We start from the raw sequence: 72089 nt of genomic DNA, 5'->3' as shown, positions 1-72089 counted from the left end.
ACTCCCAAATCAACGACTAAGACGAATCTCAATTTTCTTCTAGACACTTATTTTTATTTGATCCATCTGCCCTTGCCCTTTTTATTTTGGGTAAGAGGTATCTAAGCAAGTAATAATGCAAATTTGTACTCTATATATGTGAGTGCATTAATGTGTATATATGTTAAAGCCAGAGATGTAACTTTAGTTCAAGGTTAGGACATATTGCACCCTAAAAGAAAACTAATACTACGTATTAAATTTATAGACCGTCCACCAATAGAAACTACTAATAGCAGAAGGAAAACCTAAACAATTTGAACAAATAAAAGAAATGGTCGTTATCTATCATCCATCGCATTAGCATATAGAATATATATGGATGTATGTATTGAGATAGCACTCGTTGGGGTGGATGGCTAGGGATTATATTGAATTAAAAGGAAAGAGTTAACAATATAGGATATTTGTGGGAATATCCACATCTCTTAGACTCTTATCACTTTTATGACCATTCAATTTTTCTAGCAATCTAGTTTTGTTGTGTCACCATCATATCCCTAACCCATGAAGCCACAACTATAGTAAGTAGTGCAACTTGCAGAAACTCCTCATTTTTCGGGATTATAATTCTATCCACACTCAACGGATTATCTATATGGCTATATTCTCACCTCAACATGTAGTAAAATGCTCATAAAATTTGAGTAATAGGTGCAGGGCAGAGAAATTTTGTATATTCGCGCGCGCGTGCGTGAGTATGGGAGCGGGTGCGGGAAAGTATCCCCCGCTGTGCACCCACACTTATAGATAAATAAATATACATTTTGAATCTTTGAATAATTGGAAAAAAAAATAGATGTACTTAATAAGTTATAAATATAACTAGTGTTTTACATGTGTGATGCATGAAAAAAATTATGTTATTATGAATTTAAATAAAATAAAAATAAAATAAAAATAAAAATATATTCAAATATAGTACAATATAATAATATAGTTGGACTTTCATATTTTTTTATCAAGTATCTATTCATAGCATACCAAATTAAAATTAAAATTAAAATTTTGTATGGTTAATATAGTCTCTAATCATGTACATATTTAGATAAATTTATAGGAAAAATTATATAATTAAATTAATTTATTTCTAATTTTATTTCATATGTATTATAATTCTAACAATATAAATAATAACTAAGAGAATTATATTATTTAAAAAAAAAAACAAGATGTAAATTTTAAATTTTGTATGAGTAAATTTAAACCCTAATCGGATAGATTTCCTAATATAATTGTATAATATGTTGTATATGCACATAATATTTATTTATTTGTATATAGACAAATTCTATAATATAATTTACGTAATTATATATAATTTATATTGCTAGATTTATAATTAAAATAACTACATTTGAAAATTAACAAAATTAGCATTTCAATTTTGTATGATTAATATAGTGTATAAGTATATATATGTAATAAATATTTAAGAAAATTTCTAAATATAATATTTATGAACACACATTTAGTTAATTTTATAATTTCATTTCTTTAATTATATTTCATATTTATATGTTAAATTTTATACAATATAATGAAATTTACAATGATTATTTTTGTTCATTTTGAACCTTTGAGATGTCAAGCAGAGATTTGAAGAACTAATGTTGAAATTTGTAATTATTAGTTACAGAAATATTAGTATCCAAACTCATTAACAATTCATAGGAAATATTCAAGGCATAAACAATAAGAGCTCTATTCATAGGAATATTAGTTAAACCTCTCAATGTCATTCTTCTTTTAAGTCAAATGTTAATTTCTCTCAATTCTCATTTCTAGACATGCAATTATAATTCGAGAACAAGATCCGGAAGAAATTATCTTATTTGTTTCATGCATTTGGTAAAACAAACAATTATATTGAAAGATTTAGTTAATAATAACTTTAGACCTCTCATTTTTTGGATTTTAAAATTCAACTGTAAATCAAAGTGTTAGATATAGGTAAAAGTAAATGCACCTATAATTGAAAGGAAAAATAAGATTATATCGCTATAACTTTGATAGAGAAGTGTCAATTTCCCAATTTAATTTATTTAGTTTTAGTGAATTTCATTTGGGACAAATTTCTAGAACTGATTTGGGATAAATTTCTAGAACTGTGATTAACTGTTACCATTAGTGTTGCCCTAGTAAAAGAAAAGAAAAATTTTTACTTTTAGCCCCGACTATTATACATGAATTAGATTTGATCCTTGATTATTAGAATTTCTAACTAGGTGCATAATTATATACTTTGTATTGCATTTGTTCGTGCCGTCCAATTTTTTAACCAATTATCACTTCTGGGAGGAACACTGCATTTGCTTCTTCTGGTATGCTTCTTCTGGTATGAAGACTTCACGATAGTTAGCGAAGAAATTAGACAATAAGACCAAATGTAATACAAATTACATAGTCTATACACCTAATTAAAAAATATTAATAGTCAAGACCAAATGTGATTCATGTATAATAATCAAAGATTCAAATGACCAAAAGTGAAATTTATAATAAAACCAAGCAAAAATAATGGAAAAAATATAGTCTTTTTGAAAATCAAACGAACAGTCTGCATGAAGAACTCAATACCTCAGCAATACAAGTAGGCGGGGAAGAAACCCACGAACCTAGGACAGACATAGAACCAGTTGCTCGTGCAAGCACATGAGTCACATGATTCGCTGACCTCTTGACATGGTGAACAGAAACGTTTCCAATGTCTCTATCAGAACGACATTGCTTAACAACTGACCCAACATATGACAAGTCTAAACAACGAGAAATAAAAGCATGACAGAAATTGCTTAACAACTGACCCAACATATGACAAGTCTAAACAACGAGAAGTAAAAGCATAACAGAAATTTAAACAATCTGTTTCAACAAAGATTCAAATGACCAAAAGTGAAATTTATAATAAAACCAAGCAAAAATATAGTCTTGTTTAACCTAAAATAAAATTTAAGAGATAATAATTTGTTATCTTCCTCTCTTCCTAACAAAGTACCGAAGTAGTTCATGATTTTCCTTTTCTTCCTACCAAAGTAGAATTTAAGATGATGATCATGATGCACCTAAGAACAACAGCTGACCAAGTAGGAAAACAACAGGCTGGTTGAACTACGTACCTCATTAGAACAAGCAGCATAAACTGACCGGGAAACAATGAAACAAACTCAAATTAACCGACCCAAGCCTTTAGGTGGAATAATAGTAAATCAGCGTCAATGAACTTGTCCATAAATGATTATAATCAAACTACATAGAGATATAAATAACAACAAAATTTTTTCATGTTGTATGATCTTGTATCGATATAACTAAGTTTATAACAAGCATGAACAAGGAGAAAATTTCCAATTCAAAGAAATAAGTAGGTAGTTCATTTTCATCTCACTGACCAAGTATGCTTGCCAAAAGCCAAAGCATATACACTACATGCATGCATGCATGCATGCAAGCAAGAAAGGGGTATGCTAGAGTATTTGCAACAAAATAGCCAAAGCTCCAACCCCTGTACCAAAAGCATGAGCATGGTTAGACCCTGGGAGAGTAAACTGATTATATAATGGCTGATGAGACCCTCTCAAGTCTCAAGTATTATTAGCATCTCCATGTCATATCGTCATATTTTTCTGTGAGAGACATCAACTTCAATTTCTCACCTATGAACCAGGAAAAGTAAGTTTGTCATATCCGACTGAATGTTATTTCAACGTCAATAAGTGAGAACATAAATCAGGGAACGGAGGATGAATACTAACCTCAGCACTTATTTCTTTGTTTTATCATAAACTTCAATATACCTCTTTAAGATGCCACATTGTTCCACCAAATATCTTGCAACATCATCAATAACACCACCTTGTACAAGAACTTCCAGACCCTTTTTACCTAGATTAGCAAGGGAAACAAGATAATCAAAACATAGCAAATGATGCCACCACTACCCAACCAAAAAGCATAGCATCAATTTTCACCAATCTTACAAACAAGGCATACACATTTACATATCATGGAATGTCATTGCCACCCCCACCACCTTTTTTTCCCTGGCACATGTGTGCTCATGCCCACGCGCACACACGACTAAAATGCATGCACGTCACCAAAACTTGAAGGAAATTAAATCATAAAGCCCTAAACTTTAAAATGTGTGATAAAATTTCCCAAACTATGACTTAGAGTAGATTATTCTAGCAACATGTTTTTAACAAAGGGAAGAGCATACACTTAAAACTTGATGGAATAATTGACTCAAACTAAGCCCAGTAGCTTGTCACAACCTGGTCCAAACAAATTAGTAGATCCAAAGGCATTGCAACATATTCAATCCTGATTAAAGCACTTCTAGTTAGTCCTCAAGTAGTGGCCCATGAGAATTAACCCAAAATGTGGCATTGGCCCAGCTCCCAAAACCCAAGTTATATGTTCACTATTAGAAAGAAAGATCCTAACTCGACTATTGTAATGGTACTATAGCAAATTCCTTCACAAATAATGTGGTCTCTTCTCATTATATTCAACTATTTTCCTTACAACTGAATTGCATACCATCAAAACCCATGGACAACATTGACAGCAATAGTACTCCTCTGCCAATTGTACGAGGGAAAAGACATAAAGAGTGAGTAAAGAAGAAGAAAATTTGTAGAATACCTGGAAGTTCTGTCACAGAGGTGCTACAAGCAAATTTCTTCTGCAGCTCTGAAGCCAATACCTCAGGATCTATCAAAAATGACTCCAACCCAGAAAGCTTAGTCACTTTTTTATTGCCTTGCCTTCTTTCTGTCATGATCTGAATAGGCTTCAAAGCACCTTTCCGAACAGCTGAATCATTTCCTCTTGTAACTCTATGATGGGCTTGCATTCGGTTGATAAAAGTAGACGCTAAATCCTTCTTATGAATTTCAGTGGGATAAGTTGATCCCTTTTTTATTGCTCCTTTATATAGAGCATCACATAAGGTTGCATCAAGAATGACAACAGACCTATTTGTTGGTTTAACAAGTTTTTCTTTCTCAACATACTGGAAAACTATTTCAGAAGCTTCCGATGCAGTGAACAGTTTATCCAAATTCACTCCTACAGCAGCAAAAATTGGATTAACATAGACAGTAGGTTTATAAATTTCAGCTACTTCCAATGGTTTGGATGACTGCTCTTCATTAGAAGCATCATTAACGGATTTCCCAGTCTTCTCAGGCTTCTTCTTCTCTGGCTTAAAGGACATATAATCTGGATGGTTTCGGTTAACTGAAAACAGATTGACCTCTTTCTTATGCTTATCTTCTTTTACTGTGATCTGTGAGTGCCAAGAGAAGTTCTCATTAGTTACATATAAGGAACACAACTTTGGATGCAATAATCAAAGAAAATGAGTGTCAACTCATTGATATATTCTGCTTTCAAGCCAGGACAAGGGAAGAATATAGAGAAAATTTAGATTTTTTTTACTGAAAAACAAAACAAATAAATAAATATTAGATGGTACAGGACAGCAAGACAGTTACACTACAACTACTGACTATGGAAACAGGAAAATGCAGGAACCAAAATGAAAAAGAGATACGCAATTTACAAAATTTAGCACATAAACAAGATAAAAGAGACTGGCAATAAATAGTGGGGGGATGAAAAGCATAATAGTTATTTTGGTCCCCTAGTTGTTTGACTTGTGCATATTTGGTTCTCAATTACCACTTTAAAGTTGCCGATTTAGTCCCTCGCCTAAAAGGATCTATTAACTCCGAAAAGAAATTAATAAATCCATATCACTTTAACCGCTCAATGAGGATGCAAAGAAAATTCTATCAATTTATAGTTTTTTAAGTCGTTTGAAGTTAATACATTCTGTTTGGTGAAAGACCAAATTGACAGCTTTGGGTGATAACTGAAGAGCAAATGTGCCCACATCAATCAACTAGGGACTACAAAGCTATTATGTCATAAGTAAGGGACTAAAAATGCTCAAAGCATGAACAACCAGTAGTATAATAAAAATAAACTTAAAAACATCAACAACAAGGAATTCTTTCATCACAAATGTCACTCTTTTTCTATTTGTTCCTTTTCTTTCCAGCAATACAACAAAGTTAGAGGGATCACATAGTTAAAGGTCTGGATAGTCATACCCATCCTGCAGAAGCTTTAGCTTGTAACCACTTGGAAAGTTTCTTGTAAGAAGACTTCTTTATGTCTAATGTTATGCCTGAAGGCCTGCAGGGAAGCACATGACTTGACCTGCATGGAACAAGCAGTCGGACACACCATCAGATGAGTCAAAAGAAAGCTTGAAGTTACAAATACTCTAACAGACAAGGCAGTATACATAATAAGTAAATGAGAAGTGCAGTAAACATTTAGGCTCAACTTTTAGTTGCAAAAGCTACACCACTCATATTTAAATGGAAATAAGAGTAAAGAAGGAAGGTTTTCAATTTTGTCCCAAGGAAGATTTTGGGATGATGAAAGGACACTTCAGTAACAAGTATCAAGAATGGGGTTTATTGGATCGAATTACCCACAGTAAGGTCACATATTCTACTCTTTTTTTTTTTAAGTTCCAGTTCTTAATAAGAGCTAAATAATTCTGATAGGAATACTAATCTTCAGAAGTCCTCAACCATTAGCCAAAGAAACCATTGAATTGTTTCATATGTGTCTGATTTACTTCTCCGTAGCCATGTTCCTTTTAACAGTTACACATTATGTGCATGGTCCTTACCTACTGAAAAGCCAATCAAGAGATCATGAAGCATCAGCATTAACAACGCAAAATATTAGGGCTCCTCTGTCTATTAGTTAAGAATGAACTGGCATACAAGTAAGATTAAACTATAGCTTCTAATTTTGGGTGTTCCTTTTCTCTTCTTAGGGAGGGAGGAGATGAACTCCTCACCTCAAGATCAGGAGGCCTCCCTTGGCAATGTCAACTTAACCCAAGGGTCACTGACAATGTGGTAGCTTCCTTGAGACAACTTATGAATTATGCCAGATACCATACAAAGTCAAAGTTCAACCGAAACTATCAATTCCCAACCAATTACTATGCTTCATATGGGGAATTTTGATAACCGCACTAAATCATACCATAATGTACTTCCAGGCATAGGAAGGTCCTTCTCCTTGACAGTGGTATATAGAGCTTGCAATAGGCATTTGTCTAGTAGTGCATCTATGTCTGCAGCTGATAGGGGATGTTGATCATCTGATTTCAATTCATCTGCGGAGACATTCTCTATGACCTTCAAGCCAACCATATCATCAGCTAGTTGTTCAGTCTCTTCATTTGTAACATCAGATTGTATTTTGGGAGCATGACCACTACTAGAGGAAGTGGCTTCGACTTCCACAGCATCTGCAGCTCCTTCATTATCAATGGAATTTACTTTTTCCACTGAATCATCACCTTCACGTGATCCAGAGGCCTCATAAGTAGATATGAAAGCAGGATCCTCAAAAACAACATCTTCTAAAAAGCCAGCATTTGGCACATATGGATTTTCAGTTGCTTCCCTGAAAAAGAGATTACATCAATGCTAAATTTCCTAGAATACTTTTATTTGATACATTTCCTAGAAAACATACCAAAGTGTATCTCGATAGTAATGATTTATTCTTAAAGCTTTTCCACGCAAGCCAGCTTTTAAAGCTTCAGTGCTGCTCATGGTAGTAGTCCCGACCTATAAAGAGAAACAAAAATGCATTAAAGCAACAAATTAATCATCACATTAAGAAATCCTTATATCTAGATGGACAAACTTTTAGAAGCTTACAGCTATAGCAGCAGGATTTCCAGGAACTAACACTGCCCATGCCTCCCCAGCTGAGAATAATGGCAACCCTTCAGCAGGAACATAGATGCCAGGGAACATCAAGTCTGCACCCCCAATCACAAAACGAGAAACTTCACCTCCCTTAAGCACAAAAGCAGGCAAAAGTCCTGGGACCTTCCACAGAGCATAAACTTCCATGACCAGAGAAAAGACAAAAGGCATTAATGAATGTCAAGACAAGTTAAAATGAAGTCCGGCAAACTAAAAAACGGGATAAAAAAAAATACTTCCTAACATATTTCCAGCATAGAAAAGTAACACAGAAATGCCAGCAAAAAATCACACTGAAAGTCTCTAGCAATTCAGACTCACCTAGCAAAGCACCAAATGCATCAATGGTACCCCCAAATCAATGAAGTTGTAGAACAAAGAAAATTTAAATTAGAATAAAAATTGCATATGTTTGTTTTACATTAAGGGTTATGGGGAATAAGACTAAAGTATGCTTTTCATTTAAGGAAACTTGCAAAGTTTCAATGTTTCAGTTCCTGTCTAAATCCAATTATTCCTAAAATACTAGTTACTACACATGAAAATCATTGAGTGGAAAGGCACCCATCAAGCCTCCAGTGACCACTCTGTAAGGTATTTTTTTTTCCTTTTCTTTTTTCTTCTTTTCTGCTACTGTTTATATTTGTTCCATTTTTTTAGTGATCTCCTTTTTTTCCTTCGTCTACTGGCTAGACTGCTCCTAGTTTCTTACTAGTTTAACAAAATACAACTTACTAGTTTAAAACTTTATTAGTTTATTATAATTAAACCCATAAAAAATTGTTCTTAAGGGTTAAGATGAGACTTATCTCTAATTCTTATTCTTTTTTTCTATGTTTCAGCATCTACTCCTTCACAACTGTGTCCGCTGAACAAGAAGTTACTTCAAGGGCCAATAACAGAACCAATCCTGGATGAAAATATTGTCATCCATTGGTAAAAGGAGATACAAACACCATTAGGTGTCATTTTATTCAAAAAATCATAAAGGGGGGAATAACTAGATGCTTATCGAACTGTCAGGCTTATTGAACTGTCAGGCTTATCTTTTTTTTTTTGGTTGGAGTTAAAATTCTTGGCCCTAAGCTTAAAACCTCGGGTTGTCGGGCTTATCGGGTCAACTAAAACTTTTAACGTTTCCAAATTAAAATTCTAACTTCTAATTATAATAAACTAGCGCATTTACAGTAATAAATATAAACGTATACATCATTAAATCAATCTAAGCCTCCATTTCCAAATTCTAAGTAAAAATAATTATTAATATACTCACACTATAAATCTATAATATAATATTATAATAAGTTTTTTATTTTTCATTATTTATTTTCATAAAAAAAAATTATTGTTATAAATTTAAAGAAAATTTCACTTTTGGTCCTATAACTATTGGGGTCTTGTTAATTGCAGTCCACGAGTTTCAAAACTATCAATTTAGTATCTTAACTATTCAATTTTTCTCAATTTCAATCACTCTAGCCAAATTGCCGGCTAAAACTCACTGGAAAGTTTTAATTGACCACATTATGTTTAATCACAAGGGCAATTTCGTCTTTCCATGTTTATGCGAAACAGGGAAAGTTGATTTTAGCCTCTTCCTAGTCTCACAAAAGGTGCGCTTTCACCAGAAAATGCGCTGCCCTTATCAAAGAACAACAGGCCAGGTTCTACATCATGCAGTGGTGCGTCTCCATGAAATTGTTTTTCCTTCTTTTATTCTTTCTTTTTCTTTCTAAGCGATCACCCATCGGAGATTCAAGAACTCTGGCATTCGAGAAGGAAGAAAAGCCATGAGCATATATATAATATAGTATATTTTTCTCTCTTTTTTTAAGCTTCCATTTTTCTTCAATATTTACTTTTAATTCTATTCTTGGAGACGCCATTAATGTTATACTCCGTAGTAAAAAGATCAAAAGCTCTGTTTAATGAAGAACATCGTCGTTTTACTTTGACTACCAGGATTCATTCAAGCATGAATTGATGGTGATGGGTCTTGTTTTCCAGATTTTGTTCCACTGTCCACACTAGTGATTTTCAAGAAATAAAAATAAAAATTTGAGTACTAAATAAGCACCATGAATTTTCATTTTTATTTTTATTGGTCCACAAAAATCTAAGACATGGATTTTGGAGTTGAAATGTTGAGTGAAGTTTGATTTGAGATGAATTTAGAGGTGAAAATTAGAAACTTCCCCATGGCAATGAAAGCATTATGACTTAGATAAGAAATCAGAGGTTAGGAGAGATGAAAGAGAAAAGTTCCCAAGATTCCATTTAGCCGGAGCCTGACCGAATTAGGAAGAGGCGAAAATCAACTTTCCGTGGAAAGACAAAATCTCCCTTGTGATTAAACATAGTGTGGTCAATTAAAATTTTTCGAAGAGTTTTAGCCGGCAATTTAGCCGAAGTGACTGAAATTGAGAAAATTTTTGAATAATTAAGGTACTAAATCGATAGTTTTGAAACTCGTGGACTGCAATTAACAAGACTCCAATAGTCATAGGATTAAAAGTGAAATTTTCTCTATAAATTTATTAATATATTTATTAAAATTTTATTTACAAATTTAATAAAAAAAATACTAAAGATGAGCTTACATATAAACTCCATGTATATTTTGTTCCACATCACTTGTGAAACAAAGAATAGCCTTTAAGTGGCTCGTACTATCAGGCTAGCCCACTAAATTTCAACGCCCATTTGGCCATTTGGGCTATCGAGCTTATCGGTTTCAAATTAGGCTAAAATTTTGTTGTCGTATCTCTAAAATTTTTTGGTTTTATCGGGCCAACCCATCAATTCCAGGCTAAGATTGACATCCTAGTAAATTCCACTGATCACTCTTTGTGAAGACTAGTGATAAGTTTTTTGAGTTGCTTGATTCTCTTGTCAAGGAGATCGAAGAAGATAATGTTGTCCAAGTAATAACAAACATAGAAGCAATAATGCTTTAACGGGCAAGAAGTTGGAAGAGAAAGACCACATCTTTATTGGTAAGCTTCCCTTGATAAAGAAGATAGTTCAAAGGAAAATAAATCATGTTGGGTTTATCTATAACCATCCAAGTACTTCAAATTTGTTGAGACATTTTACAAATAAGAGGGATTTGGTGAGGCATGTAGTTACTAGATTTGCTACATCCTTTCTACCATCAAAAAGGTTTCATAAGGAAATGGAAATTTTAGAAAGATGTTTAACTTTGAGAAGTGGGTAGAAAACAAGTTTTCTAAGGAGGATAAGGGGAGGGAAGCAACAAACACAGTCCTCATGCCTTCATTTCGGAAGCATGTTTTTTTTACTCTCAAAGTCATGGCTCCCCTTGTTTGAGTGCTTTGTCATGAGGGTGATGAAAGAAAACAAGTTATGGGCTATATTTATGAAGCAATGGAAAAGGCAAAAGAAACAATAGGCCATTGCATGCAGTTGACCACTTTTTAAACCCATATTGGTTCTATATGACAACTAGCAATTGAGTATGATAGAGGTTACTAATGGATTGTATGCTTGCATCGCAAGATCAGTGTCAAGCAAAAAAAAATCTAAAAAAGTTACCAATCGTAGTGGTCTCTTTAATACTAAATTTGTAAAATTACAAAGGAAGATCCCACTCTCAATTAGAAACTTGGAACTAAGAATACAATATTTACTAATTTAAGTTTCTAAAAGTTCTAATGTTTAAATTCTAGGGTTATACTCTTGGTTTTGTAGCTCAACGATGAACTTGAGACTTGCAGCCCAACTCCAAATTTGCAGCCACTAGATATCAAGATCTTGAACTTGACATGTGGTTCATCCGCATATGAATGCAATTAGAGTGTATTTGAACAAGTAAAATCGTAAATCATCTTATCTTTCTTATTTTATTTGGATGGTCAAGCCTATTATAAGTTTATAACATATTAACATACTAACATAGGAACAAACTACTTAACACTTCTTTATAATTATATTTATGTCAATTGCATGATTTGGTTTCTGTCAAATATGACCAAAAACTTCTAGATATGAAGTCATAGAGATGAAATTGATCCAATTTCACTCAATGGCATTGAAGAATGTAATGAGTGGTTAGTGGGAGAGATGAATGATAACAAAGTTGTCTGGAATGAATTTGTTTTTAATGATGATAACACACTTGATTGGGCCACTATACAAGGCTTTGAGGGTTGGAGAGCCTAAAACATTTACTTGGTGTTTAACAGGGAAAAGAAAATAACCACCAAGTGGTGTTAGAGCTAGAGCTGCCAAAACTTAAACTTCTAAGAAAGTTATAGCTGCCAACCTCAAGCGAGATATAGAAAGTGGTTGAAGATGATGAAGAATTGGAATTTGAGGAGAATTATGAAGAAGAACCATTGTTTAATCTTGAGGTTGAGGAATCTGAAGTAGAAGAGGAAGAGGGATATGCCTCACTTGATGACAAAGAAGAAGATGATTATGTTAGGGTTGATGGAGAGGATTAGATAGTTAATGACTATTTATCTATTTAGTTTATGGTTCTTTGCTTATATTGAAACTTATGTCATTAAGTTTTGTACTTTTTTTTAATCAATTTCTACAAATATTAACCTTTGTGTGTGTGTGTGTGTGTTTTGAAACTTTTTTTTTTTTGTCTGCCATGCTTTCGCAATAGGCATAGACACCATAAGCCTTATTTTTATGGCGGATTTTTGGCCATCCACCATGCACCATCGATAACACTAGTGCCAACAAAAAAATGGCATGAACAAAAGTAGGGCTATGGAGGAAATGAAACCCAGGGGATGATGGTTATCAATTCTTTCATTCCCTTTGTATTTGTTTCAGATTGTTTAACAAAACAAAAATCAAACACCATTTGATATTTGGTTCAGATTGATTGCTTCAAAAGTAGTGCACCAAACACCCCCTCTCTAATATCAACAACATTTAATTATATTGTCAATTGATCCTAGCTATGAAGAAAGACAATATGATAAATATATAGATATTCCTTGTAAATCTGTTGGAGACCTTTAGTTTATCTAAGTGTCTTTGGCTTATTTGTATAAGCCTATAAATATTAGGCTCCCTTGTAATCTCTCTTTTCTTCTAATATGGCCATTCCCTCCACCTTATCAGCAAGTTGAGGCATTGGCCACCTGCTAGACCACTCAATGCCTCATTGCCTCAATTTATTACTCCATATTAGTTAAGACTCACCTTGCTCACAAAAAGAAAGGAAAAGGAAACTAAAAGAGAGTGCAAAACTCACTTCCAGATACTACTCAACTATATAAATGATAGAAAAAGATATGCAAGTTGAGAACAAATAGCCCAAACTATGAATCTCCAACTAGTTCATTATAGAAACACAAACTGACAAGTATGATAGAGCCAATCCTTTCAATAATGATTTCAAGTAGAAAAAGATGGAAAGCAAAGGAAAAGCAAAAGATATGCAAGATCTTTGTAACAAAGCTTGTAAGCCTTTCAAGTTTCCACTTGATGGGTGTGTGAGTGTGTCCTCTAAAAACAATTAGATTTGCCGTAACCACTACAAATAGATGAATGTCAAGTACACATAGTCACATTACAACTAATATGCAACTTTATGGCAACAATAAGAGGTAGTATTTTTTTAAAGAATAAAGAGTTGCTAGATGAATGATGAATTATACCTGTGGGGAATATTTCATTGCCTCGCCCATCAATATCAAAAAACAAAGGGCAATCACCCTCCAAACCATATACGAGAATACGATTTGGATATTTTGTAACTGTGAACTCTGCCTACAATAACCCATCATCAATGGAATTATAACAAAGTAGAACCAGCCAACTACCATATACAGTATCAATTACCAGATATTATTAGCAACATATGAGAGGCTCACAGGTGGGGTTCTTAAGCAAATCAAAGTATTGTTGAGCTTGAGGAGAAATTTGCAATTCAGCAAAAATTCATAGAAAATACCAGATGATCTTGGAAAGTAACAAACTTCTTGTAATAGAAGCACCAGGGAAACAACCATTTTCCCCTAGAACACAAGGTCGGAAAAGGAGCATTCTGTCCTCAACCAGGTTCTGCTTTGATTCAGGTGTCCTTCAATCATTTCCATTTTGATTGCAAATGCTTTTTAACTCATCACCATTGGAGATGATATGAAGCCAAATAAAACTATATAAGTGAAAAATTATAAATGAATGATTCTACTCCAATAAGCTCTAGCATCCAACATCACAGCCAACTTGCGCATACAGCCAACCACCCATAATGGTGTGCCACAAAAATCAATACCATAAGCCAAGTATAGAGGCTCTGGGCAAGATGTATGGAAGTTGTATTTTGAATATATTATATATGGTGACAATTAAAACAGATTAAGGTCAATACATAACACTCCTTTTTTTTTTTCCTTTCTTTACCATTTCAACTAAACATTTAAAAATAATACTCCGTAGTAGATAAAGACAACATGAATGCTTGGTGTACAACTACAAGAGTTCACTTTGTGAAAAAATAAAATAAAAATCACTGTTGGCTTGAGCGTTTGGCACTAGGGAAAATTGGATTCCATTACTTGCAAATATTCATTTTCAACAAAAATCCCAAAATTTACAATCTCTCAATAACAAGAATTACATATTTCGATGAAAAATTATCAATGAGGTGCAAAGGAACAAAAATATCAAAATCGATAAAGAAAATCAAGCGATTGCATACACAGTGAATGCGAACTTTAATACCTTAGGAGGAAGTAAAGTATCAAAATCAGCATCGGATGCATTGGGGAAGCGCTCTCTGATGGTCCGCCGGAGCTTCTTCCGGTCTGCGCCGGAAAGTCGTTGCTGCGACTTCACCTCGACCGTCTTCTTGAACATCTCTTCCTTATGTAGAGTGGCGGATATGATATTTCAGTTAAGAGTGAGAGATTTTTGGAGGGTTTAGAAAGATGAAGGAAAATGAAGAAGTTTCTGGAGTGGAATCAGGACTGTCAGGGAAATTACGGAAAATAAAAATTTTTACTTTCACACCAAATTTTAATTTAGAATACGTAGAGAAAATTTATCAAAATAAGTCACATCAGTGAATAAATTTTAGAAAGTCAATTTAGGCCTTCCCCATTACAAGGGTTTTGCACAAATATTAAAAAATAGAGGGTGAGGTGGATGAGAGATAATGTGGAGAGAGAAAAATAAAAAAACCTTCCGCAAATTTAGAGTTTTTACATAACTAATGGGGTCCATAGAAAAATGGAGAGTTGCGCCTCACTCGCCTCACTTGTGTGAGGCGCAACTTTCGCGCCTAGGTGGGCGCGTGCAGTGTACGCGTCCGCCTGGGCACTTAAATACAATTTTTTTATTTTTTTTCAATTTATTTTGTTTTTTTATTTTCCTTTTCTTTTTTTCCTCCACCCTCATTTTTCTCTTTCCTAAAAATCCACAACTATTGAGAAAGGCCTTAGTAGAGCTTCGGAAAATAATACATAACCCTGTGATGTTTTTTAGAAAACTAAAATATACTTGAATTTCCTTGTTTTCCATTTTGTATTTCCTTTTTCTACCCTTCTTTTTATTTTTCCTTTTCATTATAAAAAGAAAAATTTTCACTTTTGATCTCTTAACTTTTATACATGTATAAAATTTGGTCTTTGACTATTAATATTTTCAAATTAGGTGCATGACTCTATAATTTGTATCACATTTGATATTTTTACTATTAATATTTTTATATTAGATGCATGACTATGTAATTTGTATCACATTTAGTCTTGCCATACAAATTTTCGCTCAAATTTTCGATCAACTATTGCCAGGATTTCAACGAGAAAAAAATAATATGTTATAATTAAAAGGGTATTTTTTTTGGCCAACTATTGTTGAAATAAATTTTTTTTCTCGTTGAAATTTCAGCAATAGTTGACCGAAAACTTGGCCGCAAAATTGGACGACATGACCAAATATGATACAAATTACATGACCCAAGTCCTAACTATTTCTCCATGACTTGCACCAGATCGAACGCCAAATTTTTGTTTTGACCACCCAATTCCTCGCTTTTTAACTCCTCATTTTACACTAAAACGCCAAGTTACACTCCAACCGCTTAGCTCCTTGACTCCTTACTCCTCGATTTACACCAAGACACCAATTCCACGTGTTTTTAACTCGATCAATTGGACCAACCAACTAACTCTTTGCATGTTTAATTTTTACACTTTGTATGCTAAGTCATGTTCCAACCGCTCAACTCGCCATATAACCCCATAACTTGTATCAAGGTGCCAAATCTCCTTCCGGCCACTTGACTCCTTGCTTACTACCTTCGTATACTGAATCAAAACGCCAAGTCTCATTCTGACCACTTCACACCTCGCGCCATGGTGCCTTGTTATAATGAATATCCTGGAACATAGTTTTTTACACAATGTCATTTCTCTTCTCCTACTAGATATTATTTTGGTCCTCTTAACAGCTTGCCTCCCTAGGGCATGCTTCTTTAACTCTAAGGGTCATGGTTTTTTCTAACGAGCAGATTTTTGAACCCGTTGATGCTAACCAGACGCTCCACAGTAACCAACTTCATGATTCACCTTATTCATAATTCCATGCGTTTTTTCTTGCTATGCATGAAGTACAACCTTACCCCTTGAATGTTTTCCATCATCGCCGACCACGTACAACCCCTAACCGACCACTTTTCTTCAAGCATCTCCTAATATCACTTTTTAGACATGTACATGTCTGAATAGTTCCCCTTGAATATAGAGTTTGGTGTTGTAAGACCAGGATGATTCTTGAAATAGGTTGGGTTGTTATGAGTTGTTTTGTGGTTTGCTAGGTTGTATAGAGAGGAAGTGAGATCAATGTTCATTGTTTGGTTGGCGATTATTCTTTGTCTTTGCTTGAGGACAAGCAAAAGGTCTAGTGTGGGGGAGTTGATATCTCTACTTCTAAACCTCTTTTCACCCCCTATTTTGACTATTTTTGTGAACAAAATGCTTAAACTTGAGTGGGATCTAAGACTCATTGTGTGTTTTGTGTTCTTAGGTGAAATGGTTCACAACGAGCAGCAAATGGAGCTTTTTGGAACATTGTGGAGCACTTTTGGAAGCAAGGATCCCACTCAAGGATCCATAAAGAACATTCCTTATGCTGTAGCGGTTGAGTGTCTTAGATATATTAAAGTTTGTACTAGGCCATTGATGACTATATTTCTAAATACCTTTTTACCCCATTTTTTTTATCTATTTTTGTAGTTAAGTGTTGTTACTTGAGTGAAATTTATTACTTGGTTTTGTGTTTTTGTGTTAAAGGTCACTTCTTCAACAACAAGTAGAAAAGGAAGCACATTGGACGGCTTTGGATCATTTTTGGTAGCTTAGGATCCCACTCAAGGAGGAAGAGGAGCAGCGGAGCGCAAAATGGAACAAGAAACAAGCTGAAAAAAAGTGAAATGGTACCCACACGGCCGTGTGGGCACCCGTTTCAGTCCAACCTGGAAACGAAAAGCGTATCACCGAAACGGGACCCGACACGGCCGTGTGGGTACCCGTTTCGGTCTGTACTGTTTTGTTTTAGGCGTGTTTTGCTACATTTTTGTAATATTCAAAACCCTAGCTAGGGTAGAACTTCTCTCTCTTATTTCCATAGCAAATGTTAGCCTAGAATAGCTTAGGTCTACATTGAGAACACATTGCAAGCCTCATTTTGTGGATTTGAAGTGGATTCCACCAACTTTCTTCATCACTTTAATAGTAAATTTCTCATTTCATTTTCTCCATCTCTTCTTTACATTTATTGTGCATTTATGATTTCCTTGCTCATTATTGTTATGCTTACCTTAGAAATGAGTGAGTAGTCTCTTTTATGGGTTAGATTAGGTGTTTATTACTCTTATTGATGCTATTTATGTGGTTATTGCATAAAGGGGATGAACACTCATTTAGGGTTCTTGAGTTTGAGTTGGGTTATTTGTTCTATCTTTCAATGATTAATGCGCAATGATTGTTGTTTGTCTTTGAAAAATCTTCCATTACAATGGGAATTGGATGGAAGATTTGAGCATTCCCAACCTCAAACCCAATTTCCCTTATATGGAAATAGGGGTAGATTGGGGCTTACAAAGCTTTTGTTCTTAAAGAACTTAGGTTGATACACCATGGAAATGGGGCAACCTTTGTTCTAATCCTTGTGAAAACTTGGATTCCTTTGTGCTTGCCTCAAGAACCTAGGGTTATTGTTCATCCCCCAATTTTAGTGTCAAATGCATCAATAGAGTAATACACCTAGTCTAGCCCATCTTTCCAAATAGAATTCAAACCTAGTTTTAATATTGTTTTCCCGTTAATCCAAAACACCAAAAATATTTTAGTTCTAATTCCAATCCAAATATGATTTACTTGGATCCTTATGGATTCCAAAACCTTGGTGCCTAGAGTTTAGGTAACCACTCTCTACGTGCCATAAACCTCAATCCTTGTGGTTCGACATTACACCCATTTTCACCATCACCCCTATTCTCACATCAGGCATACATTGCTTTTGAAGTCAAGATGCTAGGACAGTACTTGCAGAATCTGGATTTAGACTACGAGAGTGTTATGAAGAGGGTTCTAAGGTATTGTTAGGAATAAAATGTAATAGATTTTGATATGCCAAAATGTACCAAAAATTAAATCCCCAAAGTTTTATTTTTCTAGTGTTAGGCGTGGCTGAGATCAAAAGAAGAATCAAAAATCATTTTGAGGGAATAATTTCATAAAACCATCCAATAAATTATTCTTTGAAGTTGTCAAAAGCCATGAAGACACAAGATTGGAGAACATTATGCTCATGAAGAGGAAAGAACGTCAATGTCGAAAAGAAGAGGATGATAGCATTGTATTAAAAGTCTACTTGTAGATCAAGGAAGGAATTACATCAAGAATAATAATTAATTAACCAAAAATTCGTACATACGGAGTGGTTAATAAGCTTAATCTCATTATCGCAAGACCAAGGATCAAATCCGAATTTCATAGTCAAAGGGATGAGAAGGGATGAATTGAGATACATTAATTAAGGGATGAAATTCACAAGGGATCCAATTTAAGAAGGAAATTCTTAAATTTATGACATTTACAAGGGATTAAATTTAAGAAAGAAATTATTAAATTAATTTGGAGATGCAATTCAAGGGATTCAATTACAAAAGCAATTTCACAAAGATCTCAACTCCAGATTAAATATTCCTAAGGGATTAAATGTGAGCTCAAGATATATTTGGAAAGGGCAAAAATTGGAGCAATATTTGAAGATTAATTCACAAGGATGTATCTCATAACATTAAAAATATTAAAGTCTATTCATAGACTGAAAAGGCTATGAATCCAGCTGATGTATCTCATAACATTAAAAATATTAAAGTCTATTCATAGACTGATCTACATTGAAGCATCTATTGAAGAGTCTCAAAGTTGGAAGAAAATAAAATCTTATTTTACAAACAAGTGGTTTCTCTACAGAAGTGTAGAAAGGGGATTGTTACAAAGGAGTGTGAAATCCCGGTGCAACTAGTGTGGGCTTGGTGATCAAAGCACTAGTTGGGACGTGATTAGTGTGGACTTGGTGATCAAAGCACTAGATCACGGGGCGTAGCTAGTGTGGGCTTGGTGATCAAAGCACTAGATCGTGGAAATTCATTTGTATCTTATAACCAAGGAGTGGTGGATATAGTGGATTCCTCGTGGAGATAGGAGAAAGTGGGGTAGGAGGATTACATACACCTCCGAACCACTATAAGTTTCGTGTGTCCTTTATTGCTTTATTTATTTATGCATGCATGATCCACAAGTGAAACACACACTACACATTATTTATTGTTTTAATTTTGGCTTAGCAATTTGATGTAGTGTGTAGGGTGATATGAAAATGGGTGTGATTTGTCGTTCTACTGAGGATTGAGGTTTATGGCGCGTAAAGAGCGGTTACCTAAACTCTAGGCACCAAGGTATTAGAATACATAAGGATCCAAGTAAATCATATTTTGTTTGATATTAACAACTAAAATATTTTTGGTATTTTGGATATAAGGGAAAACAAGATTAAATCTAGGAGATAAATCAATTGGAAAAGGTGGTTTAAATTAGGGGTATTACTCTAATTATGCTTTAACACTTAGGTTTGGGGGAAGAACATTATACCTAGGTTCACGAGGCAGGCACAAAGGAATTCAAGTTTCCACAAGGATTAGAACAAGAGTTGCCTCATTTTCATGGTGTATCAACCCAAATTCTTGAAGAACAAAAGCTTTGTAAGCCCAAATCTACCCCTATTTCCATAGAAGCTAAATTGAGTTTGAGATTGGGAAGGCTCAAGTCTTCCATCCAATTCCCATTGTGATGAAAGACTTTTCAAAGACAAACAATAATCAATGTGCAATAACTATTGAAAGATAGAAACAAAACCAATTGAAACTCAAGATCCCTAGGTGGGTGTTCATCCCCTTTATGCAATAATCACATATTTAGCATCAATAGAAGTAATAACCACCTAATCTAACCCAAATAAAGGACTACTCACTCATTTGGAAGGTAAACATAGCAATATCAAGCAAAGAATTCATAAATGTGCAATAAATGTAAAGAAGAGATGAACAAAAGGAAATGAGAACTTTACTATTAAATGTTGAAGAAAGTTGGTGGAATCCACTCCAAATTTACAAAATAAAGCTTGCAATATGTTCTCTAGTGTAGATCTAAGCTATTCTAGGCTAATATTTGTTATGGAAATAAGAGAGAGTAGTTCTAAGCTAGCTAGGGTTCGGGATATTCTAAAATTGCAGCAGAAAACGCATAAAACAGACTGCCCAGACCGAAATGGCCCCCTACACGGCCCATGTAGGGGGCTGTTTTGGTAACGCGGGTCAAAATCCAGGAGGGACCCAAATGGGACTCAACATGGGCCGTGTGAGTACCCATTTTGTTTCTTCCAATTTTCTCCGTGCTTCGTTTTGCGCCCCGCTGCTCCTCTCCTTCCTTGAGTGGGATCCTAAACTACCAAAATTGATCCAAAGCAATCCAATATGCTTCCTTTACTACTCGTTGTGGGGAACTTCACCTATAAACACAAAAACGCACAAACGAGTAATAAATCTCACTCAAGTATCAACACTTAACCACAAAAATAGATGAAAAGGGGGTAAAAGGGTGTTTAGAAATAGAGTCATCATAATTCGAATTGGAGAAAAGTCTATTCACCCCCCATCCTCTAGACATTTCCTTATCTCTTTTGGGACCAACATGTATCTAAAACGAACCAAACGCAACATGTTTGGGTTTAGGCAAACAGACATCTTAGATGTTGTCGGATGATATTTTGGTGCAGACTTCGTTGGTTGTGTTCATTCTCAAAAATCAACTTCAGGGTACGTCTTTATCATGGCCGATGGGGCTATCTCATAGAGAAGTATTAAACAGTCCTTAATAGCTACTTCTACCAAGGAAACTAAGGTCATTTCTTATTTTGAGGCTACTTCACAAGGTGTGTGGCTCAAGAATTTCATCTTTGGCCTTAGAGTTATAGACTTTATATCTAAGCCACTGAAAAGCCTACGTATTGTGATAACTCAATTGTAGTTTTCCTAGCTAAGAACAACAAAAGTGGTAGTCGAAGTAAGCACATCGACATTAAGTTCTTAACCATTAGGGGACTTGTTAAAGACAAAGTTGTGGTCATTGAGCATATTAGTATTGAGTTGATGTTACCAGATCCCTTAACTAAAGGCATGCCTCCATTTAAACTCAAAAATATGGTTGAAAAATCATGACTTTTGCCCACTTTGTAATCTGTATATACATTCGATTTTAATGAAATTCTTTTAAATTCATAATTTTCTCATTTAAGTGTGTATATTTTATTTTGCTTTATATCATTGAGAAAATGTACTTCAGTTGGACTAGAGATGAATGTATGGTTTGTTTCATTAAGCTTTGTTTCCTAATTAACTGCTCAAGAGCAGTTTGCATTTGATTATAATGGATAGTACTGTCAAAGCGGGCCAACCAATTAGGCATGCAGGCTAGGGTTCATGCAACCCTAGCCTGCCCCATGCGGGTTGGCAAACTCCGCGATTTATTTTTTTATAATTTTAATAACGTGTACTATGTACACATATATATGTATGTATGTATGTATGTATGTATGTATGTATTCATGTGTACACAGTACACATTGTATATAATTTCTTTTTTTAGAAATAGGGCATGGCCCATAAGCGGGCTATCAGCCCGCTCCTTCGCAGATCACTTTTTTTGTAGCCCTAACCCACGGGCTTCGACCCACTTTGACAGTACTACTAATGGATATTACTCGTTTTAAGATGACATATCGCTATGGTTGATGTATTTCTATTTTTGGGTATGGTGGTTGCACCAAGTGAAAGAATGCAACATTTTCCTAGTAATTATTATTATAACATTAGTGTTACAAGTTGTAATATTAAAGAGTTTGCTATTTGGTGCAACACACACATATAATGATAATGAGTCTAGTTAGGGTTTAGGAAACCTAATGACATACAACTACTGCCACATTAATGACATGTGATTGTTTAAGGCCTTTTAATTTCTCATACACCATCCAGAGAGAGTGTTGAGGAAAAGTGAGAGAAAAACTTGGGAGATATTCACATTGGTTCTACCGCAACAGTCCACGACTTCTAAACTTTCACCAAACCGTAGCTATGGCATGTGGTTAGTGTGTGTGTGTGTATAGATATATATAGATTTTGGCTCATATGTGGCCTGGAGCTCCCATGCGGTCATGTGGCTGCATTTTTGCCGTCAGATTCGAGTAATCTAACTGTGGCAGTATTATCTTAGTATTTAGGAAATTGTAATTTGTGTATGTTAAGTGGAGGGTGTTATGGTAATTTTAGTATTTATATTACGTTGTGGTGCGTTTTAGTACATGGTGTGGTGTGTTTTAATAAATGTTATGGTGCATTTTATTACGTATGTTGGTACATTTAACTGTGTTGTGGAATTATGTGTTTTAATTCGTCTTCTGGTGCACTTTCATACGTAAAATGATGTGTAACTGTGTTTTGGAATGATGTGTTTTAATCCGTCATATGGTGCATTTTAATACGTAGAATGATGTATATTTTAGCACATGTTTTATAATAAGTGTAATAGTGCATGTTTATAATTTGGGATGAGGATTTTCAATAAGTGGAATTGTGCATTTAACACGTGTTGTGGTGCATTTTAATACGTAGAATGATGCATATTTTAGCACATATTTTCTAATATGTGTAATAATGCATGTTTATAATCTGACATGAGGCACGTTGTGGTGCATTTTAATATGTAGAATGATGTGTTTTATTACATATATTGATGCATTTTAAGTGAATAGGTGCATTTGGTTATAATGTGGAATAATGTGTTTAATAGTCTGTCATCTGGTGCATTTTTGTACGTAAAATGGTGTGTATTTTAAGACATATATATTGAGCGTTTATTTACTGATCTGAGTTGTTGTAATCTAATGACTGCAAAATAGCTGCACGACCGCATCTAAGAAGGAGGCTGCATCTAAACTCTTCTATATATATATATATATATATATATATATATATATATATATATTAATTAATTACAGAATATGATCCTGTTTGTCACCTAGTTATATGTTTCTACCTGACATGCATATTTAGCTTACATGTTAATTACCACGAAGGTTAGGTTGCCGACCTGCGAGTGTGGGCAAGAGTTAATTAATAAAATGAAATTGAAAAGACGGATGATATGATTGAGTTGGCGGGCGTCAGGCATACGTGCAGTAGTTAGTAGATTATTGGTGTTATTTGATAGTCACGTCGTGGCCCCCAAGGAACCAATTCCTCCATGTTTGATGTTGCAAGTTGCAACGCCATATATCGAGCATAGCAAGAAGACATGCATATATGCATCCTATCTGCCAATGACGTGAATGATGATAATATATAGGCAGTACCTGCCCTCTACTGTACTCATCAACCAGTTTCCCCACCCTGAATACACACACAACACACATTATTATTTGAATTGAAGCTGCAGATCCAACTAACATAAATATCGAGCATATATGAATAGTTTCTCGATCATATCATTATCAGATGAGCCAAACTAGTGCGGTGGGACTCCGGCCATTAGTACAGTGCAGCAGTTCACCCTCCCCTCCTCGGAACCTGCAGGCCGGTAGGAGAGATGAAAAGGCCGGCCGGAGCTCATCGAGAAATGGGGGTAGATTCTTTAATCTTTATTGACAGTAGAGAAATTGGCATTTCATATAGCACACCTTCCAAGATCCAAGACAATGTCAATATAGTTCTATAAAGTACCACATGCACATGTTTAATTTACATGTATAGAGGTACTGCTATAATCCATGGAATATAACAATTACTAAAAATCATGCTGGCAAGGATTTGACCCCTTAATATTAAGTTTAGTATTAGTATACAAAATTTATGTATTTAGAAGTTACCTTAAAAGTATTATTAAACACAAAAAGAAAAAATTAAATTAAATTAAGTAAAGGAAGTTGGATCAAGAGATTGTGAGATCCCACGGTTTAACCTGTGACCTCTCAAGTAGAAGGGCTACAGTTATGCTACTCGACCACAAGACCTTTGGCTATGGCTAGTCAAATATATTAATGTAGGACTTTTGAAGTTATTTTAATTTGGCAAAAAGGTCAAATAGACCCATGTACTATCACTGATTGTTCATCCAGCACCATGAACTAAAATATGGTCCATTTAGGTTATTATACTCCTAATTATTTTTCATCTAGCATTTTTAGCCTATTTGTAACAAGTAACCCATCTAATTTGATGACATGGAAAAATAAAATAATAAAAAATGATGACATGTTATTTATATGGATGTTTTGGATGATTTTTACCCTATTTTATTAATGAAAAAAGTGATTTCTTGCAATGAAATAGGGTAGAAATCAAAGTTGCTATAAAGTTTTAATTACAGTGTATTGCACTACTATGTATGTATAACGGGGCATTTAGTGTCGTTCGGCAATAAAATTTTATGAAAATTGATATATGAAAATTAAATTATTTTTATAATAACTCACGATATTGTATTGGGTAAATTTTATTTTTTAAAAAAATTAAAATTTAATTTTCATATATCGATTTTCATGGAATCTCATTGCTGAACGACACCGAATACTCCGCTATACATATACAGTACATTGTAGTTGAAACTTTATATAGCTACTTTGAATTATGCCATATTTCATTGCAAGAAATCATCCAAAAATACAATATCTTAAGTTATTCAATTACCCGAAAATCCAAAATATTAATTTATTTTTAAAATAAAATAAAATTTACCCAATAAAACATATATTGATTTCCATGAAATCTCATTGCCGAACAACAATGAATATCACGCTATACATACATAGTAGAGCAGTACACTGTAGTTAAAATTTTATATAGCAATTTTAATTTCCACCCTATTTCATTGCAAGAAATCATTTTCTTCATTAATGAAATAGGGTATAAATCATCCAAAACATCCATATAAATAACATGTCACCATTTTTTAAATTTTGTTTTTCCATGTCATCAAATTAGATGGGTTACTTGTTAGAAATGGGCTAAAAATGCTAGATGAAAAATAATTAGGAGTATAATAACCTAAATGGATCATATTTTAGTTCATGGTGCTGGATGAATAATCAGTGATAGTACATGGGCCTATTTGACCCTTTTGCCGTGGTTGTTAGAACAATACTTTGCCTACTTGGAAGAAAGAGAGGGTGGGAGAGAGGGTGGAGAGATGCTTTTCTTTTAATTCAAGATATTGAAACAGTAAATGCTTTTGGGGAAATCGAAGAAGAAGCTGTGCTGTGCGCGTATCGCGCACAGCACAGGTGCTTGTGTGTAGTGCACCAGGCGCGCCTGACAGACTGTTTTTTTTTTAATAATTTTTTTAAAAAATCAAATTTGTTTATTTTTTTCATCCCCTTCCATTTTCTCTTTCCTAATCATACTTACAAAACTCCTCAAAACCCGCAAAAAAACTCCATTGATAAGGATGCTCTTATATAAGGTTATCAATTAGACTTCTCGTTGAGAATGAAAAAAATTATCCATTTTCCTAAGGATTATATGGAGACAGGAAATCTCCACCCCATATAAATTTCTTTTAAAATTTTTGAAAAATTAAAATAAATATATCTTATCTAATTATCTTTTAATTTAAAAGTATTGCTAAATATTTAATAATTAATTCATATTACCAAAAAAAGGAATTTCATGCATTCAATATTTTTTTTAAAGTATGAAATGTATATTAATCTTTTTCCATCTCGGGTGAAAATTAAAAAATCCATTTATCCCCACCTCTATTTTCAAATTTCATCTCCATTTTTATTGCTATCAAAAAGGAAAATCAATTTCTCCATTGAGAGTGGGTGATATTAACCCCCTATTTATAATTAATATTTTTTATTTATGATTAACGTCTGTAATTACTATTTTTTTTTTGAAGGTAAACGTAGCTATTCCATTAATTCATAACATAAAGCGTTTACATCAACGATCAATGAAATGGTAAACCATTCCTTACAGTCAGACATAGAAACAACTTTTCTAACTATGCTATAGAAAACTTGAATCGCAGACTGTTTCATAACTATGAAGCTATGTTCCTTCAAAGAGCTTAAAACTTCATCAAAGATCTGGGTCTTCGTCATCATTCTTTTTTGCTCGCCCAGGATAAGATCAGCACTTGCCGAAACCAAACTAAACGATTTATGCTAATGATAATGAAAAGCTCGTGAAAGTAACGAGGGGAAAAAAGCCCGTGAAAGTAACGAGAGGAAAACACAATAATAGAGAAAATAAAAAGTGGTAAAGCCAAAGTAGGGTTGGGAGTTCAAGACTACCAAGACAAACCCCAATACCTACCTACCATTATTTTATTCAAAGGGAAAGAAAACGGAAGAAGAAGATCTGTGGCGGTGGTCGGAGGCGGACGGAGCTGCGACGGTGGTCGAGGCAAAAGAAGAGCGAGAGCAAACGTAGAAGGTGACCAAAACCGCCGGCTCAAAGCTCCATTAGAGCTCCGGCCGGAGGCCGTCGATGGAAGCCGAAGTTGAGCAGCAGAAGAGAAAGGCTTATTGTTTTTCTATAATTACTATTTGAATATACACAATATAATGGATAGAGCCCATGTTGTATTCCTAATTAATAATCAAAATCAATATTGGCATAATAAGGAGTAAAGGATTTACCAAAGAAACTCGGAATCCAATTGGGTTAACAAGTTAATTTGTGATTTAGAAGGGCATTTATGGAAATATACTATAAGCACGAAGCGCGTCGGTTTTGAAATTCAAAATGTAGCCGTTAACGAGCAAAGAACCCACCCGCCTACGACTATATAGTGCCTCTGCGAGTGGTGTGAGAGAGAGAGAGAACTCACATCACAGAGCAGATCGGATACTCACAACAGGAGAGAGAGAATGGAGAACAAGAATTCTACGGCGACGATGACCATGGACGCCGGCAGGAAAATCGTCGGAGCAGGGATGTCGGCGATGGAAACGTTCGAGAAACTGGAGAAAGTTGGAGAGGGAACTTACGGCAAAGTTTACCGAGTGAGGGAGAGAGCGACTGGGAAGATTGTGGCCTTGAAGAAAACCAGGCTCCACGAGGACGAAGAAGGCGTCCCTCCTACCACTCTCAGGCTCCACGAGGACGAAGAAGGCGTCCCTCCTACCACTCTCCGCGAGATTTCCCTCGAAGAAGGCGTCCCTCCTACCACTCTCCGCGAGATTTCCCTCTTGCGGATGCTCTCTAGGGATCCTCATATCGTCAGGTACTCATTCCCCTTTCCTCTTACTCCGCTTCCAGAGAATTCTATCTAATTTTCAATTTTTTTCCTCTTGTTGAGCACCTAGCGATGTTTCTTGCTTCAATTTGTGGTACTAGTGTACCTATAACCTAGGGTGTATTCTCTGAATGGAATTCAATTTTGTGGTAGTTCTGTCTAGATCCTTGAATTTCCTTTAAATTTTAGAATGTTTTACAGTTTTTGTACTTCAATTTCAAGGCCAAGATTTTGTGAAATGAGTGTTATAGTGGATTGATTTAGATTGCTGCAAGCTGCAAAATCTTTTATTTCTCTATGGTTTCATGATAGTGCAGTCTATTTTTTGAATTGATGAAAGTGAGCTTGATTGCACTAAGGCCTGATTCCTTTGATTTTGGTGTAACTACACTACAGCATGCTATAGTCTTCTATTATCTTGAAGATGATTTTCTCCCGGGTTGTAGTGATATTTTTCTGATGCACAGATTGCTGGGTACACCAAATGAACAAGTCTGGCCAGGAGTGAGCAAGCTGGTGAATTGGCATGAGTATCCACAATGAAAATGGCCTTAACTTGCTAGCTGTGAGTTTGTTTCTTTTGTTTTTGTTAGAACTTGACTGTGGTCTGTGGCTATGTAAACATAATATTTACAGTCTGTATAAATTTTTGATGCAGGAAATGTTGCATTATGAACCATCAAGAAGGATTTCAGCAAAGAAAGCCATGGAACATTCTTATTTTGACGATTTAGACAAATCGTATCTTTAAACAGCAATCCGGCTGGGTTGTTTTATGATTGTAGTGAGCAAGTTTATCTTGACTTTAGGATAACAGAGTTCAAGAACCCTCAAATTGCTTGCCTTAAGCATATTACATTTTTCTTTAATTTCTTGAATGAATATTGTACTGCTATTGGGTTTGGTAGGTGCACTGAAAATGTAAGGCTGCCATTTAAGGGCATATTAAGTAGTGATTATTCCTTCTACAGAGGGTTGGGCTTCCCCTAGTAAATAGTCTACATTTTGGACCAAGCTCATATTATATATGCTGATTTTGAGATGTGGTGCAATTGCTTTTCTTTTTTTGCTGGTTAACTTTTTGAATTTTAATGTTTAAGGATGTCAAATAGAATGTAAATGGAGATGTTAATATTGGACACTCCGAGGACTCGACTCTGAAGAATCTTTTGACTCCTTTTGAGGTTAACAAGATGAATTTTCCTCATCTTTATTTATGTTGAAGGTCAATACAACTATTTTTGTTTGTCTGTCCTTTTTCTCCTATCCTCTTTTCTCCTATCCTCTCATTCTGTGTTTAATGTTCTTCTGGTGTATGCATGGATTGTGAATGGTTTCATAATAGTATTTTTCTGTAAGTTACGTTTTTCTGTTTTTATAGCCCATTTTATTGGATGAAATTAATATTCAAGTGGCCTTCGGCACCTCTTTCTTTCAGGCTTTTTTCCACAGAAGACATGTGAGAAAAGTCTGGAGCAGCTTTTGCATCTGAATGCATCTTTACCTGTAACAAGTGCCAGGATGGTAAGCATGTGAAAAACAATGCCAAGGGGAAGTCTGTTATTGAGGACAGTGTGTCCAAGAACGAAGAAAAGGGGTAAAGTTACAGTTGTTGTACCTCTTCGACGTTCTGCTAGGAGAGCTAAAATTGTGCAGGTGCAAGAGAAAAATGCTAACAAGAAAGTTGGGCGNAGGCTCCACGAGGACGAAGAAGGCGTCCCTCCTACCACTCTCCGCGAGATTTCCCTCTTGCGGATGCTCTCTAGGGATCCTCATATCGTCAGGTACTCATTCCCCTTTCCTCTTACTCCGCTTCCAGAGAATTCTATCTAATTTTCAATTTTTTTCCTCTTGTTGAGCACCTAGCGATGTTTCTTGCTTCAATTTGTGGTACTAGTGTACCTATAACCTAGGGTGTATTCTCTGAATGGAATTCAATTTTGTGGTAGTTCTGTCTAGATCCTTGAATTTCCTTTAAATTTTAGAATGTTTTACAGTTTTTGTACTTCAATTTCAAGGCCAAGATTTTGTGAAATGAGTGTTATAGTGGATTGATTTAGATTGCTGCAAGCTGCAAAATCTTTTATTTCTCTATGGTTTCATGATAGTGCAGTCTATTTTTTGAATTGATGAAAGTGAGCTTGATTGCACTAAGGCCTGATTCCTTTGATTTTGGTGTAACTACACTACAGCATGCTATAGTCTTCTATTATCTTGAAGATGATTTTCTCCCGGGTTGTAGTGATATTTTTCTGATGCACAGATTGCTGGGTACACCAAATGAACAAGTCTGGCCAGGAGTGAGCAAGCTGGTGAATTGGCATGAGTATCCACAATGAAAATGGCCTTAACTTGCTAGCTGTGAGTTTGTTTCTTTTGTTTTTGTTAGAACTTGACTGTGGTCTGTGGCTATGTAAACATAATATTTACAGTCTGTATAAATTTTTGATGCAGGAAATGTTGCATTATGAACCATCAAGAAGGATTTCAGCAAAGAAAGCCATGGAACATTCTTATTTTGACGATTTAGACAAATCGTATCTTTAAACAGCAATCCGGCTGGGTTGTTTTATGATTGTAGTGAGCAAGTTTATCTTGACTTTAGGATAACAGAGTTCAAGAACCCTCAAATTGCTTGCCTTAAGCATATTACATTTTTCTTTAATTTCTTGAATGAATATTGTACTGCTATTGGGTTTGGTAGGTGCACTGAAAATGTAAGGCTGCCATTTAAGGGCATATTAAGTAGTGATTATTCCTTCTACAGAGGGTTGGGCTTCCCCTAGTAAATAGTCTACATTTTGGACCAAGCTCATATTATATATGCTGATTTTGAGATGTGGTGCAATTGCTTTTCTTTTTTTGCTGGTTAACTTTTTGAATTTTAATGTTTAAGGATGTCAAATAGAATGTAAATGGAGATGTTAATATTGGACACTCCGAGGACTCGACTCTGAAGAATCTTTTGACTCCTTTTGAGGTTAACAAGATGAATTTTCCTCATCTTTATTTATGTTGAAGGTCAATACAACTATTTTTGTTTGTCTGTCCTTTTTCTCCTATCCTCTTTTCTCCTATCCTCTCATTCTGTGTTTAATGTTCTTCTGGTGTATGCATGGATTGTGAATGGTTTCATAATAGTATTTTTCTGTAAGTTACGTTTTTCTGTTTTTATAGCCCATTTTATTGGATGAAATTAATATTCAAGTGGCCTTCGGCACCTCTTTCTTTCAGGCTTTTTTCCACAGAAGACATGTGAGAAAAGTCTGGAGCAGCTTTTGCATCTGAATGCATCTTTACCTGTAACAAGTGCCAGGATGGTAAGCATGTGAAAAACAATGCCAAGGGGAAGTCTGTTATTGAGGACAGTGTGTCCAAGAACGAAGAAAAGGGGTAAAGTTACAGTTGTTGTACCTCTTCGACGTTCTGCTAGGAGAGCTAAAATTGTGCAGGTGCAAGAGAAAAATGCTAACAAGAAAGTTGGGCGGCCAAGGCGAAAAAAATGAAATCAAGAAAAAAGGTCTATCCTGGTCTCCTGCTGTCACAGAAGCCTAATGATGAACGAGTAGCACTCTTTAGGAGAAATCTTCTTGTTCTTTCTGGCGAGTTAGATGCCACAATTGATTCACCAAAATGTAGTCTTTGTAGTGAGCTAGAATCTACACCTACAGTGAATTACATTGCTTGTGAACTGTGTGGAGGTATGGTAGTTCCTTTCTTTATTTCAAGTTTGTAAGGAAGTGTAACTTTTGAAAACTGTGTGGCCTGTGTATTATGCAAGAACCAACCATGGAATATGTTTGCTAGTATTTAATGGACTTATATGTGTGTCGTAGCAAGAGTGCTCCTGTTTGTGCTAGTACACCTATGATCAGAAGTGGGGAGGCTAAACTGGCTGAGTTGAAGAGTGATGATGGGATTGAATGTGCAGGGTTTCATTTGGTCCAAGCGCATATTCATCAGGAAGGGAAGCAGTAGGCAATGTTCATACTTTGGCAGCAAGTGGATAAAGAAAAAGCATCAGGAAGGGAAGCAGAAAAGAAATAATTTTTCATTTTGTTTTATTCTTCATCTTTGGCATATTCCATTGCATTATTTTTGAAAACACACACTCATTATTTCGGTAACAAGGAGAAAAAACCTGCCATTTTCTTTCTCCTTCATGTTTGGTACAACTTTGCCGTGGATTTTCAAGATTTTGGGTCCATCCTTCATCAAATATTTTGAAGATCAGCTTCTATTTATTCCAGGTATCTTTTGGGTATTATTTGTATTCATTTTCATCTTGTTCGTGGTGGTTGAATATTTTGAATACGAGATATTATTCCTTTTAGCATGTGAATGTGAAACATTTGTATAGAGTTGATATATTTATAAAACATTAACCCTCCATTAACCTTTGGCATAAAGTTGATGTATTTGATGATTTATTGTACGACTATTAGGAATATTTGTATTTTAGATTTTGATGATATTAAAAGTTAGGGATTTAACTTCAAATAGTTCAACTAGTAACTCGAGTAGTCACAATTCGGAGGAATAAAACAATCCGAATAATAACTCGAAAGATTACGCTTCGGAAAGTCTCAACAAAAGGTTTGAATCCAAATAGTTACTCTAACAGCTTGAAGATAAAGACCTCAAAGAGTTGAAGACTTGAAGAGCCCAAGATGAAGATTCAAAGAGTAGAAGATTGCAAAACCGAAAGGTTACAAAGGCCGAATGACGCAAGTGCTTACCTTTCGAAGTAAAAGGTAGAATGAATGGTAATGCCAACCATTTATAGAGTGTTAATTAAAAATTTGAAAACTGTTCGAGACATTCTTTAAGCTAACAGTTAAAAATCTTAAATACATTGGTGAATGTGTACAAGGCAAAGAGAGTTATAGGAACACATCTCAAGGAAGATTTTTTCCTAAAAGACTAGACATTTTGTGCTGAGCAAGGGAAGGAATTGACCCAGAAGTATATCAACCTCAAGATCCTCCAAGGACTACCCAAAGCATGGGAGATGAAAGGTCATAGCCATGCGTGACCACCAAGCTATTCAAACCTCAACAACCCTCAACATCTTTCAAGTCCAAGTCAAGAAATTCAAGAGATTCATGAGGAAGAACAATATACAAGGAAATCCATCCACACCACACTACGCGAGGTCAAGTGCCTCGAAGAATAAAATACTTTGAGGAGTTGCAGACTTTGTGCTACAACTACCGAAAATCATGTACTATAGGGTGGCAAAAAGGAGGAAAACACTAGCGACTGAAGAGTTAGTTGAGAAGGCAATCAACGACTCGTGCTCCTCCAACTCAAGTTTAGAAAGCGATGGCTCCTCTTTAGCCGACATCAATTTGAAGAGTTATACGAGTATGTCTTATGGCCAAAGATCATGAGGTAACTTCTCAAACCTCAATTGAATGTGATTCATATTATAGTTATAATGAAGATCTTATGGATTTGGTTTTAAAACTGATGAAGGACTTCAAATATGTAAAGAGCGCTCAGTCTAAATTGAAATAAGCGAATGCTTGACTCTTGGCTGAACGCGAATCCTTTAAGAGCATAAAAAAAATTCTGAAATGAGAAGCAAATTATCTTTCTTAAAGAGAGCATAAGTTGCTTGAGGTAATGGCTACATTTACTAATTCATCCAAAATAATGGATCGAATGATAGGTGAGCAAAGACCAGTTGGTGATAAAGTTAGACTAGGTTATGTGATCTAAGCTCTCCCTCATATACTATTGACCAAACCTTCAGATCCTTTAAATAGTGGATGTCTAAATCTGTTTTGTTAAAGGTCAAGATATGCTGCTCGAACCTTTGAAAGTTGATAAAGGTAAGGCACCATAAATGAGTAGTTAACTGAAATGTGACACTATTCGAAAGATTGTGGAACCTTCGAAAGGTAATAATATGAAAAGTACCTCGAGTATATCTACATAATAGACATAGCATTAGTAGACTGAATGATCAACATGAGAATGGTCAACCTAAGAAGAAGAACCATTCGAGAGGTAAGCTGAAGAACAACTCAAGGAATAACCATTTGAGAGGAAGCATTAGTAGACTTGAATGATCAACATGAGAATGGTCAACCTAAGAAGAAGAACCATTCGAGAGGTAAGCTGAAGAACAACTCAAGGAATAACCATTTGAGAGGAAGACCGAATCATCATCCGAATGGTCAATCCAAAATGTCAACAAGTTTCAAAGGTCATCTAGAAGACCAATGAGAGGCGTTGAAATGTTATATCCTTCTAATGAGGACTGACTCATGGTCCATAAACCAATGTCAAAAGCGAATTTGAACGGTTTCATAGACACAAGAAGAGCTCCATCAAAAGGAGTGATGTATGTGAGCTAGTTCCTAGATCTTCGCACCAAAATGTTATTGAGACGGAATGAGTCTTTAGGAACAAAATGGATGAGCTCCATCAATTCAAAAGGAATATGTATGGGAGCTAGTTCCTAGATCTTCGCCCCTAAGCCTTAAATCCAAAAACTTTATAACCCTAAACCCTAAACCCCCTAAACCCGAAAACTCTAAACCCTAAACCTTGCAACCCTAAACCCTAAACCCGAACCCATAAACCCTAAGTCCCTAAACACTAAACACTAAACCTTAAACCCCTAAACGCTAAATCTTAACCCTAAAGCTTAAACCATAAAATTATAAACCCTAAACCTTAAACTCTAAATCTCCAAGGCCCAAACTCTAAATCCTAAACCTTGCAACCCTAAAACCCTAAACCTTAAATTTTAAACCGTAAAACCCTAAACCCGAAGCCAGTAAACATTAAAACCCTAAACGCTAAACCCTAAACCCTAAACCTTAAATCTTAAAACCCTAAACCCTAAACCCTAAACCTTAAACCATAAAATTATAAACCCTAAACCATGCAACCCTAAACCCTAAACATTGTAACCCTAAACCCTAAACCCTAAACCTTAAAATCTTAAACCCTAAATCCTAACCCTAAACCCTAAACCTTGCAACCCTAAATCTTAAATCTTAACCCTAAACTCTAAAGCCTAAACCTTGTAACCTTAAAACCTCAAATCTTCAAACATAAACCCTAAATCGTAATCCCTAAACTTTAAACCCTAAACCCTAAACACTAAACTTTGTACCCCTAAACTTAAACCCTAAACCCTAAACCTAAACCTTGCAACCCTAAAACTCTAAACCTTGCAACCCTAAACCTTAAACCATGAACCTTGCAACCCTAAACCTAAGGTTGTTAATGAGTTGCTACAAAGGCGAAAAGAAGTAGAATGGGTTATTGAAGGGGACTTTGATGCATATGTGAAAAGGATTGAGAAACATTACATATGGGGCAGAGAACCAAAGCTACTAATGGCTTCCTATATATTCTAGACACCAATTTCAGTATTCATGATACATAGAAGTTATGGTAGCTTGGTAAAAATTTCAAATTATGGTGAAGAGTATCAGAAGGAAGAAGATGGAGAAACTCCAATCAATGTTATGTTTCATGGCTATGGTCATTATGACATATTGGAGACTAATACATTGGAAGAATAATTATAATAAAAAAATTGATATCCAAAACCATAGACTCTACCCAAAACCTTAAAACTTTAAACTTTAAACCCTAAATCTTAACCTTAAACTCTAAACCCTAAACCTTTTAACCCTAAAACCTGAAAACCCTAAACCTTGTAGCCCTAAACCCAAAATTTAAACTCTAAACCCTAGAACTTTAAACCCTAAACCTTATAACCCGAAACCCTAAACACTAAATCTTCAACCCTTTTAACCCTAAACCCTATATGGGCTTTGACCTTTTATGAATTCAAAAAAAAAACACTAAATCCTAGAACTTTAATTCCTAAACCTTACAACCCTAACCCTAAACCCTAGACCCTAAAACTCTAAACTCTAAACCTTACAACCCTAAATCCCTAAATCTTAATCGCAACATCTAAACCCTAAACCTTGATTCCTAAACCCTAAAATCTTAAACTCTAAACCAGACCTAAACCTAAATATTAACCCTAAACCCTAAACTTGGCAACCCTAAATCCTAAATCTTAACACTAAACTTTGAACCCTAAACATTATAACCCTAAAACCTGAAACCCAAAACCCTAAACCCTAAATCCTAAATCCTAAACCTTATAACCCTTAACCCTAAACCCTAATCTTGAACACATTGCCTTAAACCTTAAACCTTTCAACCCTAAACCCTAAAACTCTGAGGCTTAAACATTGCAACCTTAAGCCCTAAACCCTAAACTCAAATACTCTATACCCTAAACCCTAAACCTTGCAACCCAGAACCCTAAATTCCAAAATCTTAACCGCAACCTCTAAAACCCAAAACCCTCCCCTAAACTCTAAAGCCTAAACCTTGTAACCTTAAAACCTTAAATTTTCAAACCTAAACCTTGCAACCCTAAACTCTAAACCTTAAACCCTAAAACTCTAAACCTTGCAACCCTAAACCTTAAACCATGAATCTTGCAACCCTAAACCTTGTAACCCTAATCCTCAACCCTAAACGTAAGGTTGTTAATGAGTTGCTACAAAGGCGAAAAGAAGCAGAATGGTTTATTGAAGGGGACTTTGATGCAAATGTGAAAAGGATTGGGAAACCTTACATATGGGGCGGAGAACCAGAGCTGCTAATGGCTTCCATGTACTCTAGACACCAATTTCAGTATTCATGATACATAGAAGTTATGGTAGCTTGGTAAATATTTCAAATTATGGTGAAAAGTATCAGAAGGAAGAAGATGGAGAAACTCCAATCAATGTTATGTTTCATGGCTATGGTTATTATGACATATTGGAGACTAATACATTGGAAGAATAATTATAATAAAAAAAATTGATATCCAAAACCATAGACTCTACCCTAAACCTTAAAACTTTAAACCTTAAACCCTAAATCTTAACCTTAAACTCTAAACCCTAAACCTTGTAACCCTAAAACCTGAAAACCCTAAACCTTGCAGTCCCAAACCCAAAATTTAAACCCTAAACCCTAGAACTTTAAGCCCTAAACCTAGCAACCCTAAATCCTAAACAATAACCTTAAACTCTAAACCCTAAACCTTATAACTCGAAACTCAACCCTTTTAACCCTAAACCCTATATGGGCTTTGACCTTTTATGAATCCAAAAAAAAAAACCCTAAACCCAAAAACTCTAATTCCTAAACCTTGCAACCCTAACCCTAAACCCTAGACCCTAAAACTCTAAACTCTAAACTCTAAACCTTGCAATCCTAAATCCCTAACCTAAATCTTAATCGCAACCTCTAAACCCTAAACCTTGATTCCTAAACCCTAAAATCTTAAACTCTAAACCAAACCTAAACCTAAATATTAACCCTAAACCCTAAAACTCTAAACACTAAACTTAGCAACCCTAAATCCTAAATCTTAACACTAAACTCTGAACCCTAAACATTATAGCCCTAAAACCTGAAACCCAAAACCTTAAATCATAAATCCTAAACATTGCAACCTTGAACCCTAAACCCTAAAACTAAATATTAACCCTAAACCCTAAAACTCTAAACACTAAACTTAGCAACCCTAAATCCTAAATCTTAACTCTAAACTCTGAACCCTAAACATTATAGCTCTAAAACCTGAAACCCAAAAACCTTAAATCATAAATCCTAAACCTTGCAACCTTGAACCCTAAACCCTAAATCTTAAACCCATTGCCTTAAACCCTAAACCCTAAACCTTGCAACCCTAAACCCTAAAACTCTAAGCCTTAAACCTTGCAACCTTGAGCCCAAAACCCTAAACTCAAATACTCTATTCTCTAAACCCTAAACCTTGCAACCCAGAACCCTAACTCCCTAAATCTTAATCGCAACCTCTAAAACCCAAAACCCAAAACCCAAAACCTTAAAACCTTAAACCCTAAATCCTAACCCTAAACCCACCCTAAACCTTGCAACCCTAAACATTGTAACCTTAAAACCTTAAATCTTCAAACCTAGACCCTAAATCGTAATCCCTAAACTTTAAACCCTAAACCCTAAACTTTTTAACCCTAAACCTTACCACCCTAAACTTAAACCCTAAATCTTAACCCTAAACCCTAAGCCCTAGACCTAAACCTTGCAAACCTAAACACTAAACCTTAAACCCTAAATCTCTAAACCTTGCAACCTTAAACCTTAAACCATGAACCTTGCAACCCTAAACCTTGTAACCCTGAAATCCTCAACCCTAAACCTAAGGTTGTTAATGAGTTGCTACAAAGGCGAAAGGAAGTAGAATGGTTTATTGAAAGGGACTTTGATGCATATGTGAAAAGGATTGAGAAACCTTACATATGGGGCAGAGAACCAGAGCTACTAATGGCTTCCCATGTACTCTAGACACCAATTTCAGTATTCATGATACATAGAAGTTATGGTAGCTTGGTAAATATTTCAAATTATGGTGAAAAGTATCAGAAGGAAGAAGATGGAGAAACTCCAATCAATGTTATGTTTCATGGCTATGGTCATTATGACATATTGGAGACTAATACATTTGAAGAATAATTACAATACAAAATGGATATCTAAAACCATAGACTCTACCCTAAACCCTAAAACTTTAAACCCTAAACCCTAAATCTTAACCTTAAACTCTAAACCCTAAACCTTGTAACTCTAAAACTTGAAAACCCTAAACCTTGCAGCCCTAAACCCAAAATTTAAACCCTAAACCCTAGAACTTTAAACCCTAAACCTAGTTTATATGGAGAAGGTAGGCGAGAGAGAAACTACCAAAGGGAAAGCTAAGGTGACAAAGGAAGAAGCAGAGGCCCCTCCAGCAACGCATCAAGAAAAAACCTTCACCAAAGATATGAGAATGACACAAGCATTCTCAAGATTCAAAATCGAGTTTGTGGATCCAAATCCTCAAGCTGGACCTAGTACTAGAATTCCAAATCAATCGAGTGGTTCAATTTGAGAGGTTGGAGATGACACATAGCTCGATAGGCCATTGATCGGATGGTTGATTAAGTTATATGACTTCTGTTGCTGAGATCGAGATGTTAGAAGCTCAACCGAATCTTTAAGCCGAAGAAGCAACACAACCATCTACCGATGAGTCAACCCGTGAGGTTGAGGAGGCAATTTATCGAATGATCAATCAAGTACTTGCCCGAGTGGTCGACGTAACCGAGCCGTAAATTACCATTCTAGAACCTGCTCGAGAGGTTGAAGTACCAAGTAGTGAAGCTGTTGTCTTTGCAGAAGTTTTGAGCAGTTCGCCAACCACCCGAGAGGCAGTGAAATTGAGTGGTGAACAAGCTCGTGGAGTATATGAAAGCTCACCTCCCATGGCACCCATTTGAGAGGGTTGAAGAGCCGAATGGTGAAGACGATCCCGGAACCACTTATGATAACAAAATTGAAGAGGATGACATCTCAAAATCGAAGAGAAGTCGACCTATGATCAATCAAAAGAAAGGCGGCTGATTTCCAAAAATGGAAAGAGGATGAGGATGAGGATGAGGATGACCTCAATTCCAAATCAGGATGAGGATGACTTCCAAATTGGGAAACAGGTTGACCTTGGCGAGAAATAATTCAAAGTAGCAAAATCAAATATTTTCTAATCAAAGTCAAGGATTTTTTCGGTGGAATTATTTAGGCTCAAGTAAGAATCAACAGTTTGAATTATTTACTTGACTTTTCTAATCAAGATGTGAAAAAGTCAAATTGAGTTGAATTTTGCAATTAATCAATATTCAATTTCCATTCATGTAATTCTCTTTCCATTCTCCCCTCTTGAAAGAGAGGGGTGCCTTTGGGAATGTGGACACATGTGGTGCATGGATGTTGTCAACTCGTGTCGTAAGGTGTTAAGTGAAGTCTTGCAACGAATGCAACCTTCGTGTTTAGTTGCTATCGTTAAGTTGGAAGAAGGTGAGGATGACGTCGTCATCATGACCCTTACGCCTTAGGCGGCCAATGTGCTACAATGGCTGGGACAAAGGATCGCGATCCCGTGAGAGTGAGCTATTCCAAAAAACCCGTTCTCAGTGACCTCATTTTTACATCACATAAAAAATTATCAATATATAAATTAATTTAAGATATTAAAAAACACTAAAAAAAAATCACATTTCATCAAATTATTTTATAAAATTTGAAATAAAATAATTTGTATTTATGAAAATATTCAAACAAAATTGTACTAATTTTATAAAATTTAAAATAAATTTATGTATAATTAAAATTAAAATTTATAAAAAAAACAAAAAATATATAAAATTATTTATTTAAATATAATATGAAAATACAAAATATAAAGTTTAAGTAAAATTAAATATTTTATTTACATAATAATTTATTTGTAATAATAATATTATTATATTTGAAATGGAAAGAAAATAATGTGATTATTTGCACTCAGGGTTGCAGAGATAAACAAAGTGTTGTCTTGGAACAATATAATTGTGGTTGGAGTGGGTTAGTCTCCTTCCAGAACTATGAAGTGAAGTTGATTTTAGAGTTGAGAGAGAAAGTATGTTAAACTGCCAACATGAAAATATGGCTTCATGATGAAGAAAAGCTTCCGACTTTCATGTGTGGAGAATGAAGCATCTTTCTTTCTAACCTCATAATTACTGCAAATAGCAATGACGATGAAAAATGGCGCAGCCTAGTCTTTTGAAACTTGGGCCCAAGGCATATACATTTACCAACTCGCCAGCCGTTATGCGGCTCACCTTCAACTCTGCTCCTCAAACATACACAACCCTGCTGCGTCTTCTCTTGCTAGAACCATCCATGCCAACATGATCACCTCCGGCTTCAAGCCCCGTGCCCACATCCTTAACCGCCTCATCGATATCGACTGCAAGTCCTCCAACTTCTCCTACGCACGCCACCTGTTCGACGAAATTCCCTAACTGGATATTGTTGCTAGAACCACCATGGTTGCTGCGTATTCGGCTTCCGGGGACCCCAAGCTCGCTGCAGAGATTTTTGATAGAACCCCTTTAAACATGCGCGACACTGTTTTTTATAACGCTAGGATCACGGGCCATTCGCATCAAAATGACGGGCATGTTGCCATACAAGTCTTCAATGATATGAAAAGAAACAACTTTCAGCCTGACGAGTACACATACACTAGTGTGTTTGCAGCCTTGGCACTTATAGCCGATTGCGAATTGCACTGCCAGCAACTACATTGTGCTGTTATCAAGTCCAGGACTGGGACGATTACATCTGTACAGAATGCCCTTTTGTCAGTGTATGTTAGGTGCGCATCTTCACCCTTTGGGTCTTCATTGCTTTTAATGGAATCGGCTAGGAAGTTATTTGACGAGATGAGCAAGAGGGATGAATTGACATGGACAACAATCATTGTGGGTTATATAAGGAATGATAATGTTGATGCTGCACAGCAAGTGTTTGATGGGATGGATGAGAAGTTAATTGTGGCATGGAATGCAATGATTTCAGGGTATGTGCATAAGGGTTTAGTCTCTGAAGCGTTTGAACTTTGTAGACAAATGTACTTGCTAGGAATTAAACTGGATGGATTTACATATTCAAATGTCCTCAGTGCCTGTGCTGATGCTGGATTATTTCTCCATGGAAAGCAGGTGCATGCTTACATAGTAAGGACCGAAACAACACCTATGGAGCATGCTCATGTGTCAGTAGATAATGCTTTGATTACATTGTATTGGAAATGCAATGGAGTTGATGATGCTAGGAAAATTTTTTATCAGATGATGACTAAGGACCTGATCTCATGGAATACAATTTTGTCTGCATATGTGAGTGCTGGACGGATTAATGAAGCTAAATTGTTTTTTTCTGAGATGCTAGAGAAAAACTCCTTAACATGGACAGTGATGATATCTGGATGCTCACAAAATGGGCTTGGGGAAGAAGGTCTAAGGCCATTCAACCAAATGAAATTAAATAGGGTTGAGCCAAGTGACTATGCTTTTGCAGGAGCCATTGCATCTTGTTCAGTGCTTGCTGCGCTAGAAACTGGCCGCCAGCTCCATGCTCAGATTATACGATGTGGATTTGATTCAAGCCTCTCTTCTGGAAATGCATTAATTACACTCTATGGAAGATGTGGAGACATTGATGCTGCACAGTGTCTGTTTCTTACAATGCCATTTCTCGATTCTGTGTCTTGGAATGCAATGATTGCAGCCTTGGGGCAGCATGGATATGGTGCTCATGCAATAGAACTCTTTGAAGAAATGTTAGAAGAACGTATATCTCCTGACAGAATAAGCTTTCTTACAATCCTATCTGCTTGTAGTCATGCAGGGTTAATTAAAGAAGGACAACATTATTTTGATTTAATGAATAGAGTATATGGCATAAACCCAGGAGAAGATCACTATTCTCGCTTAATTGATTTGTTGTCTCAAGCTGGAAGGTTCTCAGAAGCTACAAATGTGATCCAGACTATGCCCTATAAGCCTGGGGCACCTATTTGGGAAGCTCTTCTTTCTGGTTGTCGACTTCATGGAAACATTGAGTTGGCAGTGCAAGCTGCGGATCAACTGTTTGACCTAGTTCCACAAAATGATGGAAGCTACATACTTATGGAAAACATGTTTTCTTCTGCAGGCAAATGGAGTGATGCTGCCAATGTACGAAAATTAATGAGGGAACGAGGGGTCAAGAAGGAACCTGGCTGTAGTTGGATTGAAGTTGAAAACAAGGTCCATGTATTCTTGGTGGATGATACTAAGCACCCTGAAATCCAAGCAGTTTACAACTATCTAGAGGAATTAGCAGTAAAAATGAGGAAAGCTGGATATATTCCAGATACGAAGTATGTGTTACAGGATATGGAAACTGAACAAAAGGAGTATGCTTTGTCAACTCATAGTGAAAAACTTGCTGTTGTGTTTGGGCTCTTGAAGCTACCTCATAGTGCCACGATTAGGGTCTTCAAGAACCTTCGGATATGTGGGGACTGTCACAATGCATTTAAGTTCATGTCAAAGGTAGAGGCAAGAGAGATTATTGTGAGAGATGGAAAGAGGTTTCATCACTTCAGGGATGGTGAGTGCTCATGTGGTAATTACTGGTGAGCAGAGAGATCTTATTGCAATTATGTATTACAAGAACTGGATGTTTGGACAGATAAGTATCATGATGCCAACCTATCGATAGAGGAACCCAAAGAAGTTATTCTGGAAGCCTGACCTCTCTTTCCCATTTCACTATCCTTTTAAAGTTGTCTTTCCTCATCCTGTTCTGTCAATCATCCTCTAGTGAAGTCTTCAATGGCAGAGTAATTTTTCAACTTCTAGAAGAGGTTTGGACTTTAGTTTCTATCTATGGAGATCCATTGAAACCATTAGTCCTTTGCATTAACATATTAACATGCCCATCAATGTCTGGCTTGTCTTTTGACAACATCTACTTCAGTTTGGAAATGCATTTACTAGGAAACAGTTATTTTCTCATGTGTCTTCACTTGCATTTAATTTGCAGCTCTCTTACTTCAAAAACCTTGAAATAGATATTCTCTATGGACACAACTTAGCAGTTTACACAGTGGCAAATGCTCTTATGCTTCCATATGATTATTTAAGGAAATGATGAGCAAGGAAAGTTGAGAGTAAGCTTGTATCTTGAATTGCCAAGTAATCATCAAGAATCCCTTGGTACTTACTATGAAAATGTAATTTGGGAGGCCATTAAACATGCTGAATGCAGCTAGAAAAGGTTAGAATAGCGTAGCGATGATTGCTCTACGTGGGGTTACCAAGACAGTTGTTGCTGCGAATCCCAGTGCTCCAAGACATGCTCAGATTCATGTCAACAACTGTAATCAGGAGCTGAATATGAATGAGAATATTTGACTGTGGGACAGGCCGACTTGGCGGTGAGCTCTACTATTGTTTAAGATTCAACTCAATTCCATTTGCATTTATTTAGAATCAGTTTCTGTGTTGTTGGTGGTGTGTTGTGATTTTTGTTTACACAATTTAAATTCAACCAAGAATTTGGTATTTTCTGAACTTGAAAAGGTGAAATTTGCCCTTCCAGAGGACACCATTTGCATCTTTTCACCTATTTGCAGAATCCAGAGAAAGATGCAGAGGACACTACACTGCTTGCTGTGTTATATAGAGAAACAGACTGGAGGAGATGCTGAAAATATGTGAAGAAAGATTACACCTTGGCCGGCCTTCTAACTATAGACAAAGGAATAAAGAAGGATTAGTGAAAAGCTTTGATGTCTTCCAATTGGACATCTGCTACATACACAATGGAATGCTATGCTTAAAGTTGTAAACTGCTAAAACTACTTTTATGTATAATAAATTTCCAAGAAAATTTTGGTGCAATTTTTATTCAATTATTGCAGAGCTCTATGATAAACTTTTAAGACAATATATGTGTTCCCATCTCAGCCGTCAGCCCATCTTCAATAAAGTTAATAACACTACGGATTATTGGCCTGACTAGATCAATTATGGGCAAGTTAAGCTGATTTACCTTTTTTTGTGGTTATTTACAGACTAGGATTATAAGATGAGGTTTAGCATGTGCACGCCCTTTAAAAACAGTTTAAGACTTGTTCAATGTAAAACCATATAGGTAAACAAGTTTTACAATTTTACAACATGTTTGGTTTACGAGATGAATGTCTTTATATCATTTAGAATGTCTTTAAGTAAATTTAATTCTTTTAAAATACATCTTATAAGGTAGATGATGACATACTACTTAATTATGATAAATGACTTTCTGCAATTTTAGAGCATGAGAGATGCAAAATAGTACTATATCTTTTAACTTGTCATTTACATAATTATATTGCATTTTAATTTATAATATATTTAGTTTTAATTGCTTTATTTGATTAATAGTGTTTTAATTTATACATTATAATGAATATTTTTATTGTATTGTAAATTATTTTAGTTTCAACTCGTCCCTACTCATCAATATTTTTAGTTTCGTCTTGGTCGGTGGAACATAGGAACATAGCTACATATCCATTGGAGCAATACTATGTAAGTGGACCTAATTTTCCTCAAAATCTTTTTTCTATGATGCAACTAGTTCTTTCTAGGACAATATTCTAGGTTGTTGGTGGAATTATAACAACAATGTAGGATATTCTAAAAAGTAACTAGTGTTTTTTATTTTATTTTATTTTTTATAACAATACTAATATGATGTGTCAAAAATAATACATGTTCTAACCTATTCATTCTTAACATTTATAAGTTATATATAAAATGGTTGAGTTAAAAAAATAAATAAAAATGAATAAACTTAGAGCATTTACATCAGTGAAGAATGTGTGGTTTTTGGCAAAAGGGTCAAATAGACCCATGTACTATCACTGATTGTTCATCCAGCACCATGACTACAATATGGTTCATTTAGGTTATTATACTCCTAATTATTTTTCATCTAGCATTTTCTAACAAGTAACCCATCTAATTTGATGACATGAAAAAATAAAATAATAAAAAATGATGACATGTTATTTATATGGATGTTTTGGATGATTTTTACCCTATTTTATTAATGAAAAAGGTGATTTCTTGCAATGAAATATGGTAGAAATCAAAGTTGTTATATAAAGTTTTAATTACAGTGTATTGCACTACTATGTATGTATAACGGGGCATTTAGTGTCGTTCGGCAATAAAATTTTATGAAAATTGATATATGAAAATTAAATTATTTTTATAATAACTTACGATATTGTATTGGGTAAATTTTTTTTTTTAAAAAAAATAAAATTTAATTTTTCATATATCGATTTTCATGGAATCTCATTGTCGAACGACACTGAATACTCCGCTATACATATACAGTACATTGTAGTTGAAACTTTATATAGCAACTTTGAATTATGACATATTTCATTGCAAGAAATCAACCAAAAATACAATATCTTAAGTTATTCAATTACCCGAAAATCCAAAATATTAATTTATTTTTAAAATAAAATAAAATTTACCCAATAAAACATATATTGATTTTCATGAAATCTCATTGCTGAACAACAATGAATATCACGCTATACATACATAGTAGAGCAGTACACTGTAGTTAAAATTTTATATAGCAATTTTAATTTCCACACTATTTCATTGCAAGAAATCATTTTCTTCATTAATGAAATAGGGTATAAATCATCCAAAACATCCATATAAATAACACGTCACCATTTTTTTATTTTGTTTTTCCTTGTCATCAAATTAGATGGGTTACTTGTTAGAAATGGGCTAAAAATGCTAGATGAAAAATAATTAGGAGTATAATAACCTAAATGGACCATATTTTAGTTCATGGTGCTGGATGAACAATCAGTGATAGTACATGGGCCGATTTGAACCTTTTGCCTTTTTTATTCATTTATTACCATTTTGAATACGATTACATTGTGGGTAGTTTCCTTGTGCATTTAGTCTTCACTTCACCATCAATCGTTTCATTCTCCAGGAACTCTTTGTCTTTGTCGCCAACCCAGTCGCCGGTCTTCTTGCTGCATCGGTGCGTGCAAACCGGAGAAGCTCCATGTCTGGCTCTTCTATCAGGCGGTTTAAGCGGAGTAGGAGAAATTTTTCAAGAGGTATTCAATGTATTTCGTTTTAACTTGTTTTTGTTTTTTTTTTCTTTGTACAACTGGGAGACATATCCATGGCACAGTTTTGCCCTTTTTCATTTTCATTACTTGGTCCTGCATTTGAAAGGTTAAAATCATAAACTCTCCAAAATCATTCATACACGGGTGTGAAAATTAAAAATGCATGTTCTTTCCAGATTTATGCACATGCCCAATTCCACAAGCGCACATAATTACGCATCTCATAAAAATAAATAAAAAAAATGCACTAAACTAAACATGTCAAAACCTTCATGGCCTATAGTAAGAATTTTGCACATGCCCAACACTATTCGCGCACACAACTCTCAGACTTTTGCACACGGCGCCCGCATACATAAACGCACACACATTCGCATCACATAATAATTAACAGAACCGCGCTAAAGAAAACATGCCTAACCCTTTATTGCCTTCTCAGTATATTGCAAACACTACCCAGGTCAAATGCACACTGTTCGTATATGTGTGGTAAAATATTTTTCCTGAACCCGGGGGACATTTGTGCCCCCACAACAATTACTTAAAACGCAATCCCCTGTTATGCAACTAGTACACCCATTCATGGTTGCACAAACCACAACCATCATATCGGTCGCACACTCAACAAAAAAGAACCACAATCAAGACACAAATACACTCAGACTTCTGCACACGCCTAACGTCAGACACGCACACACCTACGCACCATATAAAAATTTAAAAAAATACGCGCTAAACTAAACATGTCAAAACCATCATTGCCGACCTACTCATAATTTTGTATACACTACCCAGACCAAATGCACATTATTCTCAAGAAACAAACGCGATTATACAGCGATCTCATAAATACTTTAACATGTTGATAAACATACAATTACTTTATTAATTGACTTACATAACATATTTTATGTGTAACCTATTATTTACAATATTTGAAAGTTGAGAATTCGTAAACATCACTCTTACTTTTAATCTCTAGAATGTTTGTCAAAATGTTACTCTCAACAAGTTCCCAATACACCTTAACTCATAATACATACATTACATAGCTCACAACTGTAAGTATTATATTAACTAACATAAACTAAAGGAAACATAAATACGAGGAACCTGACTTTGTAGCAGCGGAAGCTTTAGGATCATATGAATATCCCTAGCCATAGTTGTTAGAATTGTAGATGGTAAACCTTAAAATAACATTAGTGTTTTGTCTACCACTTTTTCTCCTGAATATTATTAAATGGTGTGTGTATTCTGAATACGGGAGCAGTAAGATGACTCTTTTGCTTAGAAGCCTACATGCCATCAACATAAGCATATATTCAGTTAAAAGCTAAACTAAATATCCTAAGTTACCTAACTAAGTAAATCACTAATTGATTTAATCATTTACTTACACCACAACCACTTAATAATACAATATATTAGATTACTAGTTTTTACGCGCATTGCGCGAATGAGATAATGCCCAATCTTATATACCAATTATTTTTGTTATTAAGATCGATGTTGATTTTGTCTTTAATCCAAACATGTTGACTGTAGAAAATGAATGAATTATAAATTTATATTAGTTCTAATATATTTAAAGAATGCACAATAAGTATTTTATATACAAGATTAATGAATGTTGTAATAGTAGTTATTATTTTTCAAATTTCTTCTATTTATGAATTTGAAAGATTGATTCCAACAATGTTGCAGTCTCAGCATATTTTCAATGCATCAAGTGTGTCACAACATTCTATTTCCCTACATTGATATTTTTAATAATGAATTTTTAATCAATTTATTGTGTTATTTGAATGTTTTCTTTGTAAACAAATCATCCCTAAGTAGTTAATATGATTGGTTTCAAATTGTTTTTTTTTTAATTGTTTTCCATGTTATTAACATGATAATTGGTAAATAAATATATAACATTATTTTTTTAGTATAACTTTGATATTTAATTACAAGATAGTGTAAAAAGAAAAAAATGAACAATGTAGTGAATATAATTAATTAATAAATTTGAAGGTAGGGAATCTTTGCATTGTAGAAAATATAGACAATATAACTAATGCAATTATATTTCTTTTTAAATTTTTTGATAATGAATATTTGTTTTTGAATAAAAGCATTGTAGACATTGAATTATAAATTAAATAAATGCATATGTATTATTTTTTTTGTTGTAACTACTAATTTATTTTTTTTAAACTACTAATTTATTATTTTTAATTTAATTTAATAAGAGTAATAAAGTGTGGTACTTACTTTTGAATAATATACTCTAACATATTCGTAGTATACGTTTAATAAATATATGCCAACTTTGATTGGGATGAGGTTCGAACCTAAGACCTTACTTATAAAAATTAAAGGGTAAATTAAAAGTTAACATAATATTAACGGAAAAAATAATATTTAACGGAAAATTTAACAGATAATCATATAATTAAGGATAAATTAGAAAATTTCAAGTGAAAATATAAATCTAAACCGTCTCAGCCATCCATTTCATTAAATAATTTGACTGCTATTTTTTCTACCATTTTAGGCCTAACCCTTTTTGGCTCTTATTACTATAGTAGATATATATGGGAAAACACTTACAACAACATCATATAGTGCAAATTAAAGGTAATATTGAGCTTACAAGTGAAACCCCTTAACCAAATGGCACTTTCATCCCTAATAACACCACAATTCGTGACACAATTCGTAATTTGTTTTTTTTTTTTTGTTTGTTTTTTTTGTTTGTTTTTTGAAAACAATTCGTAATTTGTTAGATCAATTGGCAAACTTAGCTCACATTTCTTTTGAACTTTTTTTTTTAATAAATTATAGTGATAAAATTTGTACTTCACGAGGTATATATATGCCCCTAATCAATCATCATGGTCCATGCATCTGTGTGGACGTTGCTATCAAATAACGTACATTTAGTACACAAAGAATGTACTTTTAATATATTAAAAATATACATTGTATTTAGAGAAAATACATTATTTGAGTACTGAAAATATATTCAGTACACGAATAATGTAAAAAATGTACATTTTGTTATGGTTCATACAATAATTTGCCGCCCCTAATGGCAATTTATTCCGTGGACCTTAGTTCTATATATAGAATTTAACTTCATAAAGTACAAAATTTATGATCATAATGCACAAAATTATATAACCGAGGATACATAAACACTTAACATAATACACAGAATTCATGTTCATAATGCACATAATTCATGTTTATAATGCACATAATTCATGTTCATTATATCGTGTTTATGTGTATTATGAACATGAATTTTGTGCATTATAAACATAAACTATGTACCTTATAAAGTCAAATTTTGTGTATTAGACTAGGGTTCATAGTACACTGTGAATCTTGATCCACGATATAACGATTGACCTCTGGAGAATTGACTGGCCCAATTAATCTGTAATTAATTGATAGCACACATGATTTTTTGGTATACAAATGTTCAAATAAGATTTATCTTTTTTTTGGTAGAAGATGAGGGAAAAAAAAAACCGGATAACTACAAAGTACCCACCCTCCAATCACAGGGGATCCGCCTATAGAAACTAGCCTCGACATGGTCCTCTTAAAGCATCATCCTCAGGTCATTCGGAGCCTCCACGAACTGGTATAGGCTAGTGGGTTGACTTAGGGCCTTCTTAGCAAGAAAATCATATATCCTATTCTATTCCATATATGTAGACATGGAGGAAAACGATCTGCTCAAAACTATTCGCCTCTGTGCGGCATCATCATTGGACAATATTGAAAAAGTTTCCATGGCCCCGAATATTATTCTGCAGAAGTGCGATCATGTGCTGCGAATCACATTCCGCAGCAAGTTTTCGACGCCATTCGCAAGCCTTGAAGGACACCCTAAGCTTCGGCCACTTCAGGAGAGCAACATCCAATTTTATACTGAAAATCGACAATCCAATTCCCAGCGTGATCCCATAGCACGCCCCCACAGCCAGCCATTCCTGTCGCGGACGAGCAACTCCCATCGACATTCAACTTCTTCCAGCCAGGCTGTGGCTTCGTCCACGAAACAAGCGCATTAGCTTCACGATTTCGCTGCGAGGTCGGATGAAGACGCGTTGCAAAGGCAGCCCTAGTCTCCGCCTCCTTCTGAGAGAGCCACAACAGTTTCTGATCTAGAGGAACCGTACGCCCATTAAAAATGGCATCATTACGCCACTTCCAAATCCACCATAGCCGGATCGCAAAACGCGGAGGCCAATCGGCACGAAGGCCAAGCGAAGTGTCGCCCCTTACATTCGCCAGTAGCCACTTGTCCCAGTCCAGGCAATTAAGATGACGCTTAGTTAGTGTGTCAAAATAAGGTCAACAAGCCTTAAAAAAAATAGACGAATAGGTAAAGCATAATTCTCGTACTTAAAGGTTACCAGTTAAATTCTTGTCAATATTTTTTCAATCAAGTCAATTACTCGTGATCTTCCTAGTGATTTTACTTTTCTCGTGTAATTTTTGAATTTTGAGCTATTAGAGCATCCTTATCAGTGGGGGTTTTTCGCGGTTATTGAGGAGTTTTTGTAAGTGTGATTATGAAAGAGAAAATGATATGGGAGGAAAAAAATAAATAAAACAAATCAAATTAAAAAAAGATTAAAAAATTGATGTTGTCAAGCGCGCCTGACGCGTCCGCTGGGTGCAGTAAGTGGCGCTCACCCGTGCGTGAGCGCCTATTCCTTTGCCTTAGTGGGGCCCATTGACCTACATTAAACCCCTATTTTGCAAAAGCTCCTCACCCACTCTCTCTCCTCTCATCTCTCATGCCTCTCTCATGCCATGCAGGCACTAATATGACATTATCCTTACCAATCACCATTGATGATGATGTCGATACACAAGAGTATGTTTTATTCAATATACCATCAAATAGTGATTACGAGTTTTCTTACACCTAGCGTAAGGTCAATAGTTCAACAACTTGTCACTTGTCATGTCAATCAAGATATTGCATTTAGAAACCATGGTTGGACTACTTGAATACTTGATTCTGAAAAACCAAAGTTAATTAGATCGTTGGTTAGGTTCCAGGACTCAAGTCCACATTGCAAGGTGGACCCAAATCCATGTTCACACTTTTAGAACTCTATGTTCATAATTTTAGAACTCTATGTTAACAATTTTTGAACTCTATATTCACAATTTTTAAATTCTATATTCATAAGTTTTTTTAACTCTATATTCACAATTATAGAACTCTATGTTCACAATTTCAGAACTCTATATTCAATAGTATCACACAATTTTACAATCTATATAACAAAATTGTGAATATAGAGTTAAACAATTGTGAATATTGAATAATGCAATTTTTTATATTGAGATTTAAAATTGTGAACATAGAATTTTAAAATTGTAAACGCAGAGTTTTTAAATTGTGAACATGGATATATGTTCACCTTGCAAGGTAGACCGGGGTCCATAGCATAATTTGTCTTATGAGGTGAGATCCACACTAGTCTAAGCATATATACTCTCATACAAACAAAGAACATCAAGAATTAATTTGAAGTAGTACTATTAACTAGACCCTCGATCAATCTTATCCACTCCTTATTAAGTATTATTCAATGTCATTATACCTTACGTAGGCTTGAAATTAAGTCCTAATTTGTGTTGTTACATGACTAATTTGTATCTAGTGGGTTTCACATCTAAACATGATGGACTAACTCTATTTTTATCATCATAGGACCCAAGTTTACTATCAAGTTGAAAGATTAGTATTTTAGCACAAATTGAGAATTATAGTAAGTTTGAAAGTTGTATTTAAATTTAATGGTCTTTTAATTGTTAAAATTGGGTTAATTACAAATTTTGCTCATTGGTAAAAATTAGTCAAGCAAATTCTTTAATTATAGAGTTAACTAATGTCACCACTAATTATTCACCAATGTGGCATACAGTCACACGTGTTTGACATGTTATGAGGATGCATGACATATTTTGCGAAACAGTTACTGTGGTTTGAGGACTTTAAACTCCTAGGTTTAAAGTTCACTCCATACTTTTACTATTTGTATTAGTTGTCATAACATGTACACAATTCAAAACAAAATAATAATTGTCGTGACTAGATGAATCAAAATAGCATAATTAGGCTATTCTTGCATATTTTAATAACTAAAAGTGCAATTAACCTACTTAAGTATGTAGAAAAATAATTCCTTAGTTAGCAAAACTAATTGTATTATTTTTTTCTTCTAATTTTTATAGTTAAGAGACCGATTAATTAAAATTAGTAGTCAATTATTAAAGTGAAATACCACAATAGTTTAAAGATTAGATTCAAAATTAATTCTTACGTTACAATAAAAATAAAGCTCAAGTGTGCGTCTATGTATATAGACGCACACACAAAGCACAATTATTAGTATTTACTAGTTTTATACGCGCATTGCGCGAATGGGTTAATGCCCAATGTTTATATTTAAATAAATATCTGAAAGTATATCAATGCAAGATTATATAGGAGAAGTTTATACATGGGTAATTGAATGTTGAATTTTTTTTATTTAAATATCTAACTCAAAGTATATGAATCCAAAGATATTATAGAAAATTCATTATAATTATTACTAAAATAAATGTTTGCAACCTTGTAAAATCGATAGTCTAAATATTTGGTCTAAAAATGATAGTCTAAATAAATACTGCTTTTAATTTGAATTTTTCTAAGTGTTCTAAATTCTCTTTTGAGTAACATTGTCATTGTCTTCATCCTTACTATTTGTTCTCTTCCTTTTTATTGGTAGTGTGTTATTTGCAATTCGGTTATTGTTGGTAGCATAGATGACAACGTCATGCAATGGAATTATGACATAGGAGCTATTGACTTTCCTTTAGGTGTTCTGCTTGGGGTTCATTTGGTTCAACTATTATTGTTGAATGAGTTATTATGGATAAAGAAATCCCTAGTTTAAGAAAAAAAAAGATTAAATAAATTAATAAAAATTTGAAAATTTAAAATATTATGTATTCCAAAGATATTAAAAGGTAGTTTCTCGCTTCAATTTGCTGGGTTATGAGTTATTTGAATACTTTTATTGTCAACAAATCCCCCAAGTAGTTAATATGATTGGTTTCAAACTATTCTTTTTTATTTTTTCATGGTATTAAAGAAATACATATGTATCACTTTTTTTTGTGTAACTACTAATTTATTTAATTCAATAAGAGTAAAATAGAGTGATTCCGCTTCAATTTGTTGGGTTATTATTTGAGTACTCTCTTTGTCAACCAATCCCCAAGTAGTTAATATAATTAGTTTCAAATTATTTTAAATTTTTTTTCATAGTATTAATAAAATACTTGGTAAATAAATATATAACATTATTTTGTACTATAACTTTGATATTTAATTACAAGATATTGTAAAAATAAGATAATGGACAATGTTATTAATATCAATTGATAAATTTGAATGTAAAGAATCTTTGCATGAGAGAAAATAAATACAGTATAACTAATGAAATTATTTCTCTTATTTAATTTAATTTTTTAATAATGAATAATTTTTTCAAATAAAGTTATTGTAGACACATAATTCTAAATTAAAGAAATACATATGTATCATTTTTTGTTGTAGCTACTAATTTATTTAATTTAATAAGAGTTAAATAGAGTGAGAAACTTAATTATGTCAAATTTGATTGACATGAGGTTCGAACCTAAGACCCTTTCTTATAAAATTAATGGGTAAGTTAAAAGTTAACGGAATATTAACGGAGAAGAGAATATTTAACGGAAAACTTAACGGATAATCATAAAAATAAGGTTAAATTAGGTAATCTCTATTAATAATATTAATCTGAATTATCTTAACCATCTATTTGATTAAATAATTCATCTGAACCATTAATTTGATTAAATAATTTGACCGCCATTTTTTCTACCCATTTTAGGCCTAACTCTCTTTGGCTCTTATCAGTATAGTAGATATAGAGATATATTTTGGAAAGAAAGTTAGAAAACACAAGTAAAAGTAGAGAATGGGTATGTCAAAACATCATTAGGAAATTATATTATTTTATATCTTATATAAAAAATTAGAGTATTTCAAGTTGTGCGTTTGTATTTTTTTTACTGATATTTTAAATTTTTTGATCTCCCTGGATTATATTTTGTATCCCATGAATTTACTCTTAAGTCTATGAAAATTGTCGAATTATATTATTGGAAACTCTTAAATAAGACTTCTCATCCGTTAATTAAAGCTTTTACGCTGATGATGTCAAAAGTCAAATTGCAAAATGGAGAGGAGTGTTTTGCATAAATTGTAAAAGTTAGAGGGGATCTTTTTAAATTTAGGATAATATTTTAAATGTATTGAGCACAGAGGTGTTCAATCATTCGAAAATAAAATAATCAATAAATAAAATTGAAGGAAAAAGAAAAGGCACCATCCATCTCTCTGCATCGCAGTCGCACAAGGCCTGCAGACCCCCATTTTCCTTTTTCTTTCTCTTTCTCTTCATCTTCTTCCTCTCACTAAAATCTCTCTCTCCCTCTCTCTCTCTCTCCCTGTTTCTCTCTCTTAAATTGACTCGTCCGACTCCTCTCAGATCAGGTTTGTATCTTCCCCATGATATTGATCTAGCTTTCTGTGTGCTGAAAATTCAGTGAGTTGTTCAAAATTTTGCACTTAGGGTTTCTTCTACAGATGCATACTCTTGGAATACTAGATGGGTATGTGTTTGTTGAAGTTGATTGTGAGTTTAGTCGGTATAAAGTGAACTCTTTGCCGTTTCTGTGGTGAGTGAAGTATGAGGTTTTGGCGATTTCAGATCGATTCAACTGTGGGGGGTCTAATGGAGCTCGATCTGGTAATTGGGGGTTGATTTGAGTCCAGCTTAAGATTTGTTTGGATCTTTTTCTAAGGATAGAATCAGCTCAACCGGGCAACTTTTTTGCTAGTTGTCAGCTTGATATAGGTTAAGGAACTATTCGAATATTAGTTACTGGATATGGATTTAAAGTTATTTTCTTTAAAATAACTTCGTGTCAAAGCAGTTTTTCCTTTTACTATGCAGAATCAAAAGAATTGGTAGAACTATTCGAGCGGTCAAAATAAAAATTACAAATACAATAATGCAATTTGTGCTGTATAACTTTTTGTTTTTAGGTTCTGATGTCTTGCTCTATATTATCTTACAAGCAAGAAGAAAGTGAGCTTGAATTCATATCCTAGGACTATATTCAAATAGTTTTGTGACCTATTGAACTGGTAGATAAGTTGACAGGTCAAGCTGATTCGAACCTGTATTAAGAAAACAAAAGAACCTTAAGCTGGATTCAAATTAAAAACCCAAATATTATATGGAGCTCCAATAGATCTTGAGTTGAAGAAAGGTCACCCAGGACTTAGACTTTAATCATCACAAAAACCCAAAAATAGAACTTTATAGGTGACAATTATAAATCTCCAAAAGATTATCTTTGCTGATGTTCTGAAATTACAGATGTTGGATTTCTTTACTGAATTAGCTAATTTTGTTTAAAGATCTGTGCTTTTTCATGTTTGCTCTCACATGTTAAACACATTAGGCTAACAACAAGGAAAGGATTGGTGTTGGGGTGATAATGATAGTCATTCATTGTTTTCTTTTCTTCGAATCCTATTTTACTTATTCTATTAGGAGTACTTGGCCTACATAAGGCTGAATTTCTTGGATTATTGTATTAAACGCATGTTTAAATGATGTGTATTTATATTTTGCTTATGATTCTTAATATTTGACTTACATTATCTTTGTGGTTGAGATATGACAGGCTAGCTATATTGGCTTTTTGGATTGTGCTAATAAAAGGATTAAAAGCAAATCTAGCTGAAACCCCAACAAAAAGGATGAACTGGTCAAATCCCAAGCCTGCTTGATCCGTAATGCTCTTTCTTCCTAATTTCTGTTTGTCGTTTTGCTTGTGGTTAGTTATTTATTAACTTTTGTGCTATACAAAGTTGGTAAAGGATATGCTTAGATCATGCCACGTGATGATAATGGACTCTGAATTATAAAGTTTTGGAATTTGCCCCGTCTGTATGGTCTCCGTAACGGTTTGGTCATACAAAATTACTCATTACTTGAGGACTGACATGTTTTTCTTTTGGCCATTAGAATACAAGGTCTTTGGGAAGGACTGATCCTTGATGCCCTTAAATATTTCTGTCACTTTTTCCTTGTAATAAGCTGCATTTTGCAAATAGATTATCATGAAATAATTTCTGTCAATTAGCTGATATTAGGACGGCAACAACATAGATGGGGAAATAAGACATAAAAACTTGAAGAGATGTACTAAAAGCACCAGCAGCAGGGAGCATAGGATGAGATAATTGCACATTTGCTTATAAATTATTTGTAGTTCAATGTTTGGTGACTATGAGTTTGTAAATAGTGGCCTAGTTACTGCCAGTTTACACTAAAGAGGAGGGTGAAAATGTAGGGCTTTGGTTGAATAATAAGAAACATCTAGTGAATGGTCAGTCATCAGAGGTGAATTGTAAGATTGGTTAAATGGGGAAGAGAAAGAAGGGGATGGAAACTGAAGCTAATTTATTCCACTTTAAAAACATAAATGCTATGTTTTTCCATGTAATTCTGGATAAGAAGATATAGAAGGCCCATATACCTTTATGTCATTCTATACTCAATGACTAACTTTGAAGATTTCAGCGATGGTAATGTTGATAATGGAATAAAAGAAAAAGGTTTGGTTGATGAGTTTTAGTAAAAATATATTCCTTATTTATGTAAAAGATTATGTACTGCTGTCATACAATTGATATGAAAATATAAGAGTTGTTTATATGTTACTTATCCAAAAAAGGACAAGAATCACCTGTATTTTATACCATATAGTTTCCCCCATCTATTATATTACCATCTTTTGTTGTATTCCCCTTTTGGTCTTTGGTTAATTCTTTTCTTTGGTGATTTTTGCAGATCTAATTAAATAACAAGGCCACAATAATTGATACACTGAGAACCCTGCGCTTCATTTGTGACCAATACAAACATGTCTGTGTTGCTGAAAAATGATTCTATCCAAATTAGAGAGGTTTGGAATGATAATCTTGAAAAAGAGTTTGCTCTTATCCGTGAAATCGTTGATGAGTATCCTTTTATTGCCATGGACACTGAGTTTCCCGGGGTAGTTCTTCGGCCTGTTGGCAACTTCAAGAATATTAATGAGTATAACTATCAGACGTTGAAGGATAATGTGGATATGTTGAAGTTGATTCAATTAGGTCTCACATTTTCAGATGAAAATGGTAACTTGCCTACATGTGGAACAGATCACTATTGCATTTGGCAGTTCAACTTTCGTGAATTTGACATGAGTGAGGATATCTTTGCAAATGATTCCATCGACCTGTTGAGGCAATCTGGCATTGATTTCAAGAAGAACAATGAAATGGGGATTGATGCAACCCACTTTGGTGAGCTACTGATGTCGTCTGGTATTGTATTGAACGATGGTGTGCAATGGGTGACATTTCACAGTGGATACGACTTTGGGTACCTCCTCAAGCTATTAACCTGCAAGAATTTGCCAGATTCCCAGAGTGGGTTCTTCGATTTGCTGAATATGTACTTCCCAATTGTGTATGACATTAAGCACTTGATGAAGTTCTGCAATAGCCTCCACGGTGGGTTAAACAAACTCGCAGAGCTGTTGGAGGTCGAGAGAATCGGGATCTGCCATCAAGCTGGTTCAGATAGCTTGCTCACCTCTTGCGCATTCAAGAAGTTGAAAGAAAACTTCTTTAGTGGCGCAACCGAGAAGTATGCAGGTGTTCTGTATGGTCTCGGAGTTGAAAATGGTTCTGACAATAAATAGACTTAAAGGAGGAGGTAATGTACTTGTGAAGAAAAATAAGATTAGAAGAGTTGATGTATGTTGAGTTGTGTAGAAGAACATGTATCATGTGTCTGTAAGAAATTTAATTGTGATCAAATATCTGTAACGACAATATGGATTTCACTAAGAGAGTCAGCTTCTAATTCCATTTCCATTTCCAATAGTTTTCCAATTTCCCCTCTCCTCTCCTTTGCAGTTAGTCAGTCAAGATGACTGAAGATACAAGCTTGTAATTACAAGGTCATGAATTCGAACCTTAGTTTTTTGGTTTGAGTTGATTTATCTTCTTGTAATCTTTTACCGATTAGGGTCACATGGCGAGTTTTATCCCGTGTACACTTTTGAGTAATGGTTACAGGTTTCTCTTGTCATCCAAATAAAATTTATCCCGTGTACACTTTTGAGTAATGGTTACAGGTTTCTCTTGTCATCCAAATAAAAATAAAACAAAATGCAGTTAGTTTTTACATTTGGTTTGTGCAATAGTACTTTTTGCCTTTAGAGAATAATAGCTGCCTAATAGAAGAAATGGATGTATGTATATAACTCTGGAAAAATTGACAAATTTTACAAGGATAAGATGATTACTGTGGTGATACAACTCATCAGTAGGAAAAACCAGGAAGAATCAATGGCACAAAATTTCCTGGAATTCTCAGATCTAAAAATGGCAAACACCATATGTATGAACATCCTCACAACTGCCAAGATCCCAAATAATAAACATACAATAAGTATAACGATTCCTTTACTCTCCATATGTACTTGATTCTTCCGCACCTCTTCCACTTTAAGTCTGCATTTTTATCCAAGTGTTCGAAAGAAATATGATCATTACAACACAAAAATGGGATGAAAAATGGCATGAAAGAAATTTCTCACATTTTAATCGTTCAAGTAAAAGATAAGGAAAGTCGGATATTTAAGATATCAAACCTGAGGTTAGCATTGTCCCGGATTATGTTCTCCAGCTGCATGGAAGTGATGGATTTCCAAGACATGAGATCATTGATCTCCTTGCTCTGCAAGAAAAAGTAGGGTTAGAATATATTAAACCCTTCCCATTGAAGTGAAAACAGACCGAAACGAAGCACAAAAAGGAATATGCATGCATACCATTGCCACATTGCTCTCTGATAAACTCTTTATATCTGATGTGGTCTGCTGCAGAAGGGCGTCCTTCATTACTATGTCATTGTCAAAGTCACTTAAAACCTTGCCATATCTAGAATTCAACTCTTCCAGATACCGTTCCAGAACTGACAAATTTATATCCAGAGATTGAACTTTTTTCATAAGAATTTTAAGAACGCTATCCCCGGGCATCCTGTTTATGTGTTGAGGACGAATTTCCTCGGTTTGGTCAGGGGCACCATTTGTCAGCAGTCTGCGTTTGGTATCCGAGCTTTCAAGCACAGGATCCGTTTCTGAATTACCATCTGTATTTTTATTGCGCTCAACTTCAGGGGATGGCTGCGGGGTTTCTACAACTCTTTGTTTATTAGTTTGATCAGATGAGAACAACTTATCGGAAATAGAAATAAGATCCTCAAGCAGTCTCTCAACAGCATCAACTCCATACACTTCCAGAACACTTAATGTACAGTAGAACTCTGAACCGTAATGACTCAGAAGATTCAATTTCAAATATCTCACCCATTTTGGCTCTGGAAGAACAAACCTCCGAGCATGCTTGACATTTCCTGCAGTAAAATTTCCAAGTTTGACCCATGTGTCAGTGGGATAAACAGGACTGCCAAGAAGCTCAAAATCCTTCAGATTGGACGAGTAGTGCTCGAAGTTTGCTATTTCGATTGTGTCCACTAAAGTTTCTTCCGAGAGTTCTATGACAACAAATTTCTCCTCAGCAGAGCAAGGATTTCTGAGGTATTTGTCTTTATCTCTGCTCAAGATATTAGAAGCACCTTTCGCTTCCTTGTTGTACGCCAAGACCTTGGCTCCTTTGGAAGCAGACGCGTAATTGTACTCTTCCCCTCCCGGCTCCATCCGGTGGGTGACACTTCCAGCCTGACCACTTACTTCCTGAGCTTTAGTGTTAAATGCTTTGCTTCTGAACTCATCAAGGCCTACAGGGATTGTGTGAGAAAATCTGTCGGACTTGGAAACTTCCGATTCTGAATTTGCAGTATCTGATTTCCCTGCATACACTTGCTCTTCAATGCCATTTATTGAGTTTATATTCTCCAAACTGATTTTTGATTCACTAAGAATGTTCTCCTTTCCAGTCATCACGTTAAGTGAAGCCTCGGCTGACTGTTCAGAACTGATTGTATCCGAGGGTTTTTCACCTGCGGGAAAAACAGCATTACTGCCTGCATCAAATCCAAGTTTATCTTCATCCAAAGTTCTTATGCTAGCCTCTCCAGACTCGCCTAGATCCATCAAAACGAACATGAATGTAAAAGAGTCAGAAGAATTTGGCAAACATACTACACAAAAATGATCTCAGCTAGATAACATATATATACCATTAAAGGAACCAAGACAGACTACTTGGTTGAATACACAGTCATACACACATTAAGGAAACATGCCCTAAAACAAAATTCCCCATGCCGGGGGTAACCCAGCCAAGATGGCTAAGGATACAAACTTGTAACCACAAGATCACGAGTTCGAATCCCAGCCCTCTTAGTTTAAGCCGGTCAGCTATGGGCGACCTAGGCTGGTTTAACTCCTTGTGGTCCTTTGTCAGCTAAGGTCATAAGGCGGGGTTACCCAGTTCACAATCACACACACATTAAGGAAACGTGCCCTAAAACCAAACTCCCCATGCCTCCATCATTGCTTTCTGAAATAGGAGAAATTCACTAACTGAAAATTTCAATTGAAAAACTGACCTTTGAAAAGGTCACCATGGCTTATCCAGGAATTTGACAAGAAGACAAGGCCCCATATAGCAACAACGAGATAAAGAGATACTTCGTAGAAAAAATTTCTCCCCCAGATCACTTCCTCCAATGCTCTTCTTTGCTGAAGAGCTCTTCGTGACCTCTGCATTGCACATAATCCAATCTGCCGCGAATAATGAAGATCCCTCCAGAGAAATCACTTATCTGGGTTCCACAATCAAAATATAGCATTTAGGATGATTGCAATATTACTAATCTAATAGATTAACACAAAGCTTCATAGCAATAGTACTAGTCAAACAATTAAGCACACACCTTTTCTCTATAAAGTCAAATAATCTGAATGCAATTCAATCAAACAAAAGAAAAAGCAGCAAATAACAAACCAGATATTAGGTCTGCTTTTCCTCTACCCTATTACTGTCAAGAATCTCAAGATGTATAAAGCATGGTAAGCAAACAAACAAAACAAGAATTGAACCCTTTCCTTCTAACTAAAGCTTTCTTCCTTTTTATTTTTGCCTGTAAATTCCCAAACTTACATTTCACTTCAACTATCAAACCTTAGAGCTGACGCCAAAAATTAACACTCTTTCTTTTGAAGAAAAGAAAATTGAATTTCAACAGAATAAAAAAGCAGAGCGTAAAACAAATTCAAATCCATACGAAATTAAAGAAACACCCAAACAAAAATAAGAATCAATAAGAATTGCATGGGAAAAATACAATGAAACAAAATATCACCTACCTGAAAATTCAATCTGAATCATGGAAATCTTGAAAACTGGGGTTACCTTCAAGACCCAAATCCAAAACGCCAATCTTTTCTCTTGCATAACGTCTTCTAGGGGTTGGCCTCAACCGAACATTCGATCCTTATTCTGAAAGACCAGAGTTTTAAATTTATTATTTATATATTTATTTATTTTTTAATAAAAAAAAATGTTTTCAGAATCTGGGTTTAATTACCTTAACGGTTAAAGGGAAAAGACAAAACCTGAAAATTTGTTCAGAGTTTTACTTGCAATTGAATTGGCCACAAAAGGCTAGAGAAGAGACGGAATGGCACGAATGAAAAGAGAGAGGAAGTTTGGGCTACGGGCCCGTGAGAGAGAGAAAATGACGGACCAATGATGGGCAGATATGATGAAATGATGACATGTTTGTTTCCTAGGAGTAAAATAATGGTTGGTCGGTCAGGGGTGAGACAAAAAAGAACGTAGCCGGTGGTTTGATGAGCTGGACGCTTCGTGGGAAACGTAATCCGCGCCGAATAATCAGTTCACTGACGCGAGTGCTTGCTTCGCCAGCTAGGAAAAAGTAACGGGGCTAAGATTATTATTATTATTATTATTATTATTATTATTATTATTATTATTATTAGGGAAAATGATCAAATAGATCTCAAACTTTACTTGAAAAGTCAATTAAGCACTCAAATTTTTTAAAGTTACAATTAGGTACATAAATATGCCAATTTAGTTTATTTAAACTCAATTACCTGTTAGTGACCAGTGATATCATGTCAATGAAATTTCGACAGTTGTTCGGCAACTCCGACGGCGGCGGCGAGACACTCCAACTCCTCGACAGACTCCATGGCCAGCATATCACAAAGCAGCCCATATCTCTTGGCAGAAAAATCTGCAACTTCCTCAACTCAATCTTCACCTCTAAGAACAAAACCCCACCGAGAAGATGACGATTCCGCGGCGAAGGAATGGAGCTCGGTGAGGAAATTAAGATCCATGTCTCGACCACTGCCCCATCCTACCTGAGCAAAACCCTGCCGTCCAAATACAAAAGGTCAGCCAGATTTTGCCTCGTCATCTATGGAACCACAAGCTTGAAAATAAATCAAGCCATTGCTAATGGGTTGTTTATGTAATTTCACATCTTGTCAGATCATAATCAATGTACACATCTAATTGAGAGATCATTATCTAGTGACGGAGAAGGCGACTTCTCCGTACCTGGTAGAGTTTGGTCGCCACGCCTTCTCCGGCGACTATTTGGTCTTCGCCGTCGATTTTTATTGCCGGACAACCGTCGGAATTTCAGTGACCTAGTATTACAGGTCACTAATAAGTAATTGAGTCTAGATAAATTAAATTGACATGTTTATACTTAATTGCAACTTTAAAAAGTTTGAGGGTCTAATTGACTTTTCATGTAAAGTTTGAGGGCATATTTGATCCTTTTTTTTATTATTATTATTTTCCACAAAAGGCGAACTCTAGGCACAAAAATTAGTAGATAGGTAAATTACGATAATTCAATGTAATAGACTGAAAATTTTGAGAAAAAAAAAAAAGAAAAAGAGAAAGAACATAAGAGTTGCTGAGAAGAGAGAAATAAGGGTAAGATCATTGAGAAAAAAAAGAGAATCAGAGAAGATTTTAAAAAAGATAAATAAGAATTTCATTGATAAACTCATAAAAGCTTGTAAAACAACCAACTCCAGTCTTTATTAATAGGTAATAAAAATGACAAGAATGATAAATGCTGCAACAAGTTGTTATAACAACCAAAACAAAATGTAACAATGCAACGACATCATTTTGAGCATCTTGTAGCTTCTTCCCAAAATGGCTAGTTAGTCCCTTTATTTCTAGAAATTGTCTCAACCGCGTGATCCATCACACCTAACAACCTATTAAGCGAGATGATCAGTGTGTAGTGCTCATATGGAACTCACCATATTGGGTGTAACTCCGCACTGTGACTGCTAGGACTCGATGTTGTGTCCTTACTTACAATCTACAACATAAGAACCAACTGAGTTGCCATTGCAGACATTATTATTTTTTGGCCTTGTTTGACAATTAACGGATAGCAGTTAGCAGATTGTGTTAGCAGATAGTGGATTGTGTCAGCGGGTTTGACCGGCGGATTGTATTAATGATTTATAAAGAAATGTTTGGTAAAATTAGCTGTTTACTATTAGCGATTGATGTGTAAAAAGATTTATTTGGACATTGCTATAACAACAACAATATTATTATTATTATTAAAAAAATAATAGCAATAAATATTATTATTGTTTTTTTTTTAAAAACTATTATTATTGTTATTATTATTGTTATTGTTAATGTTGAAAAAAATACAATACAATACAAAGGAGAGCCAATTGGCTCCCCTTTGTATTACTGTATTGTATCACATCAGTGAGAGAACATAGAGAAGCCTTGAAGCTCATCTATAAAAGGAGCCTTAAGGCCCCTTAATTTCTCCTTCCCATGCGATGTTATCCCACATCGAATGGGAAGGAGAAACAAGCCCTAAAATGTCAAACCCCAAACGCGGCTAACAGTTAATTTTTTTTTTTAAAAACAAATTATTCCGTCATTTACCTAACAAGGCCTTTATAATCTAGGTTATTGATTTCGCTGGACATTCATAAAAGGAATCAAACTTCCACATTGTTGTTGAGAATAAGTTTCAATGCCCTAGAACAAGCTAAGATTAACTATGTAGTTGGTGGAGGGTTTGAACCGTGACAAGAGCAAGCGTGTGATTATTTATTCAATTAGGCCATTGAACTTTAAAAAATGTGCAATAAGATCCCTCAAGTAGACAAATTTTGTTCAATTATACAAATTAGCATGTTGATTGATACATATGATTTTATACCTTTATTTGCCCCACGATTCAGGAGTTTTGTTGCTTATTTCCTTTACTTTGATACATTTAAGGCTCGTTTGTGTGTTACATTTGATCAATCTTAGTTTATTCACAAATGAGGAGCAAAAGAAGGATTTTCGGTCATCGCGGACTAGTTTTCGAGACATAAGGAATCTGCCCCGGGACGGAAAGGAGCAACGGAGCACGAAGGGAGTCAGAAGAGGACCAGAGGGCCGCATCACGACCAGCCTCACGGCCGTGATGCCGGCCGTGACCTCCACCGTGGACAAGCAGCCGGCCACGTCATATCACAGCCCCGATCTCGGCCGTGATGGTGGCCGTGACCCGGCTGCTGTCCAGTATTTATTCCGCGTTTTTCTGATGTTTGGGGTATTCCGAGCCCTAGTTTAGTTTAGTGCAAATTTTCCCTTCTTTAGAGTTTTCCATAGCATAGACTACAGCAGATTTACATCATTGAATTCGGTTTCGAGCTTGGAATCATCGTTCGGATTGGAATTACTTTCAAGAATTGTTAGTAAAGTTTTCCCTTTTTATTCTTTAATATTGCAGCTATGTTTTCCATCTTTAATTCCTGCTTTGTTGTGGTTACTTCGATCATGCGTGAGTAATTCGCTTATGGGTTTGGATTAGGGGTCCATTGTTAATCTTGATGTTCGATTTATGATTATTGCATAAAGGGATTGAATCTTTTACCTAGGGTTTATGTTGATTTGGGGATTTCTTTCTACTTGTTATTGATTGATGGCCACAATTAATTGCTAGTCTAGAAGAGGGATTCATTACAACGACAGTTAGATGGAGACCTCGAGCCTTACCAATTTCAACCTAATTTTCCTACTATGAGCTTAAGGTTATGATTGATGCATTACGACAGTGGGACAATTGTAGCCTAATACTGTTTATTGATTACGAAAGTAGCTGAATTGAATTCTTTTGTGCATTGCCCATAAATCCATGGATTAATTATTCTTTCCCTAATTTTGAGATTGTTAGAACATCAAGGTTACAATTTCCCTAATCTGGCCCATTACCTTATCATATAGTTTACTCTTTAATCAATTGCTTTCTTTTAATTCATATCATTCAGTTTTAGTTGCTTGGATTCTAGTTAATTCATATACTCTAGTGCCTAGTAATTCATACAATTACGTGTCATAGCCCCAATCCTCAGCGGAATGACATAACACACCCATTTTTACACTCCCATTTATACATCATCATTGATCCCCTCCACAACAGGTTACCTCGCCACGGTAGCACTTATGCAGTTACATGGATTATTAAATTAAACATATTCTTTTTAATATGCCACGGTGGTGCCTATGTGTATACATATGTATATAATCTACTTTTAATAGCGCCATATGTACACATATTTAATGCTTGTGCTGCCACTTTTGTTTATCTTCGCATATCCCAATGTTATGTATGCATATATTCCACTAGTGTTTACTTGTGTATATATATACCTAATATATGTGACATGTGTATGCGTATAACATGCACGTAACATGAAATTTTTTTTTTTTGACATATTCATGACAATTTTTTTGAGCTTTAATCTTAGAATTGCCTCTTTTTCTTACTTTATAATTTCTTTGCACACTTCCGGACTTGAATGATTTCTTAATTCTTAATGCAACTTCATACACCAAGAATTGTTTTGAGCAATGATGATAGTTTGGGAGATAACAAGATCTGACAAAATGAAGAGTCATACTGTCGATCAATGAGATTGGAAAAGACAACATGTCACTCATCATCTACCCACCATTGACACCAAGGACCCTTCCAGTCACGACTATCATATCAAGTGGAGGATTGGACTTTTAACTGCAAAACTCAGCCATCAATGATGTGAGTTCTATGGTCCAGCCTACACCATATATAATCTTCATACATACTCTCGACTTTAGAGAGATGGATACTCGATGGTGAAGCTTCGTGGAACCATCACCCTAGCTTCAAAGGTGAGTTTAGTTTTATCAAGGGATACTCGGAATGGATTGAGGCCATACTCATTATGTATCATGACTTCCTAGAGCTTGGAATGATCTACGATGGCATATATGCCTCCTTATTCATGTATGACCGCTCAACACATATCATACAAGCGTTATGTGAAGCGTGGTGCCCCTCGATCAATACATTGCTCACAACAGTTGGTGAGCTTTCAATTTCGCTATGGGACATACATGTACTTTGTGGTCTACCAATATCTAGCGACATCTATGATGAATATGTCCCAGGTGACTTGGAATTAACAAGGATTAACATTGACCCTTGATTCGCTCCTCGATGTTGTAGGTATTTGTTCTAAGAGTATCACTACCTTTACAACCGAAATGTGTAAAAGGGTGAAAATCGTTCAATTCATGTTGTTGAGTGGATTGAATTCTGGAGTAGGAAGCCACAAATTTATGATAGGCCATTACTGAAGAAGGAGGAGAAAAAGTAAACCTACTAAAAAACCACCCACAATCTAACTGGCGAGATCCCATGTTAAAGGGATGGACCAAAACAACTAGAGCACCTTTTATCAAGCTTAGAATCCCCCCCTCGGAGTATGAAGAAGAGACTCACCTAGCGACATACCTATCTTGTTGGCTATGTGCGTTTGTGTTCCTCGTCAAAGCAACGAGACTCATTCGCTTTCAAACTTTCAAGATGGCTAGTATGATGGCAACATGTAAGAGGTTGAACCTTGGGATCCCAGTATTCATAAGCATTTACAATGGCTAGCATGCTACATCACACTCCTATACCCTAGGCAAGCAGACAACCACTTCCTCATCCACTATATATATGGATGGTTGTCATTTTACTTGCATTCGCCTCCCCAATGATGAACACATACTCTTGGTAGGGAGATGCAAAATATTACGGAAAAGTAGAGGCTCGTCACAAAATCTTCCGAGGTGATGACGCCAATGGGTTTGCACAACGTGCCACCTAACTAAAGACCTCAGTTTCTTTGATGATGGGAATGCCAACTCCATTGGCCATGAATATTTCATGTGTCTTCATTCTATCTTGTATTCGGATGGGCAGATTCCTGCATTGTGGAGACTTACACCCCCATTGGTTTAGCCGACAATTTGGTTATTATCAGGATTGCAGCCCTGGTGTGTGGGGCAAAGAAGAACATAAAATTACACTCATAGATGATTTTCGACTTTGGTGCCAATTTACACTTAAGAGTTCAAGGTCACAAGTGACATTTCCTGTGACTCAAATTATAATGAAGAAATACGTTTCACAAGACTACAAGGATTGGTGGAACAAAGTCCACATGGACTACCTTGAAAGAAACATCAATGACTTAGCTATTGAGTATTGACCACTCGACCAATGTGTAGGCGGAGGCTGGGACTACCAAGAATGCCAAACATCTAATCCCAGAAACTGGACCATTATCCAAGAGATTGGGGTGTGCATCGGTCGGTTCGGTTCGGTTCAGGTGTGCAAATCATGAATCCGTTCGGTTTTCGGTTTATAATATTCAAACCCAATTTCATTTTTAAATCTAATATATCCAATCGGTTATTTGTTATTTCGGTTCGGTCGGGTTTAATTTCCGATATTAAATAAACAAAAAATCCCCACGGAGAACTAGGGTCCGTCACGGCATCATCGGCGTCCGAAGAGAATAGAGAACTAAGCTCCACGGTTCCAGCACTCCACAACGTCATCGGCGTTCGGACTTCACTCTTCAAAGAACAAAGAACTCAGAACTCCAGGAGAAGAATAAGACTAGAAATCGAAGAAGAAGACTAGAAGAGAATCAAGATTCAAGAGATTCAAACATCATACTTCACAGACAGAGAACAGAGGAGAAGTCAAGAGGCTTTAACAGAGCACTAGAGCAGTTAGGTGCAGAGGGTAGCGGCGCAGCAAGGAAACGAGGGCCGATGGTAAGTACTGTATTTGAAAAGAGGAGCAATGTTTATATAATTGTATTACCTGAAAAAATCCAAAACATTAAGCATGCCTAGCTGGCTAGCTACACTACTTTTTATTTTCAAAAAAAAAAAAAAAAAGCTACACTACTTTTTATGGTGTTACAGTGAGCTTTGTGCTCTTGTGTAATGTGCATATACCTTTTCAGAGCTAGTGGTGTACTGATATTTGAGGTGAACATCACTAATTGTCTAATTTAATGCATGAGTCTTCATTAGTACACCACTATGTCATATTATATAAATAAATAAATATATAAAAACATTACTGCCAACCAATCTTCTTTGTTTTATTCCCAACATGGATGCATGACAATATGCACAAGGCTCAAGGAGCTAATTAAGTAATACAAAAGAAAGGGAGATAATCAGCTTTTGCTTAGTGGAGGTATGGGTGTGGCGTGTTAATAATATATATATATATATATGTATATGTATACATATATATATATATATGTATATGTATACATATATAAAATTTCGGATTTTCGGGCGGTTCGGGTTTGAAAATCCATGGCCCAAACCGTTAAATTATACCCCGAAATAAAAATGGTTTGGGTCGGCTCTTTTCGGATTGTGGGCGGTTCGGATATGCATAAAATCGGTGCGAGTCGGTCGGTTTTGGTCGGGCCAGTCGGTTTATGCTCACCCCTAAAGAGAAGGGTGAAGAATATCATTCCAAAATGAAAAAAAATGTTGTAGCATTATCAGACTCGAGTGATGGAGAGAGTCATGATAGAAACCATCACTGGAAGCTGCAAAGAATAATAGTTCATCATCCCTAGTGAGGGCAAGTCATTGCTTCCTTCACCTATCTAAAATTATCATTGATGGAATCTAATATGCAATTTGTCTCTCGACAAGATAATGTAGCGGTACTTGTCAGCAGAGAAGCTGAATCATCAAATAAAAAGACAATGGGAGGGAAGGAATGCTAAAGAGAGAGAAAACTCAAACAATGCCCCAACAGCAAGTTCACCAAAGCTAAAGAGTCGCCACACATGGATCAGCAAAAGAGGCCAGAAGTCTCTATCTTTGATGGAAATAACCTTGTACTGAACAAATTTAAGGTGGTGGTCATAAACATCTAGGACAAGCTTCGTGGCAAGTTGGAAGAAACCTCGGTAAAAACCTTTCTTAATTGCAATAAAGTTTCAAAAATGCCTTTGCAAATATATGGAAGTTGGACATAGATATCTCACCATTGGAAGCAAGGGTGGGTGAGATTTTCCAAAAGGCCCAAGACTATGAAAAGTTAAGTTCACAAATTTTGAGATGTCAAGCGAGTTCCAAGGTATATCGTTGTCTTCAACAAAAGATGAACTCAAAAAGGCTCAAGACGAGGTTATATGAGCTAAGAAGAACTTACTAGACCAAGATCATACATTAAAGAACTTCAAAGATGAAGATGATAAACTGGAACAAACACTGAAGTCAATTTCGTGCCAAGATGAAGGATTGTAACACTTCTATTGCTGAGGCTGCTACATATGTTGACAAGGCTAAAACTGCAATTTCAAATGCTGAGGTAGTAGTCTCTCGCATTCAAGAGTTGACTTTATTGACGTTAGGAGATGAAGAGAGTTTGAACCAGGCGAAAGGGAACTTAGAGGCATGTAGAGATAACATGCTTAATTTTAAGCTTTTTATTGATTAGTGTTCTTTTTTCACTTTATTTTCTACTTTTGATAGCAAGACTTCTTGTTGTATATTTTTCCGACTCTTGACGATATTAAAACTTCTCATTTGCAATGCTGATCTCTTAGCAATAGCTTTTGCGTCTTTATCTTGATCCATCGAATGACTATCTTGATGTATTAAACTCACAACATGAATTGAATTTGTTTTGGTTGTGATTAAACTTAAATAATTAGATTTCTAAGCTGCCAACGTACTCCTATAAAGGAGATCAAGTCAAATGTAGTTCAAAATGATTTTTTTAAATATGTAAAATCGTTTATAGTTTTAATTCATGTGGGCGAAGTGTCTTAGTAGTTTAGCCACATGCTGGTGGATTAGTCATTCATTATATTTTCATGATTTGTGTGGACACTCTAAGTTTAAAGGTGATAGAGCTTTAAGTATCTCTCATTAATTAGACCAATCTTTAAGTCGTTTTCACTAATCAACTTGTAAGCCCACAGTGTATACTTCTTCAACCACGTAGGGACTGTCTCACTTTGAAGTGAACTCGAGACCAATTTTTCGTGTGACAATGATAAAGCCTATGAATAGCTAGGACTTTATCACCAATTTGAAAGGAGCGGATCCTCACCCGTTTGTTAAAAGTTCTAGATATGCGAGCTTGATAGCACTTTAAACTTTGTTGTTATTGCAATTGTTTCTCATCCATGACTTCTAATTCTGTCGCGCGTAACTTAGCATTTTCCTCATCAGCAAGTTCCTCTTATATGGTTAACCTTAAGGAATGTATTTGGCGCTCTAGAGACAAGACCACTTCCACATCATACACCAAAGAGTATGTGGTACTTTGAGTAGGTGTGCAATATGTGGTTCTATACTCCAAAAACGGTTCTTCCATTTTGTCATGCTAGTCGCATTTTGATTTTGACATGATATCTTTGATTATGAACTAATATTTACTCCTTATTTTAGTTGTTTTTTTTGTGCAAAATATCTATATCTTAGTGGGAATTGAGACTCGTTTGTGTGTTAGGTGTTCAAAGGTGTAATTGTCCACAACGAGTAGCAAATGAAGTATTTCGGAGCTATTTTAGAAGCAAGGATCCCACTAAAGGAGGATAAGAGTAGCAAAGCATGAACTGGAGCAAGGAACAAGCAAGGAAGCAGCCACATGGCCATCTGAGTGGCCGTGAAGCCCCGTTTTTCCACCGCCCAGGTCGCGACCCCACACGGCCGTGTGGTAGGCTGTGACCTCTATTCTGTTCAGTATTTAAGGCGAGTTTTCTGCAATTTTGGAGAGTTCCGAACCCTATTTAGTTTTAGCTTATTTTTCCTCTTCTTTTCAGACTTCCATAGCATAGATTAACATAGTATTGCATAGATTACTTACTTTCAAGGCTTTTAATCGCGAATTTGAGTGAATTTCTACCAAGATTTCTTTATCCTCAATAAAGAAGTTTCATCTACACTTTATTTCTCTTCTTTTCAATTTTATTGCAATGTTAATGATGGTTTATTTTACCTTTGCTTTATTTACATAAATAATTTGTGAGTAGTTAGCTTTTGGGTTTGGATTAAGGTTCTATTGCTATTCTTAATGCTAGGGAAGTAGTTAAAGAACTACTTAAAGATCCATTAGTAAATCTTGATGCAGAGGCAGCAATCAAATATTCCATTCAAATCAATATTGCATTAGAGTTCCTCCATGAGCATGGCATTGTCCACAAAAGCGTGAAGCCAAGTAA

General features: G+C 35.2%; 3 protein-coding genes, 2 long non-coding RNA genes and 1 pseudogene across 11 annotated transcripts; 4 read left to right on the top strand and 2 right to left on the bottom strand.

The window, feature by feature from the left end:
- Positions 1-3238: 3238 nt before the first annotated feature.
- Positions 3239-14818, bottom strand: LOC116016665 (eukaryotic translation initiation factor 2D). The gene is made up of 9 exons (XM_031257026.1): positions 14571-14818; positions 13502-13613; positions 7809-7999; positions 7621-7715; positions 7123-7548; positions 6165-6273; positions 4690-5335; positions 3795-3924; positions 3239-3695 (listed from the first exon to the last, which is right to left on the bottom strand). Exons 1-8 carry the CDS (start codon positions 14703-14705, stop codon positions 3803-3805), a joined length of 1836 nt encoding a protein of 611 aa, XP_031112886.1. The 5' UTR covers positions 14706-14818; the 3' UTR covers positions 3239-3695; positions 3795-3802.
- A 12810-nt stretch (positions 14819-27628) lies between these two features.
- LOC116015573 lies at positions 27629-29400 on the top strand. 2 transcript variants are annotated; one of them, XR_004097655.1, is made up of 4 exons: positions 27629-27703; positions 28183-28280; positions 28374-28899; positions 29154-29400. It is a non-coding gene; the product is annotated as an uncharacterized LOC116015573 (long non-coding RNA). The 2 variants fall into 2 exon arrangements; XR_004097656.1 differs by having other exon boundaries at positions 28374-28940.
- Positions 29401-29408: 8 nt separating this feature from the next.
- LOC116015572 lies at positions 29409-31820 on the top strand. Of its 5 annotated transcripts, none has more exons than XR_004097651.1 (4): positions 29409-29499; positions 29979-30076; positions 30170-30695; positions 30950-31820. It is a non-coding gene; the product is annotated as an uncharacterized LOC116015572 (long non-coding RNA). The 5 variants fall into 5 exon arrangements; XR_004097652.1 differs by having other exon boundaries at positions 30170-30736; XR_004097654.1 differs by having other exon boundaries at positions 30170-31416; positions 31647-31820.
- A 4374-nt stretch (positions 31821-36194) lies between these two features.
- LOC116016093 lies at positions 36195-42786 on the top strand (annotated as a pseudogene).
- An 11964-nt stretch (positions 42787-54750) lies between these two features.
- Positions 54751-58395, top strand: LOC116015518 (probable CCR4-associated factor 1 homolog 7). Its single transcript, XM_031255613.1, has 3 exons — positions 54751-54930; positions 56133-56241; positions 57305-58395. The coding sequence occupies exon 3, from the start codon at positions 57378-57380 to the stop codon at positions 58200-58202; it is 825 nt and encodes a 274-aa protein (XP_031111473.1). The 5' UTR covers positions 54751-54930; positions 56133-56241; positions 57305-57377; the 3' UTR covers positions 58203-58395.
- A 345-nt stretch (positions 58396-58740) lies between these two features.
- LOC116015517 (SUN domain-containing protein 4-like) lies at positions 58741-62129 on the bottom strand. 2 transcript variants are annotated; one of them, XM_031255611.1, is made up of 6 exons: positions 62066-62129; positions 61845-61977; positions 61085-61300; positions 59340-60616; positions 59160-59245; positions 58741-59019 (listed from the first exon to the last, which is right to left on the bottom strand). In XM_031255611.1, exons 3-6 carry the CDS (start codon positions 61242-61244, stop codon positions 58791-58793), a joined length of 1752 nt encoding a protein of 583 aa, XP_031111471.1. In that variant the 5' UTR covers positions 61245-61300; positions 61845-61977; positions 62066-62129; the 3' UTR covers positions 58741-58790. The 2 variants fall into 2 exon arrangements, with proteins under 2 accessions (XP_031111471.1, XP_031111472.1); XM_031255612.1 differs by having other exon boundaries at positions 59340-60532.
- Between the last annotated feature and the right edge of the window lie 9960 nt (positions 62130-72089).

This window comes from Ipomoea triloba, chromosome 4, assembly GCF_003576645.1.
Source record: "Ipomoea triloba cultivar NCNSP0323 chromosome 4, ASM357664v1".
NCBI lineage: Eukaryota > Viridiplantae > Streptophyta > Magnoliopsida > Solanales > Convolvulaceae > Ipomoea > Ipomoea triloba.
Note: the sequence above shows the minus strand (reverse complement) of the source record. Positions and strands in the feature narration are given on the sequence as shown.

Bases quoted from the DNA above. Each gene is read 5' to 3' on its own strand.
- LOC116015517 (XM_031255611.1), bottom strand. From the start codon at position 61,244: ATGCAGAGGTCACGAAGAGCTCTTCAGCAAAGAAGAGCATTGGAGGAA. The intron at 59,246-59,339 runs GTATGCATGCAT...TTTTTCTTGCAG, and splicing joins CAGAGAGCAATGTGGCAATG to AGCAAGGAGATCAATGATCT. The intron at 59,020-59,159 runs GTTTGATATCTT...ATAAAAATGCAG, and splicing joins CGGGACAATGCTAACCTCAG to ACTTAAAGTGGAAGAGGTGC.
- LOC116016665 (XM_031257026.1), bottom strand. From the start codon at position 14,705: ATGTTCAAGAAGACGGTCGAGGTGAAGTCGCAGCAACGACTTTCCGGC. The intron at 7,716-7,808 runs GTAAGCTTCTAA...TTCTCTTTATAG, and splicing joins GAAATCCTGCTGCTATAGCT to GTCGGGACTACTACCATGAG. The intron at 3,925-4,689 runs GTATTCTACAAA...TTGCTAATCTAG, and splicing joins CTCTGTGACAGAACTTCCAG to GTAAAAAGGGTCTGGAAGTT.
- LOC116015518 (XM_031255613.1), top strand. From the start codon at position 57,378: ATGTCTGTGTTGCTGAAAAATGATTCTATCCAAATTAGAGAGGTTTGG.